Source organism: Bufo bufo, chromosome 4, assembly GCF_905171765.1.
Source record: "Bufo bufo chromosome 4, aBufBuf1.1, whole genome shotgun sequence".
NCBI lineage: Eukaryota > Metazoa > Chordata > Amphibia > Anura > Bufonidae > Bufo > Bufo bufo.
In genome coordinates, this window is record NC_053392.1 from 81317649 (window position 1) to 81378596 (window position 60948).

Genomic DNA, 60948 nt, shown 5'->3' on the forward strand with positions numbered 1-60948 from the left:
ATATAATGTCTGGCCATGCAGTGGAACGCATTAACATATTAACTCCGCCCCTTTTACACAGTGTGGAACGCATGAACAACTCCACAGTTCACTACAGCCGGTCATGTGACCGGAATTACCATAATCCACAGCCCTAGCTGAGACTTCCGCCCTTTGGAACGCATACATGCGTTCCAGATGACACATGACTTCCTGTCAGGTGATCGCTATCGCCGGACAGTGTGCTATTTAAACAGCAGCTCAAAGCCTACACACTCCTGCATCCAGCGCCCAAGCATACCTTTACCCAGCATACAGGTAGATAACCATTTGCAATGCTTTCTCCACAGGTTACCTTTGTGAAATTCGATTCACCGATTTCTTGGGTCCACTATGCTGCCACCATGTGATCTCTGTGATTTTTGTGCATCTATGTCTATGTGATTTATGTGCATCTATATTTGCTCCTACATAGCTTTATATCTGGGTGACGCTTCCCATGAAACCACATACTTATGCTATGCCACAGCCATGTGTCTATTATGTAAATCCATGGATCTGTAAATGCTTTGATGACGCTCCTCATGAAACTTTATAATCTCATTAATACAATGCCACAACTGTGTATGCCATAAGTTTGTGTTTCTGAGAATCCATGCATCTGTGAATATCCATGGGACCACACGACAGATCCCATGGGATATACTACAGGTTGCTTTACCTGACATTTGCGGGATATCAATATGCCCAATATCTCCCATAGGCTTTATTTATTTACTTATGTACTCCCTGGACACCTCCCCCCTCTATCTATTGCCCCCCCTATACTTCCTCCAGCGTAGATAATCATGTTTTACTAACCATTTGATTGTTATAAATATATGAATTTTTCACGATTACGCACACTCAGATGTTTTTACCAACCCCTGGACAGTATTCACTCTGCTGCGACAACACTATGAAATTTTGCTTGTAATTTAATTCATTTATTTTTTGTTCTATGTTACTTTATTTATTTTGTGACTTCATGCTCTGCATTCCATGTATATGTAAAACACTTCAATATGTATATTCCAGATAACATGACCACTGATGAAGGTCCACCGTGACCGAAACGTCTGGTCAGAAATAATCTGTCATTCCTTATTTTTCACGGGCATATGGATGGTGCAGAAAACATGAATAATAATAAAAATAAAAAAATTATTTGAATTGCATAACCTACGGACTGAGTGCCTCAAATTCTTATTAATTGGATACGGCTTAAGTAGCCCTTGATCGGCACCGGTGATACCACCCCTAAAACGGAGTGCGGTTCCCCATTTTTCTATAGATCTGTCTTCGGCGCAGGCGCAGTGAGTGAACGATGCGCTCCTGGTACCGGATTCCACACTGCGCCTGCGCCGACTACATCACAGTGAGGAAGCCGGCATCAGGAGAGCGGCCTCACTGCGCCTGCGCCGAAGACAGAAGTGAACGTCGCAGGAGTGGGATTTCGTCAACGATGCGGTGGACCGTGGCATCAATCAAGAGGAGCTGGGCGGGCAGAACAGAGGACCTGGGCGGGATAAAGGGTGAGTGGACGGAGCCTCTAGGTGCTGATTTTACGCCCACATAGCACCTAGAGGCTCATTAGCATATAATAAAAGTGTTTTTTTAACAAAAAAACTGCTGCAGGGACTAATGTTAGAAACATACTGTTATGTAATGCTGACATTAGCGCATCGCTATATCAGTCAGCTACATAACAGTATTTCTGGTGGTAGAAACCCTTTAAGAAACACATTGCTGAACCAAAAATCATCAATTCAAAAACCTGTCAGGTGCAGCTGCACATTATGTGAACGGCCACCAAGGCAACACACAGACCTTGCAGGTTAAAGCCATTGAAAGGGTTAATCAGCCCAAAAGAAAAGGCAATTGGAGACGATCCCTGCTGAGGCGTGAGGCGTACTGGATCCTCACAATGGGAAGCAGGTCTCCTAATGGAATGATTTGTCATACCTATATTGATGACCTTATTCACACTGCATTTTGCCTTCTTTTTAAATACATATTTTGCAATATGTGTCTGTACTGGGCTTCATATATTATATTACACTTTTATTAAGATGTTTCCATTTCAGCTTCTATTTCATCCATACCAGATTTTCTGTGTTACTGCTTTTTCAGCATGCCTGTTAGTATATAAAATGTCTTGCATGCTATGAGGAAGGGCTTGTGTGCCCGAAACGCGTAAGCGACAGTGGTTTTCATGTCATTTATAAGATATGAACCCCGTAAAAAAAATTGAAACACTGACAGAATTACTATTATGTGGCCAACTCGCCTCTAAAAAAATTCTATAAAAAGTGATCAAGAAGCCATATTTACCCCAAAATGGTATTAATAAATACTATAGTTTGCCCTGCACAAAACAAGCCCTTACGCAGTTCCACCAATGGAAAAATAAATATGTTACGGATCTTAGATTATATATCTTTATGTAAAGTTAGCTAAAAAAAATTAAAAACACTGACAGAATTGCTATTTTTTGCCCAATTTGCCTCTTAAAAATGAAATAAATCAAAAGCATTATATATCCCAAAATCATGTCAATAAAAAATACAGCTTGTCCCACAAAACACTGTTAAGTCCAAAAAATGAAAAAGTTATGGCTCTTTGAAAATCCATGATCCAAAAGCCAAAATCCCCTTGTGAGCCCTTGCCATGTCTGCAAACAGCAGTATACGAGCGCATGGGTTGTTGCGTTACAATTTGGGGTGTGCATTTCCTCCTGGTAAACCTTGTGAAAATGAGAAATGTTGAGCTAAAACTATGCATTATTGGAAATATTTTTTTTTATTTTCATGGTCCAATTCCGATAATTCTGTTAAAAACTTGTAGGGTCAAAATGCTCACTTAACCCCTACATGAATTTCCTGAGGTGGTAGTTTAGAAATGTTGTTCTTTTGAGGGTGTTTATTATGTTTTGACACCTTGAGACATTTTTGCAAACCTGAAAAAGTGTCTGAAAAACATCCTAAAAAATGGAGTCCCCAAAATCCACAAGGCTCGCCTTATTTTCTGAGGTCGGTATTTCTGTCACGTAGCATGCTAGGAGTCGGACCACATATGGGATTAACAAACTTCCTAAATGCCATTTTGAATACTTTTAGGGTGAAATTTTTCAATAGGGTGATTTATAGGTGGGTTTATTTATACACTACTCAAAGCCACTTCAAAAATGAAATTGCCCCCTAAAAATTAGGTTTTGGAAATCTGCTTTTAAACTGACTTCTAACGTCTCTAAAAAAATAAAGGTATATTTGAAAAATGATGGCACCATAAAGTTAGATGGTAAATGTTAATTATTATCTATTTTTTAACGTATGACTGTCTAAAAAAAAAAAGAGAAATTCAAAGTTTTCAAATTTCTAATTCTTTAAATTTTTGATTACCCATTTTGATTTTTTTTTTTATAACTAAAAGCAAAATATATCAGCCAAAATTTACCACTAAAATTAAGTACAATGGCCCAGATTTACTAATCCTATAGATGGTGTAAACATAGTGAGTGAGTGATTTGGAACCGAACCCAAGTTTGGGAAATGTTTTTTTACAAAAGAAATGAATTTATGGAGTTATTATGTGAAGTCTCGCGAGACTTCGCAAAGTAATAACTTCGGCTCATAGGAGCCAATAACATTCTAATACTGTACAGAGCGCTCGCTCCGTACAGTATTCAAACGAAGTATTATGCGAATCGACTTTGGATATTTCATCCAAAGTCGATTTGCTCATCCCTATACCTGAACTCAAATTTGTATCCTGACTCTGCCTCCTGCCTGACCCTTTGGACTTGATGAGATATCCTGGTTTTGACCCCTGGCTACCCCTGGTTTCCCTTATCTGGTTCTGTTTAGATTCGGTTTGGACTCTCCTGGTATTGACCTTGACTTGGAATGTTTCTGTTTTTTATCATACGATTTCTGTTCCATTTTGTCACTACTCATTTGTTAATTGTCTCCCTGGTTTCCCTTCCCTGATTCGGATCCTGCACTTATTTAGGAAGGGACTACTGTCCAGTTGTAGGCCGCCATTTAGGGGGGATCGTGCAAATAGGTAGGGGTAGTACTAGGCAGGAGTTAACGGCTCACTGGTCCCTATCGTGACATAATATGTCACCCGGAGAATCCCGTTAAAGGGAGTCTTTCACCTAATCTGAGTGTTTTAGCCCGCTCAGATCAGGTTATAGACTCTGTGACCCTCATTACAATGGTACCTTTTTTTTCTGTGTCCCTCGTCCAGATCATCAAAAAAAACACTTTTTAAATGTATGCAAATGAGCTTCTGAAGGTGCCCAGGGGCGGCGTTACTGGGAGATGTGCCCAGAAAAACACACCTCTTTCAGCCCTCTGGCCCGCCCTTCTGTCCTATTATTACCTCCTCCTCTGCCTCCAGCCGGCCGACGTCACGAGCGGCAAGAGAAGAAGTCAGGCTGGGAGCTGGCCCGCACCTGCGCACTGCTCTGCCCATTATGGGCAGAGGAACACCTTTTTATATTGCGCATGCGCCGGCCAACTAAAGACAGCCGGCCCGTCGTCCTCTGGTGCCGCTCGTGACTTTGGCCTGCTGGAGGCGGAGGAGATAATAGGACAGAAGGGCGTGCCAGAGGGCTGAAAGAGGTGTGTTTTTCTGGGCACATCGCCCAGTAACGCCGACCCTGGGCACCTTCAGAAGCTCATTTGCATACATTTAAAAAGTGCTTTTTTCATGATCTGGACGAGGGACACAGAAAAGAAAGGTACAATTGTAATGAGGGTCAAAGAGTCTATAACCTGATCTGAGCGGTCTAAAATGCTCAGATTAAATGAAAGACTCCCTTTAAGCAAGCTACAACTAAGGGCTCATGCACGTAAACGTATTTTCTTTCCGCTTATGTTCCTTTTTTTTGCAGACCGTATGCGGAACCATTCACTTCAATGGGTCCGCAAAAACAAAGGAAGGTACTTCATGTGCATCCCGTTTCCGTATTTCCGTTTGCAATAAAGAAGTGTATGTCCTATTATTGTCCGCAAATCACGGTCCGAGTCCCTAATCACGTCAATGGGTCCGCAAAAAATACGGAACGCACACGGAACACATCCGTATGTCATCCGTATTTTGCAGATCCATACTGTAGAAATGCTATGCCCAGCCCATATTGCTCATGTGTTTGGTGATTAATAAGTTACTGTTTCCGTTTCCAATCTGCAAAAAATTTGCATACGGAAACCATACGGATATGTTTGGTGGAATAACGGAACAGAAGAGGACTTAAATCAGAGAGAAATAAACCTGAGATACGGAACAACGAATCCATGAAAAACGGACCGCAAAACAACAACAACGGTCGTGTGCATGAGCCCTAATATATAGGATTTAACATAGGTTAGGAAAATAGGAACCGTCAGACTGTGATTGCATTCCTGGATGTGAATGTCACAGAACAGGACTAATGGTTCCTGTGAAGTCACTATATATGGATGACACATACAGTGATGTCACAGTACAGGGATAATAAACATGGTGATGTCACAGTACAGGGATAATAAATTCAGTGATGTCACAGTACAGGGATAATAAACATGGTGATGTCACAGTACAGGGATAATAAACATGGTGATGTCACAGTACAGGGATAATAAACACAGTGACGTCACAGCACAGGGATAATAAACACAGTGATGTCACAGCACAGGGATAATAAACACAGTGATGTCACAGTACAGGGATAATAAACACAGTGATGTCACAGCACAGGGATAATAAACACAGTGATGTCACAGCACAGGGATAATAAACACAGTGATGTCACAGTACAGAGATAATAAACACAGTGATGTCACAGTATAGGTATAATTAACACAGTGATGTCAAAGTACAGAAAAAATAAACACAGTGATGTCACAGTACAAGGATAATAAACACAATGATGTCACAGTACAGGGATACTACACGCAGTAATGTCACAGTACAGGGATAATAAACACAATAATGTCACAGTACAGGGATAATACATACTGCTATCCCATATTTATGAGGCACAGTGCAGTGTTGCCATTGGGTACCTCCCAGAATCCATGGGGTTTAGCACTATACTCTTCCTTCTCTTCCCCATTTTGCTAGGAGCAGCATCAGGCCTGTAGCAATATGTTATATGCTGTGTATGGCCTCTAGGGGTCTCACTACTTAGATATTGTGTTATTGCAACTGAAATAGCAATAGATCAGGCATGGCCAACCTGCGGCTCTCCAGCTGTTGTAAAACTACAACTCCCACCATGCCCTGCTGTAGGCTGATAGCTGTAGACTGTCCGGGCATGATGGGAGTTGTAGTTTGGCAACAGCTGGAGAGCCTCAGGTTGGCCATCCCTGCAATAGATAATGAGGGGCACTCCAAATATAGGAAAATAGCAGCAAGTACTCTATGAATGTATCAAATATTTAATATGATGAGCCAATTATAAAATAGTAAAAACATACATAGAATAAAACAATGTATACAGTGAGTATGGACCTTAAATGAATGAATAGGATCCTAATGCAACTTAACTAGCATAAAATCGCAAAAGGATCGCAATACAAACAATCGTGAGAAAAATCGCAATGCGACTATACTTGCAAACAATCGCAAAAGATGTCCGCGATCACAGAACAGCAGTTCTTATCCTCAGCCCAATGGGAGGCTTCAACTAAATCGAATGGAAGGACTCCGTGTTCAAGGCAGCACACCACACACTGTCCAGGATCTGTCCCGCTAGCTCAATCGGATAGCCAGATAATAGTAATCGTGAAGGATATCCCTTACCAGATGTCGTCACCTGCTGGATCCTTCGATCGATCCTCCTGCCGATCTTAGGTTTCTTTCACACTTGCGTTGTCCGGATTCGGCGTGTACTCCACTTGCCGGAATTACACTCCGGATCCGGAAAAACGCAAGTGTACTGAAAGCATTTGAAGACGGAACCGTCTTCCAAATGCGTTCAGTGTTACTATGGCACCCAGGACGCTATTAAAGTCCTGGTTGCCATAGTAGTAGTGGGGAGCGGGGGAACAGTATACTTACAATCCGTGCGGCTCCCCGGGCGCTCCAGAATGACGTCAGAGCGCCCCATGCGCATGGATGACGTGATCCATGTGATCACATGATCCATGAGCTTGGGGCGCCCTGACGTCACTCTGAAGCGCCCGGGGAGCCGCACGGACGGTAAGTACACTGCTCCCCGCTCCCCACTACACTTTACCATGGCTGCCAGGACTTTAGCGTCCCGGCAGCCATGGTAACCACTCTGAAAAAGCTAAATGTCGGATGCGGCAATGCGCCGAAACGACGTTTAGCTTAAGGCCGGATCCGGATCAATGCCTTTCAATGGGCATTAATTCCGGATCCGGCCTTGCGGCAAGTGTTCCGGATTTTTGGCCGGAGCAAAAAGCGCAGCATGCTGCGGTATTTTCTCCGGCCAAAAAACGTTCCGTTCCGGAACTGAAGACATCCTGATGCATCCTGAACGGATTTCTCTCCATTCAGAATGCATTAGGATAATCCTGATCAGGATTCTTCCGGCATAGAGCCCCGACGACGGAACTCTATGCCGGAAGACAAGAACGCAAGTGTGAAAGAGCCCTTACCCTACGCGGCGTCCCACGTGGTATGGAGTCTCTAACGTGACGTCTCACGTGACTCCTCGGCTTAGCAGCGGTGTAGTCTCAGATGTTTCCTGCGATCCTGCCTCTACTCAGAGGACCGGACCAAATTCGAAGCAATTTGAAATAGTTCATAAGGGAATAATCCTCACGAATATAGACACCTTCTGTAGGTCAATCCTGGTAAATGGGAAAACGGCTCACTGTCCCAACAGAACCAGACACGTTTCAGGGTATACACCCCTTCCTCAGTGGTGGTGACAGTGAGCACTTCACAACCTTTTATACATCTCCAGAAGCAAGCTGTGGGTGGAACTGGCCTAATTGGAATACTAGAAAATCCAATCTGGAATTCTGCTCCTATTGTAATCTCCATAAGAACCAGATTCACACCCCACATATTGTTGATCATCCTCCAATCCTTGGGTTAAATAGTCTTCTAATGAAGAAGTCCATCACTCCATAGCTCTCCATCACATAGTATATAAAAATATATAAAAAAAAACTTATATGAAATATATGGTTCTACATGGAAAATACATGGCTCTACATAGACACACATAAGAACATATAAAATTCAAAAAATTCAAAAAACACAAAGAAAACGCACATGCGATTGGATGCGTTTTCACTGTGTTTTCAATGCGTTTTTCATAATGATACTCCAGACCACACCTGGGAAGTCCTGCCATCTAGTAGAGAGATTCCGCCCTATCACAATTCTATATAGGACTTTACTCAGAGTGTTAAGGGGAGGAGAGCCGGACAAGGAGGAAGGAACAGAGTGCTGATAAACAGCCAGACTCTGGACCTGCGTCACCACCCGGCTCGCCCCCCATCCCTCAAAGAAATCCGAATAACTCCCATTCAGCGTTGAGGCCCCTAGGAATCAGGGACTCAAACTCAAAGATGCGACGAGACTCCTGTCTGGACATAGAGGCTATTTGATTACCCCCTCTCCAAGGTTTCTTAACCCTCTCCAGTGCAATGAATGTCAGGGAGGAGGGATCACAATTATGTATGTCTTTGAAATGCCTAGAAAGAGAGTGTAGCATATAGCCCTTTCTAATATTCGCCATGTGCTCTGCCACCCTCTTCTTTAACGTCCTCTTAGTCCTCCCTATATATTGTTTTCGACACTCACACTGCAGTAAATAGATAACGTCAGTTGAGTGACAGGTCAGACATTCTTTAATGTCTAACCTGAACGCATTCTGAGTGGAGGTGATACTAGTTGTTTTCCTTGCAAAATTAGTAACTCTGCAATTTCCACACCGTCCAGATCTATGAAAACCTCCAGTCGCTAACCAATTTTGACCTTTAAGTAGGCCCTTCCTATCCACTTTCAAGGTGGGTGCTACTTTCGCTGACAGGTTGACTGCTCTAGTATAGGTAATCTTAGGGTCTTTCGTAAGGGAGGACCATATAGTCTTATCATCCAGAAGGAGATACCAGTATTTCCTGATGATTTTCTCCACCTGTCGATATTGCGAATGGTAGGGTAGAATCATCCTTATCACATCCTCCTGTGGGAATATATGTTTCGGGGTAAAGAAATCCCCCCTACTCATATCTCTAACTTTTTCTAGGGCTTTCTCAATGGTCTGTACTGGATACTCTCTGTCCACAAACTGTTGGCTCAAAGACCTAGCTTCTTCTTCAAATTGTCGTTGGTCGGTGCAGTTACATTTCAGTCGCCTAAATTGGCTGACCGGTATGTTTAATAACCATCTCGGCAAATGGCAACTTGAAAAACGTATAAAGCTATTCTTAGCTACCTCCTTAACAAAAGTGCTACACTTGATCATACATCCCTCTATCTCTATATTGATGTCCAAAAACTCCACTTCCTTATTGCTAATTTTCGGGGTGAATACCAGATTTCTCTGGTTGTTATTAATTTCCACCAGAAAATTATCTAGGGTCTTCCTTGTACCTTTCCATACGACCAGGACGTCGTCGATGTATCTGCGCCACAACACCAGATCCGCCCCCAACCTGGGCCCGATGATCTCAGATTCCCACTGTGCCAGAAAAAGATTGGCATAGCTGGGGGCGAATCTGGTGCCCATGGCTGTCCCGGTCAGTTGAACATAGAAGTCCTGCTCATATGCAAAGTAATTATGTGAAAGGATGTAATCCACTCCCTCCAAAAGAAACATCAGTTGTTCATTTTTTAGTGTATTGCTAATCTGAAACTGTTTCTTTAGGGCATCTATGCCCATTTGATGTTCAATCACCGTGTAGAGGGAGCTCACATCAAGTGTACCCAACAACCAACCCTCATTCCACTCCAGAGATTCCAGCTGTTTGATGATGTCAGTAGTGTCCTTAATATAGGAAGCAGTATTCTTGACAAGGGGCTGAAGCCACCGGTCAATATACTGCGATAGATTTGATGAGATGGAATCAATTCCTGACACTATCGGTCTCCCTGGAGGGGAATTCAGATCTTTGTGGACCTTTGGGAGGCAGTAGAACACAGGGATTCTTCTTTGAGTCTCCGTGATAAATCTAGCCTCATGGTCCAGTAGGAATCCCGCCCTCACCCCCTTATCACATAGCATTCTCAATTTCCTATGATATTCTTCTGTGGGGTCTCCCCTAAGTTTCCGATAGGTAGTCTCATCCTTGAGCTGTCTTAGACATTCTGCCCTGTATGCCTCTGTATCTAAAATCACTACTGCTCCTCCCTTATCTGCTGGCCTAATCGTGATTTCTTTCATCTTCTGCAATTCCCGAATCGCCTCTATCTCCTTTTTCGTTAGATTTGAGGTCCTAGTGTGACCCTTCAGCGATCTCAACTCCTTTTCTACATTCATCTTAAAGGTCACCATTTCACCACTCATTTCCTGTCTGGGATATTTCTTAGATCTTAATTTCAAATCAGTATGAGAATACCTCTCCGAGTTCGAGTTCTCTAAACCTGTAAATGCAACCGGATTTTTAAGGAAATACTTCTTCAAACAGAGTCTCCGCATAAACTTTTCAATACCCACATAGGTAGAGAATTTATCCATGGTTCTGGTTGGAGAGAACTTCAAACCCTTATTGAGTAAAACTATTTGGGCCTCCGTGAGTGTGATCTTACTAATGTTAATTTTATTTGACGCTTCCTTGGTGGATTGTAATACTCTCTTCTTTTTGGCATGTCTGCCTCTCCGTACCTTTCTTTGTGACTGTGTGATTGCTGTCCCCTGAACCGTACATCCTCCTGTTGATTGTGTGACTGTGGATAACGTGTCTGAATGTGATCGTGCCTCACACCTGGTGTCCTCATTTGGTTGTCCAGATGTTCTGAATACCGTTGTCTCAGATTGTAATCGTGTTTGTGATTGTGATCTCTTTGTGTCATACCGTGCCTCCTTGGTGGGGAGGGTGTCCATATGTGTTTCATTTTTGTTTGGTGATGGGGAGGAGTCCCATCTAAAAAAAGAGGCGACGATAAGGCCTCATACCTATTTGTGACTGAAATTAGTGATTCTTGTTGTGATTTGTCTTTCACCCCATTAGTGGATCTGTATGTGTCTTTGTTACTATTCCCTCTTTCCTGGATACATCCATTCTCACTCAAAGAGGCATTACCATACTGATTCCTTAATTTCCTGGTTTTCTTATACAAAATCTCCTTTTCCAGGGTATCTAAATTTTTACAAATCTTCTCATTCCACCCCCTAATTTCCTCTCCAGCGGGGAACTGTTCTAATTCTTTTTTATATTCATAATCTGTTCGCTCGGGTGGTGACGCAGGTCCAGAGTCTGGCTGTTTATCAGCACTCTGTTCCTTCCTCCCTGTCCGGCTCTCCTCCCCTTAACACTCTGAGTAAAGTCCTATATAGAATTGTGATAGCACGGAATCCCTCTACTAGAAGGCAGGACTTCCCAGGTGTGGTCCGGAGTATCATTATGAAAAACGCATTGAAAACGTGGTGAAAACGCATCCTACCGCATGTGCGTTTTCTTTGCGTTTTTTGAATTTTTTGAATTTTATACAGTACAGACCAAAAGTTTGGACACACCTTCTCATTCAAAGAGTTTTCTTTATTTTCATGACTATGTAACCACGCCTCACAAGCACATCACCAAAGGAAGGGATTGGCTGGCAGGACGCATGGGATCCTGTTATAATAAATAAACCCGCCGCATTAACGCCCATAGATACAGACTGTGAAAACAAAGCGGCAGAGCAGAGCCATAATTTAATCACCATTAAATACTTCATGCAATACCAGGAATCAATGAAATTTAAGTGGCCGTGCAACCAAGAGTATAAAAACAGAAACAAAAACATGTACAGTACAGACCAAAAGTTTGGACACACCTTCTCATTCAAAGAGTTTTTTTTATTTTCATGACTATGAAGGCATCAAAACTATGAATTAACACATGTGGAATTATATACATAACAAACAAGTGTGAAACAACTGAAAATATGTCATATTCTAGGTTCTTCAAAGTAGCCACCTTTTGCTTTGATTACTGCTTTGCACACTCTTGGCATTCTCTTGATGAGCTTCAAGAGGTAGTCCCCTGAAATGGTCTTCACTTCACAGGTGTGCCCTGTCAGGTTTAATAAGTGGGATTTCTTGCCTTATAAATGGGGTTGGGACCATCAGTTGCGTTGAGGAGAAGTCAGGTGGATACACAGCTGATAGTCCTACTGAATAGACTGTTAGAATTTGTATTATGGCAAGAAAAAAGCAGCTAAGTAAAGAAAAACGAGTGGCCATCATTACTTTAAGAAATGAAGGTCAGTCAGTCAGCCGAAAAATTGGGAAAACTTTGAAAGTTAGGGCTATTTGACCATGAAGGAGAGTGATGGGGTGCTGCGCCAGATGACCTGGCCTCCACAGTCACCGGACCTGAACCCAATCGAGATGGTTTGGGGTGAGCTGGACCGCAGAGTGAAGGCAAAAGGGCCAACAAGTGATAAGCATCTCTGGGAACTCCTTCAAGACTGTTGGAAGACCATTTCAGGGGACTACCTCTTGAAGCTCATCAAGAGAATGCCAAGAGTGTGCAAAGCAGTAATCAAAGCAAAAGGTGGCTACTTTGAAGAACCTAGAATATGACATATTTTCAGTTGTTTCACACTTGTTTGTTATGTATATAATTCCACATGTGTTAATTCATAGTTTTGATGCCTTCATAGTCATGAAAATAAAGAAAACTCTTTGAATGAGAAGGTGTGTCCAAACTTTTGGTCTGTACTGTATGTTCTTATGTGTGTCTATGTAGAGCCATGTATTTTCCATGTATAACCATATATTTCATATAGATTTTATATAAGTTTTTTATATATATTTTTATATGCTATGGAGTGATGGACTTCTTCATTAGAAGACTATTTAACCCAAGGATTGGAGGATGATCAACAATATGTGGGGTGTGAATCTGGTTCTTATGGGGATTACAATGGGAGCAGAATTCCAGATCGGATTTTCTAGTATTCCAATTAGGCCAGTTCCACCCACAGCTTGCTTCTGGAGATGTATAAAAGGTTGTGAAGTGCTCACTGTCACCACCACGGAGGAAGGGGTGTATACCCTGAAACGCGTCTGTTTCTGTTGGGACAGTGAGACGTTTTCCCATTCACCAGGATTGACCTACATAAGGTGTCTATATTTGTGAGGATTTTTCCATTTCAACTATTTCACATTGCCTCGAATTTGTTTCGATCCTCTGAGTAGAGACTACACCGCTGCTAAGCCGAGGAGTCACGTGAGACGTCACGTTAGACACTCCATACCACCTGGGACGCCGCGTAGGGTAAGATCGGCAGGAGGATCGAGCGAAGGATCCAGCAGGTGACGACATCAGGTAAGGGATATCCTTCACGATTACTATTATCTGGCTATCCGATTGAGCTAGCGGGACAGATCCTGGACAGTGTGTGGTGTTATTACTGCCTTGAACACGGAGTCCTTCCATTCGATTTAGTTGAAGCCTCCCATTGGGCTGAGGATAAGAACTGCTGTTCTGTGATCGCGGACATCTTTTGCAATTGTTTGCAAGTATAGTCGCAATTCGATTTAATAATGGACATTCTCTGCGATTGTTTGCAAGTATTGTCGCATTGCGATTTTTCTCACGATTGCTTGTATTGCGATCCTTTTGCGATTATATGCTAGTTTAGTTGCATTAGGATCCTATTCATTCATTTAAGGTCCATACTCACTGTATACATTGTTTTATTCTATGTATGTTTTTACTATTTTATAATTGGCTCATCATATTAAATATTTGATGCATTCATAGAGTACTTGCTGCTATTTTCCTATATTTGGAGTGCCCCTCATTATCTATTGCTATTTCAGTTGCAATAACACAATATCTAAGTAGTGAGACCCCTAGAGGCCATACACAGCATATAACATATTGCTACAGGCCTGATGCTGCTCCTAGCAAAATGGGGAAGAGAAGGAAGAGTATAGTGCTAAACCCCATGGATTGTCCAGACGGTCTGGGTGGACCGAGAGGTGTGCACCCTGATCCATTCGGTCGAGAGGTGGAGTCGCTGTTTTCCATTTTTGTTATTGCAACAGGTTAGTTGTAGTTCTGGGAGCAGCCTCATGTGTAATGTCTGCTACTAACTACAGTGTGTGAGCATCTGGAGCAGGACCAAGAACAACGCCTACAGTACAGTCAGCAGGACCCACCACCAGGGGGCGTGCATGAAATATCTTGAGTCAGCATGAGGCAGCTACAGGACCCAAAGTTTGGAACAAACCACTGCACTCTAAAAGGGAGGTAACACACGCTCAGCCCTGAGAAGTACATTGTGCATAAACTGAATTTAATGTGACCAAGTAGGAATTTTTGTTGCGTGCACCCTGCTTAATTTGAGTAATAAATGCTTAAATTAAAACTCCCCCTGTACCGCAGAGTGGAACATTCTACATGTTAATGACCCTGGTTGGACTCGTCAAGGGACAGACTGGCAGCATGGAGGGTGAGTGCAGCTACTGACTCGTTACTGAAGGGACTTGCAGGGGGAATATGCTTTTATGCAAAGTGAATGTATTAAGTGACTTTCCTTTTTATGTGACTGAAGCTCAGTCATCGTGTAAGGAAACCTTCTGAAACTTTCTATAAGGGTTTAAGTCATTACTGCCAAGAGTTATGCTTGCTGTCAGTGAATATGAACATTCACTATGAATGGGAACAGGAATAGACCTAATATTTCACAGCAGAGTCTTTGTATCTAGTACAGGCAATCCTCTCTAGACTCTACGTTGATACATTTTTACCTGCACTGATACATTGTAACAAACCGTCAGGTCAGGAGGCAGATTGGTGCTGCGGTCACATTTTGCTCACAGTTGATTGCCTAGACTGGATACAACTGTAGCAAATTCTCAGATATTACACGCTCTGCTTGCAGTCTGTGAATGGGAAGCATCCTTTTCAGGCTCTTACTGGGAACAAGAATCATTTCATTCACTGACAGCAAGCATGTGAGGGATTAAATAAGTATACTAGAAGGTTGCGGAACAGTTCTTACTGCAGGGGTCAGATTTACTATCCTGTGTAATATGTAGACAGTGTAAACAAGCAGTCTAAATGTACGGTCACATTGCGCAATCATATGGCGGTTGCGACAGGGCTGCACAAGCCACAGCAAGCTCTAATTAGGATTGGGCGGTTTAGTTGGTTTGTATTGTGGGTGCTGCCACGCCTTTAACACTATAGACCAGGGATCAGCAACCTTCGGGAATTCAGCTGCTGTAGAACTAAAACTCCCAGCATCCAAACTTACTTGGCTGTTCTTGTAACTCTCACAGAAGTGAAAGGAGGATTCTGGGAGTTGTAGTTTTAGAACAGTTGGCGTGCCAGGATGCTGATCCCTGGTATAGGCCAACTAAACCAGGGATGCCCAACCTGCAGCCTTTCAGCTGTTGCAAAACTACAACTCCCAGCATGCACGGACAGCCTACAGCAGGGCATGGTGGGAGTTGTAGATTTACTATAGCTGGAGGGCTGCAGGTTGGGCATACCTGAACGAAACAGTGTGGTCCTAATTAGTGTAATTAGAGCTTGCTGAGCCACGTGGAGTTTGAACGCTGCGCAGCCGCTACATAACCACGCCGTGTGGTCATACCCTAATGATGCAACTAATTTATCATGGTGGCTCACGTTGTATGATAAACTTGGTATATGGCCAGACTCTTGTCAAAGTTTACACCAACTATTGGTTAACTTGGCACCAGAGTTTTGCACCAATTTCAGTCTCGCATCTTAAAGGGGTTCTCCGTTTTCATTATGACTTTTTTTTATTTGCCCAGAGTACATATTTTTGCCCTATACACCTGTTTTTCATGGCAGCACTTTCCTTCCCCTGTTCTAGGCATCACTGAATCCTGGCAGGATGTGTACACCGAGAGGGAGTGTAGGGGGCATGGCTACTGCAGAGAGAACAGTGTGGCAGGAGGTTTACATGTCTAACTTACACAGAGAGGGAGTGTAGGGGGCGTGGCTACTGCAGAGAGAACAGTGTGGCAGGAGGTTTACATGTCTAACTTACACAGAGAGGGAGTGTAGGGGGCGTGGCTACTGCAGAGAGAACAGTGTGGCAGGAGGTTTACATGTCTAACTTACACAGAGAGTGAGTGTAGGGGGCGTGGCTACTGCAGAGAGAACAGTGTGGCAGGAGGTTTACATGTCTAACTTACACAGAGAGGGAGTGTAGGGGGCGTGGCTACTGCAGAGAGAACAGTGTGGCAGGAGGTTTACATGTCTAACTTACACAGAGAGTGAGTGTAGGGGGCGTGGCTACTGCAGAGAGAACAGTGTGGCAGGAGGTTTACATGTCTAACTTACACAGAGAGGGAGTGTAGGGGGCGTGGCTACTGCAGAGAGAACAGTGTGGCAGGAGGTTTACATGTCTAACTTACACAGAGAGGGAGTGTAGGGGGCGTGGCTACTGCAGAGAGAACAGTGTGGCAGGAGGTTTACATGTCTAACTTACACAGAGAGTGAGTGTAGGGGGCGTGGCTACTGCAGAGAGAACAGTGTGGCAGGAGGTTTACATGTCTAACTTACACAGAGAGGGAGTGTAGGGGGTGTGGCTACTGCAGAGAGAACAGTGTGGCAGGAGGTTTACATGTCTAACTTACACAGAGAGGGAGTGTAGGGGGCGTGGCTACTGCAGAGAGAACAGTGTGGCAGGAGGTTTACATGTCTAACTTACACAGAGAGGGAGTGTAGGGGGTGTGGCTACTGCAGAGAGAACAGTGTGGCAGGAGGTTTACATGTCTAACTTACACAGAGAGGGAGTGTAGGGGGCGTGGCTACTGCAGAGAGAACAGTGTGGCAGGAGGTTTACATGTCTAACTTACACAGAGAGGGAATGTAGGGGGCGTGGCTACTGCAGAGAGAACAGTTTGGCAGGAGGTTTACATGTCTAACTTACACAGAGAGGGAGTGTAGGGGGTGTGGCTACTGCAGAGAGAAGAGTGTGGCAGGAGGTTTACATGTCTAACTTACACAGAGAGGGAGTGTAGGGGGCGTGGCTACTGAAAAGAGAACAGTGTGGCAAGAGGAGCAATCCCTGAGAAACAATACAGAGCAAAGCATGCTGGGATTGGTTGGAAATCCCAACAGGAAGCTGATAAAAACAGGAAGTTCTGTATGTAAACATCCTGCCAGCATGCGGTGATGCTGAGAACAGGGGAAGGAAAGTGCTGACATAAAAAACAGGTGTATATGGTAAATATAATTAATATAATATGCAGTGTTTCAGGTACTGTGGACAGATAAAAAAAATTATTCTGAAAATAGAGAACCTCTTTAAGCAAGTAAAGCTGTAAACCCAAAACAGATTATTTTTTGGAGCGTTTACATTATAAATAGATCTAAAACTAGATGCGATAATGGAGGTAATTTATCATGAGGGCTTAGTCATTTGTGCCACACTTCCTGCTGCCATGTGACCAGTGTTGGTAAATCCAAGAGCAGGGCTGGACAAGAAGGAAGTGTATCGTTACATAGTGTGCATCAGGTAGTCTGAGGAGCAGTGCAGCCATCTTGGATGACAGAAGAGGAGCACCAGGTAAGTTTTCTGGTTGTTCCCCAGTTATTGTGATTTTTTCTTTCTTGAACCGGAGGGTCGTGATAAACATAACGTTTTTTTTTATGCTAAGTGCTACTACTCTAATTTTTGTACACCGCCCTCCTACTGGAGTAAGATTGCACCAGTCTTGCAAAAAGTTGCAATTAATAAATCGTGAGTGCATCTAACACGCCAACTTTACCACCCACTTTTCAAAAGTGTTGACAGAGGGGTAAAAAAAGCAAAAATAAAATAAAAAAACACAATCCCCCCCCCCCCCCCCCCCCACCGAGATTCTGGTGCAAATGGCATGATAAACGACCTTCTTTATAGGCAAAAAAAAAATGGCCAAATTTTGGCACATTTTACAACAAGGTCTAGACGCAGCCACATTAGTACATTTGCCCCAATGACTCTGTATAGAAAAACTGGCAAACCCCTTTAAAGGGGTTTTCCCATCTCAGACAATAGGGGCATATCGCTAGTATATGCCCCCTTGTCTGTTAGGTGCGGGTCTCACCTCTGGGACCCGCACCTACAACGAGAACGCAAAGTAGTGGAGGGCCCAAAGTAGTCCATATTTCCGTCGGGCCCAGGCCCATTCACTACTATGGGGAGAACGCTTGGGGTTTTCCAGCCACCACCTTCCCTGCTCCATTCTCGATGTAAGTGATGTGCCCCCATTGTCTCAGATCGGAATACCCCTTTAAATATGATGATATGCTTCTACATATATGGGGTTGTTGAGCTGTAAAGAAAATGATTGCATGTTCACGTGATATCACTGGACCCTCCAAGTGCAGTGGTTTTGGCAGGAAAGTACCAAATCTCTGTATTTTTCTTGTAACAAGACACAGGGGGGGATTTATCAAAACTGGTATAAAGGAAAACTGGCCTGGTTGTCCATAGCAACCAATCAGATTCCACCTTTCATTTTCGACAGCTCCTTTGGAAAATGAAAGGTGAAATCTGATTGGTTGACATGTACAACTAAGCTAGTTTTCCTTTATACCATATATCTGTAAAGAATAAATCAAGGCAACTGGACTTACTGTAGATTTCTTGAAAAACGAGCTTTGGAAGAACGAGTGAAACGTTTTCAAGAAATCTACAGTAAGTCCAGTTGCCTTGATTTATTCTTTACAGATATACCATGACCTGGATAAATGAGAACCTTCACAGGCATCTTCCTTTATACCAGTTTTGCAAAATTTCCCCCCCAAATTTTTTCATTTTTCTGTTCAGCTCATGCAATGGCAGCCGTAAGATGAGCCATCTGATGTGTATGGGGATGTTTCAACTCTCTCCTGACCGCAGAAGTCAGGGAAAAGGAAGGGTCAGGCATGTTGGATTTCAACATGTCCAATCCTTAGGGAGATAAGAAGCCAGCTGAGATTTCAGACTGTGACTCCCTATTGATAGCACGTGCACATGGGAGGTCTCACCAGAGGGACTGATATATCTGTTTATTCAATGTCTTGCCGTTTATACGGGGTGGGGGGCATATGACTTTTAACAATTTTTTTACCCTGCAGTCCATAAAGTGGATGTAACTAACATGATTACTTACATTTTCACGGCATTCTCAGGGGTTGGGGACTAGCTTGTAAGGATAATGGGACTTGTAGTTCATAGCAGCTCATAATTTTGCTTTGCAGGGAAAATGTTGGCAGCATTCTTTGATACCCCTGGAGGGCCAGAAAATCTATACATTAAAGAAGTCCCCCGACCTGTCCCAAAAGAAGGAGAGGTCCTGGTAGAGGTCCATGCAAGTGCCCTGAACCGAGCAGATTTATTACAGGTACGTTGTACTTTAAAGGGGCTATCGGAGTGTTTAAGACGCAGTTTCGATCCACATCCGATCCGCAATTTTTGCATATCGGATGCGGACCCATTTATTTCAATGGGGCCGCAAAAGATGCAGACAGCACACGGTGTACTGTCTGCAGCCGCACGTCCATTCTGCGGTCCTGCAAAAAAGATAGAACATGTCCTATTCTTGTCTGAATAGGCATTTCAAACCTTCTGCGGGACATGCGGAAGAGAAAGTGCAGGATGCATATGGCCGGAATCCATGTTGTGGTGATCCCCGATTTGTGGAAAACTGGATACGGCCGTGTGCATGAGGCCTAATACTGATGACCTATCCTAACCCAAACTGAGCGGTGGGGAGCAGGACAGTATGTTTTGTATGGACAATTTTTATTGTAATGGTGCCCATTAGTTCTTCTAACCATCCGGCAGGCTGTTCGCACACAGCCGGACCCTATTGATTATAATGGGATCTGGCGGGGATACGGTACATTATGCGTCTAAACCGGATCCAGAGAACCTCGGCAGGCTGTTCTGTGCCGGGTGTACTTTGTTAGGCTACTTTCACACTCGCAGCAATCAGTAAATGTATAACCTGTCAGTAGGACATTAGTTGAATGGTAACACATAAGTAACTGAACAGTTTACGATAGCAGAGTTTGTGCAGTATGCACAGAACCTTCATGGCTTCTGATGGAGGTATGTGCTCACGGCATGCAAGTGGCCTTCTGTATAAGAAAGTACAGACTGTTGCAATTTTCTATACAGTTGAGAAAACAGTATGCTGACATTTACCAGCCTGAGGGAGGCCAAGAAGACACCCTTTTGTTCGCTGTGTAGTGAATGAGGGCCTGTGGATATATTTATCGTATCTACCAGGGGATTTTCTTATATACGTTAGATGCAGTAAACCACTGTGTGCACTTGGAGTTAAAGTGTCTCCCATGTACATGATGGTAAAACTTGGAGCCTCTTTATGTAAATGATGGTAGACCTTGGATCCTCTCCTATGTACATGATGGTAGATCTTGGAAGCCTCTCCCATGTACATGATGGTAGACCTTGGAGCCTTTCCCATATACATGATGGTAGACCTTGGAGCCTTTCCCGTGTACATGATGGTAGACCTTGGAGTCTGTCCATTTACAGGATGCTAGAACTTGGAGCCTGTCCATTTACATGATGGTAGACCTTGGAGCCTCTGCCATGTACAGTACAGACCAAATGTTTGCACACACCTTCTCATTCAAAGAGTTTTCTTTATTTTCATGACTATGAACGCATCAAAACTATGAATTAACACATGTGGAATTCTATACATAACAAACAAGTGTGAAACAACTGAAAATATGTCATATTCTAGGTTCTTCAAAGTAGCCACCTTTTGCTTTGATTACTGCTTTGCACACTCTTGGCATTCTCTTGATGAGCTTCAAGAGGTAGTCCCCTGAAATGGTCTTCCAACAGTCTTGAAGGAGTTCCCAGAGATGCTTAGCACTTGTTGGCCCTTTTGCCTTCACTCTGCGGTCCAGCTCACCCCAAACCATCTCGATTGGGTTCAGGTCCGGTGACTGTGGAGGCCAGGTCATCTGGCGCAGCACCCCATCACTCTCCTTCATGGTCAAATAGCCCTTACTTTCAAAGTTTTCCCAATTTTTCGGCTGACTGACTGACCTTCATTTCTTAAAGTAATGATGGCCACTCGTTTTTCTTTACTTAGCTGCTTTTTTCTTGCCATAATACAAATTCTAACAGTCTATTCAGTAGGACTATCAGCTGTGTATCCACCTGACTTCTCCTCAATGCAACTGATGGTCCCAACCCCATTTATAAGGCAAGAAATCCCACTTATTAAACCTGACAGGGCACACCTGTGAAGTGAAAACCATTTCAGGGGACTACCTCTTGAAGCTCATCAAGAGAACGCCAAGAGTGTGCAAAGCAGTAATCAAAGCAAAAGGTGGCTACTTTGAAGAACCTAGAATATGACATATTTTCAGTTGTTTCACACTTGTTTGTTATGCATATAATTCCACATGTGTTAATTCATAGTTTTGATGCCTTCAGTGTGAATCTACAATTTTCATAGTCATGAAAATAAAGAAAACTCTTTGAATGAGAAGGTGTGTCCAAACTTTTGGTCTGTACTGTACATGATGGTAGACCTTGGAGCCTCTTCGATGTACATGATGGTAGACCTTAAAGCCTCTCCCGTGTACATGATGGTAGACCTTGGAGCCTGTCCATTTACATGATGGTAGAACTAGGAGACTCTCCCATGTACATGATGGTAGACCTTGAAGCCTCTCCCATGTACATGATGGTAGACCTTGGAGCCCATCCCATGTACATGATGGTAGACTTTGGAACCTCTCCCTTACAGATGATTTTGTATATGCCCACCTGTTAAAGAGAATGTCACTTGGCTTTCTGAAAGGCACACTAGCCTAGTTATAAAGGGATGACATAGTAGGGGATGTACTCTTACATCAGGTGCAGTTGCCGTTCAGAAGTCTAGAAGAGCTGTGTCACATATGTCACCAGAGCTGTAGTATCGGCCATGTGGGTTATTGCCTAGCTCTTACCCATACAGGTATATCTATTGTTGCAAGGACCCTCCAGCAGGACTCATACATTGTTTCATTCCTGGTGCATGGTGGAGCATTACAGAGATGATCACTAAAACTAGAAATTACATTGTGCATCCATCTTATCAGTAATGTGCTCTCAACCAGAGTGATTTGTGATATTTTATTGGTTTTGCAGAGAAGAGGAAAGTACCCGCCACCTCCTGGTGCCAGTCAGATTCTGGGTCTGGAAGCTGCAGGGACAGTGGCAGCACTTGGTCCAGGCGTCGATGGACATTGGAAGATTGGAGATCGTGTGATGGCACTTCTCGCTGGAGGGGGTAATGCTCAGTACATAGCAGTGCCCACTTACCAGCTCATACCAATCCCCCAAGGCATGAGTTACACTGATGCCGCTGCCATTCCTGAAGCCTGGCTCACTGCCTTCCAGCTCCTGCACCTTGTAGGTGAGTTTTTCCTACTGAACCCAGTTACTTATTGCTCAGTGTTATCACTGGTTCCAGTACTTTATGTTGTCGGTTCTTCACAGGTAAAGTTCAGAAGGGGGAGACAGTACTGATACACGCCGGAGCTAGTGGTGTTGGCACGGCCGCCATCCAGCTATGCCGCTTGGCTGGAGCAGTGCCCATAGTAACAGCGGGTTCAGCTGACAAAATTGAAATTGCCAAGAAGCTTGGAGCTGCAGCCGGTTTCAACTACAAAGTTGAGGATTTTGGGAAAAAATTTCTTGAGGCCACAAACAGTAAGTGCATTCTACGTGGATTTTTATGGGGTGGCATAACCCAGTACATGTCTCATATACTAGCAGCGTCTTCCGTTACATAATGAAAAATTTTGCAATTTTCTTAAATTTTTTGTATTTCATTTACTTGAAGTGTCTGCTTGCTGTCAGTAAACAGAAGTAATATTGCTTACATTCTGAGGCAGATAGCATGACAGCAAGCAAGGATCTTGAGAATGGTAAGAAATAAAACCCAGAAGTTTCTCGCAAGACAGCGGAACATGATTAATAAGCTTTATTTAATTACATTGAGGAGAATGCGGCTGAGCTGCAACCTGTGGACAGGTGTGGTGCTGTTTTTGTAATAAATCCGCCATATTTTCCTATGCGGTGGACTGCAGAATCAGACTACACTGGGTTGATTAGTAGTCTGTAACCATGGAGACATGTAGATTTTCATAAGAGCTGCAGACACATACGGTAATTATAGATTTTAATCAAGTCTATTGTCAGAGTAGCTTAATTTCTTTTTTTAGATGCTGTGGTTGCCAAAGTATGCATACCCTTAAAAAAATCAAGGTAAATGTACCATGGCAGTACGTGCAGCGCGCTGCGTTCACACATTATTCTTCCGGTAACTGGTGGACATTTGTCATGTTCCTTTTGAGAATGTCTGGTGCCTTCCAAGTTGTCACTTGTGTATTACTATCATTTTTCTGATTTGTTTGTTTTGGATGCCAGTGAGGTGAACAAACCTGGGTAGTCAGGCCGGGGCCGTAGTGTATTGTGATAAGTGCAGGGAGTGGCGGTTTTTCGTACATTAGTAAATATGCACTAAGCCATGTTTGAGCTTGGCTTAGTGATCTGGCACAGGAGGGAGATCTGAGTGGAAACATGGCAGCTTTTACGCAACTGGCCAAGATCATACTCAAGAATTTGTAGAAAAAAACTGTATACCCCACCTGCGGACATTTTTTTTTATTATTATTATTTTTTTTTAAGATTTCTTATTATCAAATATTAACAAAATAAAATAATGTATGATGATTATTATTATTATTATAGTTAAATTTTTTGGAATTATATTTCCTCATCTATTTCTGTAACTCCTTATGGAGCAGGTCCTGTTACATCTACAGATCATCGCTATCAAGTGTTCGTATGAACGCTCGTTAGCGACGATCTGGCAGTGTAATACTACCGCCGATTATCCGATAAACGAGTTTGTTTATCAGGTAATCGGAGTCTTTCAATATGTTTAAAAAAATAATCATTTCCCGGTGCCAGATTGTGCCGTGTAATCAGCTCTCTGCTCCCGGCAAACAATGATTCAGTCGGGGGACAAGTGATGGCATTAGTGACAAGTGATCGTTCATCTCCATACTGAGGAGGAGATTTCTGCATGTAATAGCAGCGGTCTCTGCCGCTGACGATCAGGCGATTGCCGGGAAGGAACGCTTTTCTCTCAACAATCGCCTGCAGAATCTGTAGGTGTAATAGGGCCCTTAGGGGATCTGTCAATCAAGCCTAGTAGGGCATATAGAAGACACACAGTGGACTCGCCTCCCCGTGTCCAGGCTTTTCTGTGCCAGACTTCGCCTTCTCATGCTGTTAATCTCTTCGCATTTCCGGGACCCTCCACCCCTGTTTTCATGACCCTCCTCCCAAGTTCCCAGCCATCACCTTCCCGTGGATCAGGCCGCATGAAACAGATGACAGGTTCCCTTTAAAAGGATTGTCCTGGAAGTGTAAGTACGGCTACTTTCACATCAGCGTTTTTCCCTTCTGGTATTGAGATCCGTCATAGGATCTCAATAGCGGAGGAAAACGCTTCAGTTTTGTCCCCATTCATTGTCAATGGGGACAAAACTGAACGTAGTGCACCAGAATACATTCCGTTCTGTTCGGTTGCGATCTGTCGTGGATATAAAGCAAATGCTTTATATAAACGATAAGATCAAAGGAAAAATTTCAAAGGGAATTGATCCTAGAGGTGGACATATAAAACACCTCAAAAAGAGATCGTCGTTAATTTAATTATATTGTGCAATCAGTCAAATATGGTACAAGCGTCTTTGCAAAAATATAACTGATTATACAATAATTCAGAATACAATCAAAACTTATCCAGTAGAAAAACTCAATAATATGCAATAACACACAGTGATATGCAGTACCCAAAATTTGCCACTAGATGGCACTAACAGAATACCAGCGTTCCATATCACTTCTTAAAACATAAAAATGATATACAAGCTGTCTCGACCACAATTATGAGATATTATCAGATAATATGCAGTAAACTGAACAATGATTCGTACAGATACGAACCCTTGCTCTGCTCAAACTATGACTAATCTCGGATATCGGGTAGTATTGCTACACACGTTATGAATTATCAAGCCTGATATGACTATGGAATGAATATTCCAATCAGAGATTCCCTCTGATATCAATATTAGATCTCTTATTCAGTAATATGCATCTTTACTGAACATTCATAATATTGATGTAGTACATCTAACATTACACATCCGCAATAAAGCAAGGATTTTTCTAAATATCAAGCTAATTAATTCAATCAATACTACACATAATAAAGTGATACGTTATCCATAAGTGCAGTTGATATGCAGGGTCTAAGGGAAGTCAGCTCTAAGTCTGTTCTGATCTTTGGGATTTTTTTTCCTGGGGTCTCTCCTTTCTTTCTTTGTTTCTCTGTGTTTCTGTGTCTTCTGTTGCTCCCTGTTGTTCTCTTACCTGTTGCTGTGTGTGGTTTTTGATCACAAAATTATCAGTTAGATACACCTTCCTAACTTGGAGTTTTCCAATCATGGTTGGTTAGGCATGTACATATGATAATGACTGTATCACCCAGAAGGCATTTCAGCTGTTGGTGCAATGTTACCTATTCATACCTAGGTGGCACTATTGCATAAGCTACTAGCATCATCACTATTAAGGGTTAACTGTCCAGGTCTGATTTCTCTTACATTCTATACACATATTATATGGAATCCTAAGTCAGAGCTAAGAGATTATTTTTGACACATAAACCAATTAAGGCATAGACTTTGTGGGACCATTTAGGCTTTTCCCATACTCTCAAATGTATGTACTGATAAGGATATAATGGACCTTGTATTCTCACAGACAATTGTGTCTCCTTTGTTACACCAACGGTTGGTTGGTTGATTGTTAGTTAAAATAACACTATCTCACTAACAAAATTTTACACTTAAAATATTTGTCACCATGCTTTAGGAGTATATGCGTTCCTAGTAAGGCTACTTTCACACTTGCGGCAGTGTGATCCGGCGGGCAGTTCCGTCGTCGGAACTGCCCGCCGGATCCGCCGATCTGCCGCTGACTGAAAGCATTTGTGAGACGGATCCGGGTGCGGATCCGTCTCACAAATGCATTGCAAGGACGGATCCGTCTCTCCGCTTGTCATGCGGACCGACTTATCCGTCTTGTACATTTTTTCACATTTTTACCGATCTGCGCATGCGCATGCCGGAACGACGGATCCGGCATTCCGGTATTCTGAATGCCTGATCCGGCGCTAATTCATTCTTATGGGAAAAAATGCCGGATCCGGCGTTTAGGCAAGTCTTCAGTTTTTTTCGCCGGAGAGAAAACCGTAGCATGCTGCGGTTTTCTCTTTTGCCTGATCAGTCAAAACGACTGAACTGAAGACATCCTGATGCAAACTGAACGGATTACTCTCCATTCAGAATGCATGGGGATAAAACTGATCAGTTCTTTTCCGGTATAGAGCCCCTGTGACGGAACTCAGTGCCGGAAAAGAACAACGCAAGTGTGAAAGTAGCCTTAGAAATATGTGAGATAACAGATGCATTGACGTCTTTCATAATATCCAATAATATAAAATGATACATATGTCCTTTTGATTATCTTATACTAAAACGTAATATTCATTATACATATACATCACAGATTTTCAGCTTCATCAATAGACATTAAACCATAGGAATAATTAGTACCAGATGTGTCTGTCCTTATCACAGTCATAAATCTGTAAGGAGACAAGAATAACTCTTCTTAGACTGGTACATCTACAAAAAAAAATAATATATGAACTGTGTCCTTTCCATGAACCTCTTTCGGCCTACTCTAAAACACATACACAATGGTGAATATAACACAACTATATATCAAATCCACTATAATTAGGATATTTAGATATAAATGTTATATACCTATGAAAAGGCACAACAGATTCCATGACGGACACAAAGCAGCATTTTTGTGCGCGTCATGGGATACTGATCAAGACGGATCCGGCATGAAACACAATGTAAGTCAATGGTGCCGGAACCTTTTTTTTCGGACATGAAAGAACACTGATCCGGCACCCATTGACTTACAGTGGTTTTAGTGCCGGATCCGTCTTGTTCAAGTGAGATAATACAACCAGATCCATTCAGAACGGATGCAGCCGGTTGTATTATAATAACGGAAGCGGTTTTTCTGATCACCTGCACATACGCACTTCCTCCATTCAGTTTCCAAGCGACTGGCGGAGACAGTGTTGGACTGGGGTACCTAGGGCCCACCGTACGGATACATTCAAATATAATAAATAATCTAACATGTTTTTTTATATGCTAAAAAATGTTTTTTATATGAACATATAAAGCTGGTTGAGGTGCTGTAAATTGAATATATGTATGTAGTGCAGTAAGTCTAATGTGCTATTTGCCACTTGTGCAGGGGGTGGGAGACTAGGGGCCCACTTTGCTCAGGGGCTCACCGGGGGATTACCCTGTATCCCTGTGGGCCAGTCCAAGCCTGGGCGGAGATCAAGTACAGCTCTCTGCTCTTTGATCGCTGTCAGTCCCATAGATTGAATGGACTGGTAGCGCACATGCACATCCACTACTACATTTAACATCAGACCTCTGTTCCTATGATCAGTGGGGTTTCCAGCAATGTGACCCTCCCCAGCCATCAGCCATTTATCACCTGGCCTATGGATAGGTGGCAGGTGATGATTGTGGGACAACCTAGATCTGTATCAATGAAATGTTAGAAATAAAGAATAAAATGTTGACGGACATTCCCTGCCAAGAAATCCCTCAGTTATTCCGCAGTAATGGAATAGTTTACACTGTGTTTATTATATGTGCTTTCCATATCTTGCTTTATCCTCATCAGATGTTGGTGCAGATATAATTTTGGACTGTGTGGGTGCCACGCACTGGGAGAAGAACTTGGAATGTCTTAACACTGATGGCCGCTGGGTGGTCTATGGGCTGATGGGCTCTGGTGAGATTAATGGAGACTTGCTGTCAAAGTTGCTATGGAAGAGAGGAAACCTTATTGGCAGTCTATTGAGATCCCGCTCTGGTAAGGTGAGTGAACAGGGATTTTTTGTGTGTCCTAGGTGCTTTGGAAAGCTTCCACAGGACACCCAACTATATGCCAATTTCAGACATTAGCCCGGCCATACAAAGTGCATGTTGTATACCACTCTAACCATAGGGGATCTAATTGGCGTAGTTCCTCATGGGGTCACTGTGCCTTTCGGGATGGGGGAATGAGCTGTGCGGTCATGCAGAATCCAGGATACTTGTGGATTTGCTTCCTTTAAGGGCACATTCACACATTGCGGTCATATTGCAACGTTTCTTTCTCTGGTACAGTAACAGAAGATTTGATGCATGTGCTAACCATTGTTTGTGTCTTCACAGTATAAAGCAGAGCTGGTGAAGGCGTTTACAGAGCAGGCTCTGCCTTACTTTGCCCCTGGGTGTCCCATCCACCTACGGCCGATAGTGGACAGTGTGTACCCCCTGCAGAAGATCGCTGATGCCCACCAGCGCATGGAAGAAAACAAGAACACAGGCAAAATTGTCCTTCAAATCCCAGTGTAACACTGGAAGAGCAAGAGATGCCTCTGAAGTCATGGGTCAGTTATGTTCCTCTACACTCATATGCATGGTAGATCATGTTATCCTTTTTGGCTATTTGATGACCTGTAAGTGACATGAACATCAGTCAGAGGAGCTCGCTAGTCACCTCCAATGTAGCCCAAATAGGACCTGTCGCCTCTCCTGTATTCTTCTATGAAATAATTATTCTGGAGCATCTTTTCTTAGAACAATGCATTGTGCCACTGTTATTCCTCCTGGAAATGTAAGGATGAATTGACAACTGGGTGCTATTGTTATCCTTGTCAGTGAGGTGTGTCCCTACACCATGACATTGTCATTAATCATTACTGACAGTGTCATGCTGTAGTAACATAGTAACATAGTACATAAGGCCGAAAGAAGACCTTTGTCCATCCAGTTCGGCTGTCATCCTGCAAGTTGATCCAGAGGAAGGCAAAAAAAAAAACTGTGAGGTAGAAGCCAATTTTCCTCACTTTACGGGAATAAAAAATTCCTTCCCGACTCCAATCAGGCAATCAGAATAACTCCCTGGATCAACGACCCCTCTCTAGTAGCTATAGCCTGTAATATTATTACCCTCCAGAAATACGTCCAGGCCCCTCTTGAATTCCTTTATTGTACTCACCATCACCACCTCCTCAGGCAGAGAGTTCCATAGTCTCACCGCTCTTACCGTAAAGAATCCTCTTCTATGTTTGTGTACAAACCTTCTTTCCTCCAGACGCAGAGGATGTCCCCTCGTCACAGTCCTGGGGATAAATATGTACAGGATTCATACATTTTCAGGAGGAAAAATAGAGGAACAGCACAAAGCCAAATTCTAAAAAAAGGTGCTCAAGATTTGTTATTATTTTAGTGTGCAGGTGGTAAAACAGACATGTGGAGTCCCACCTCTCTCTAAAAGGGTTATCCGATTTTGGACAATGCCTTTTCAACCTATGGTTCCTCCATTGACCAGAAGAGCCAAAAGTGCATTAGATGGCTGTCTTTTATTTTAATGGACACCAATGGTTTTCCCAATTGTCTTCATTAACAAAGAGGAGTCCAAAAAGGAGAAACTATGACTACCCCTGTATATATCAGGTTAAACCCGTCTCAGAACTGCCTCCTACACAATCAAGCCTTACATTACATTACTGTCACCATAAAGCATGGGTGTCAAACATGCGGCCCGCAATGAATATCTTTGCGGCCCGGCAAAGATGCAGCATCGCAGACTGCTATGTATGAGCCGGGAGAGAGGAGGGGCTGGAGTCCGTAACTAGGGGCGGGGCCCGGTGCAGTCACTGTACTCTTACACCGGGCCCCGCCGCTCACCAAAGTATTTATAAACGTGAATCCTTATCCTGTTATTAAGTTGAACTAACGCTGCCCTCTCCCATGTTCCCATGTTCCCCTGTATCCCCATAGCACTTACTTAAGCTTCAATAGCAGGCAGAGCGGACGGCAGCAGTAACGTCACTCACTGGCGCCTGCTCCGCCCACTTTATGAATGAAGCAGGCGGAGCAGACGCGCGACGTCAGTGAGTGACGTTACTGGTGCCGTCCGCTCTGCCTGCTATTGAAGCGTGTTCGACTTCGTAAGTGCTGTGGGGATACAGGGGAACATGGGAACATGGGAGAGCGCAGCGTTAGTTCAACTTAATAACAGGATAAGGATTCACGTTTATAAATACTTCGGTGAGAAGAGGGCCGGTGTATTGGGGGACACTGTTATGAGGGGGATCTGTGGATGACATATAGCAGTGTCATCCACAGATCCCCCCCATAACAGTTCCATCCACAGATCCCCCACCTCATAACAATGCCATCCACAGATCCCCCATAACAGCACCATCCACAGATCCCCCACCCCATAACAATGCCATCCACAGATCCCCCCACCCCATAACAGTGCCATCCACAGATATCCCACCCCATAGCAGTACCATCCACAGATCCCCATAACAGTGCCATCCACAGATCCCCCATAACAGTGCCATCCACAGATATCCCACCCCATAACAGTGCCATCCACAGATCCCCATAACAGTGCCATCCACAGATCCCCCATAACAGCACCATCCACAGATCCCCCATAACAGCACCATCCACAGATCCCCCACCCCATAACAATGCCATCCACAGATCCCCCCACCCCATAACAGTGCCATCCACAGATATCCCACCCCATAGCAGTACCATCCACAGATCCCCATAACAGTGCCATCCACAGATCCCCCATAACAGCACCATCCACAGATCCCCCATAACAGCGCCATCCACAGATCCCCCATAACAGTGCCATCCACAGATCCCCCATAACAGTGCCATCCACAGGTCCCCCATAACAGTGCCATCCACAGATCCCCCGTTATTAGGCAACGGGATGTTGGGGGTCAGCAGTCATGAAACAACAATGTTGTTCTATGAAAATGTACGATTTTTTTTTTTTTTTGATGCGGCCCACATAAACTTAAATTTAGTTTTTTTGGCCCATGTTAGCCTTTGAGTTTGATATGCTTGCCATAAAGGGTTGGCCACTTTCGGGTTACTGCTGACCAATGTGTTTGTAAGAGGATTATATTGCAATTACTGATATAGCCCTTGTTGAAATTCTGCATCATTTTCTCTATTTTATAAGCTATGCCCACTTGTTTATAGAGTATTTTGTGCTGTACACATAGAGGTCCTGTCCATAAAATGGCTGCTGATGGAGGGTCATGTGATCAGACAAATCACCTCCATGTGATGTCTCCTCCATTCAGATACACTACACCTGCCATCTGCACTCGTTCTGTTGGGTATTTAATACACCTACAGTGTGTTTGAATGGAGGAGATATCACATGGAGGTGATTTGCCTGATCACATGACCATCCATTAGCAGACATTTTGTGGACAGGACCTCTATGTGTACAGCACAAAAGACTTAGTAAACCCAGGGGCATAGCTTAGGTTCCTGGTGGAAAATCTTTAACAGGGACCACCGACCATGTGCTTTTTATATTACTGGTGTTTTCTTTGGGTACTGGCACTTTGGGTCTCCCACAGGCACCAGCGCCCAGGCTTGACGACTACCTTTGCATCACCTATAACTATCTTCCTATACTATACATCCCAGCCTGGTCCATCCAACCTGAGACAATGTTTGATTCATGACATTGATTATTTGTGAATTCCACCAAGTTCCAATTACAAAATGGATACTTCCTTCCCTCCCCTTTCCTTTCCTTACATAGTTTGTAAGGCTGAAAAAAAGCCCTCTGTCCATCCAGTTCAGCCTGATATCCTGCAAGTTGATCCAGAGGAAGGCAAAAAACCCTCATGAGATAGACGGGAAAAAAATTCCTTCCCGACTCCATTCAGGCAATCAGACTAACTCCCTGGATCAACGACCCCTCTCTAGTAGCTATAGCCTATAATATTATTACACTCCAGAAATACATCCAGGCCCCTCTTGAATTCCTTTATTGTACTCACCATCACCACCTCCTCAGGCAGAGAGTTCCATAGTCTCACTGCTCTTACCGCAAAGAATCCTCTTCTATGTTTGTGTACAAACCTTCTTTCCTCCAGACGCAGAGGATGTTCCCTCGTCACAGTCACAGTCCTGGGGATAAATAGATGATGGGAGAGATCTCTGCATTGTCCTTTCCTTCTTTCATTTTCCTTTTTTCCTTTCACTTTCTTTTCATTTCCCTCCCTTTCTTTCCCTTTCCTTTCCTTGCCTTCCTGCTTACAATCCAACCTGACACGGTGTTTTAGTCTTGACCGCCCAACTACTATTACAGTATATTCCACCAAGTCCCAAATACTAAATGGATTCCTTCCATTTCCTTTCCGTCATGTACTTCCCTTCCCATTCTTAACCCTTCCTTAACCACTTCCCGACCGCCCATTGACTATAAACGTCCCCTGGTGTTCGTGTTTATGTCTGATCGGAAACGTCTTTATAGAGATGGCAGCGCTGTGCTGGGGGCCCGCTGTCAGTGATAGCAGGGCACCCCAGAGAGAAGGCAGGGACAGTTCCCAGGTGTCCCTGCCTTCTAGATCGCTGTATACACAGCGCTGAACGAGCACTGTGTATACAGATCAGGAAGCGATCTGCTGCTTCCTATCCCTGCCCGGCGGTCATGTGATCGCCAGTGCCAGGGGCGTGCAGGAGCTGTCGGGTCTTCTACAGACCTCCATCAGCCCTGCACTAAGGCTGTACAGCGCTGTTTAGGGCTGTACAGCCTCTCTGGGTGGTGTATTTCCCCTGTAACTGGGGCTACTATGTCAGCCCCAGTTACAGGAGATATCAATAGTGAAAAAAAAAAAAAGTGAAGTTAAATGTCCCCCAGAGGTCTTGTATGACCTTAGACACAAAGTATAAAATTAAAAATTAAAAATAATAAAGTGTTTTATAAAAAAATATGTAAAAAAAATATGTAAAAAAAATTCCCCAATTAAGTCATTTAAAAAAACGTTAAAAATGGAAGAAAAAAAATAAAATAGACATATTTGGTATTGCCGTGTCTGTGACGGCTGGCTCTATAAAATTATCACATGATCTGCCCCATAATGTGAACGCAGTAAAAAAATAAATACACATTAGCCAAAACAAATTTTTTAGTTACCTCACCAACCAAAAAACATAATGTTAATCGATCAAAAAGTCATATGTACCCCAAAATGGTAGCAATAAAAACCTCATCTCATCCCGCAAAAAATGACTCCCCACACAAAACCAAAGCCAGAAAAAAAAATATGGCTCTTAGAAAATTGCAACACAAAATTTTTTTGTTTTTCTAAAAATGCTCTTATTGTGTAAAATGTAAAAAAATTAAAAAAATAGACATATTTGATATTGCCGCATCCGTGAAAACTGGCTCTACAAAAATATTGCATGATCTAGCCCATCAAGTGAGCGGTGTAAAAAAACTAATAAACTTTCACCAAAACAGCTTTTTTTAGTCGCCTCACCTCCCAAAAAACATAATATCAGTTAAACAAAAAGTCGTATGTAGCCCAAAAGTCATCAAGTGAATGGTAAAAAATATAGAAAAATGACACCATACACCTTTTTTTTGTGAGTTCACCTCCCAAAAAATTTGATAAAAAGCTACCAGAAAGCCATATGTACCCCAAAATGGTGCCAAAAACATCTACAGCTTGTCCCACAAAAAATAAGCCCTCACGCAGCTCAGTCAACAAAAAAATAAAAAAGTTAGCGCTCTTAAAATCCATGACAGAAAATTCCATGTTAAAAAATCCAGATGCCGCTCCTTCCCTTTTGAGCCCTGGAGTATCCCCAAATAACAGTTTACGACCACAATTGGGGTGTTACTATATTCAGAAGAAAATGGGTAGCAAATTGTGGGGGGATATTCTCCTGTTATCTTTTGTGAAAAAGATAGTTTGGGCCTAAAGCACCATTTTCTTGTAAAAAAAAGCCAAGGGTTATAAATTCTAAGAAACGCCTGTTGGGTCAAAGTGCTCGCTACACCCCTTAAAAATTCCTTGGGTCATGTAGTTTACAAAATGTGGTCACTTTTTTGGGGTTTTCACTGTAGGGGTACCTCAGGGCCTCTTCAAATGCAACATAGCGCCCTAGGACCATTCCAGCAAAATCTGCCCTCCAAAAACCATATGGCGCTCCTTGCCTTCTGAGCCCTGCCGTGTACCCATACAGCAATATACGACTACATATGGGGTGTTTCTCTAAACCTCAGAATCAGGGTAATAAATATTGAGGTTTGTTTTGTTGTTAACCTTTGATGTGTTACAGGGAAAAAATTATTAACATGGAAAATCTGCAACAAAAAATGAAATTTTGAAATTTCACCTCTATTTTGCTTTCATGCCTATGGAATACTTAAAGAGTTAACAACATTTCTAAAACCAGTTTTGAATAGTTTTAGGGGTGTAGTTTCTAAAATGGGATATTTACGGGTGGTTTCTATTATGTGAGCTCCTCAAAATGACTTCAGAACTACTGAACTGTTTCTTAAAAAAATTGATTTTGTAAATTTTCTTAAAAATTTCTAAAATTGCTTCTAAAATTCTAAACCTTCTAACGTCCTAAAGAAAATCAAATTACATTACTAAAATGATAACCATGTTATAAGGGAAAATAATACAATCTACAGAACACTGATCCCAAGCCCGAACTTCTGTGAAGAAGTTCGGGTTTGGGTACCAAACATGCCGATTATTCTCACGCGCGTGCAAAACGCATTACAATGTTTTGCACTCGCGCGGAAAAATCGCGCATGTTCCCGCAACGCACCCGCACCTTTTCCTGCAACGCCCGTGTGAAAGAGGCCTAAGGACGATTTCACATGAGTGATACGGAATTTCTCAAGGTCTGGTCAGTGGTTTTGGTTCAGTTTTTTTCATTTTTTATTTTTTTTTGTCAGGATTGCATCCATTTTACATCCGTTTTTCACATGTGTGAAAAAAAACCTGAATAATAACACACTGCATCTCCTAGCAACCATCAGTGAAAAATGTATTACATCCAGATGCCACGCGTGTGATGTCAGTTTTTTTTTTTTTCACTGACCCATTGACTCAAATGTACCAGCCTGCATGAAAAACGGATGAAGAAAACATGCTGTGATTTTTCCTGAGCAGACAGATGGACCATAAAAAACAATGCTCATTTTTATACAGCCATTGAAATGAATGGGTCCGGGTTCAGTCCGGTTGCTGTCTGTTGCAAAAACGGATCCGGACAGAAATCTCACTCGTGTGAAATAAGCCTAAGAAAGTAATCTTAATGAACAATCCAATATCTATGTAATGAGAAGAAGTGACCGTCAATAGAGAAGATTTTATTACAATATTTTGTGCAAATCAACTTTGCTTTAGAAAATCCTCTAACTTGCTTGTATTTCATTTTGCAGGGATTAGGGGAATAATGCTGCCATTTTTATTATTTTTTATACTGTACGTTATACTATTGCTATAATAATAAAGTATCAGTATAATAATATTAAAAGTATCAAACAAAAGTGACTTTGTGACTTTTTCGACTTTTCTATGCAAAAATTTGAAGGGAATTTATCATGATGTGAATTTTTTTAAAGTCCATTTTCCAGGATTTTTCATTGCCGTTATTTCTGCCATCTTTATCCAACGCTGCACGTTGAGACGTTTAGCGCATACGTACAGAGACGTTGCTCCTGTTTTTATGCCACCTTCTCTGCTGGGGTGGACTTGCCACATTTGTGCTACTTTTTAATTGCTTTAGGGTACTTTCACACTAGCGTTTTTCTTTTCCGATATTGAGTTCCGTCCTAGGGGCTCAATACCGGAAACAAACTGATCAGTTTTATCCTAATGCATTCTGAATGGAGAGCAATCCGTTCAGGATGCATCAGTTCAGTCCCTCTTACGTTTTTGGCCGGACAAAAAAACCGCAGCATGCTGCATTTTTCTCTCCGGCCAAAAATCTTGAACACACGCCGGATCCAGCTTTAATTTCCATTAAAATGTATTATTGCCAGATCCGGCATTAAAATTGCCGCATTCCCGGATCCGTTCTTCCAGTCCGCGCATGCGGAGACCTTTAAATCTGTGAACAAAGTAAATACCGGATCCGTTTTTCCGGATGACACCGGAGAGACGGATCCGGTATTTCAATGCATTTATCAGACGGATCCGCATCCAGATCCGTCTGACAAATGCATCCGTTTGCGTCCGGATTGCCAGCGACGGAACTGCCTGCCGGAGTAATCTGACGCAAGTGTGAAAGTAGCCTAAATCTGGCATTCCCCTCATTAACCACAGCCATTATTCAAAAGTAGCCAGAGCGGCTTCAGATCACTAGAAGTTGTACATTTTTGCACAAATAAGCCCCAAAAGACATAAAGTCCTACTTTGTGACTTTTTGACGCCAGAATGCTGGAATGCAGAGTGCGATGAAATTTCCTCGTTGCATTTTTCCCCTACTCGCTCCAGTTTTGAAAGGTGGCTGTGGTTAGCCTGTAGAGCTGATATAAGTGTGTCTTCACAGGCGGCAGAAGGTTCCACGACTGAAAATCAGTTCCATTCATTTGAATGAGGCAGCAAGCGCATGGATTTCTGTAAGCTCCATTGAGGTGAATGGAACTGGTTTTCAGTCGCAGAATTTTCTGCCACAAAATCTGCTGCCTGTGAAGGTACCTTAACACTGGGTTCAGACCTGAGCGTATTTGATATGCGCGTTTTTGTCCATAGTCAACGCGCGTATTACGCGCGTTTGTGTGATTGACAGCAGTGTCCTATGGCCGCAAACGCGCGACAAAACGCCCCAAAGAAGCTCAAGAACTTGTTTATGTGTCGGGCGTTTTTCAGCGCGTTCGAACGCGCTGTAAAACGCGAAAATGTGAACCAGTCCCATAGGGAAGCATTGGTTTGCATCGGTTATGCGTTTTACAGCGCGTTCGAACGCGCTGTAAAACGCGCAAGTATGAACTTAGGGTAAAGGGGTTATCCAACACCCATAATGACCCCCCTAATGCCCGGGCACCTCATATAGATTATACTTACCCTGCATGGCGGCCACTGCATCTCCCCATCGCGCGGATCAAAACATTTGGCGATGGGGGGAGCAGCCAATAGTAGGCCGCGACAGGGACGAGCCTCCTCAGCATCACCCGTCGCACGACGGGGAGATGCAGTGGTGGCCGTGCTGGGATCAGGAGCGATGTGGGTGCCGGGGAGCGGGATAAGTATAATCTATATGAGGTGCCCGGGCATTGGGGGGTCATTATAGGGAGATGGGGAGATCTCGGGACCTATGTGAGGTACAGGGCTGGTTCTAGCTTTGTTAGAAAGAGATTGTCATGTTCTATATGATGTATGATTTTCATTTTTTACATTAGTCATGGGATAACCCCTTTAACAAGAAACAAGCCTTCCACAGTTCTGTGCTCCCATGGACTGAGGAGGGGTCGCACCCAATGGTAATATTCCCCCTGGGACACACTCCGGTCAGGGTCTCCTGCCTGATGAAAGGTGGCTGTAAGGTGACACGCAGAAAAGGTCTAAACAGTGGAAATCAGGGATTTATCAAATAAGAAAAACTCATAGCAACCAATCAGATTTCACCTTTCATTTTCCTAAGGAGCTGTCCAAAATGAAAGGTGGAATTTGATTGGTTGCTATTAGGGTTGCCACCTTTCCCAACAAAAAATACTGGCCAAGTTAAGCCACACCCAAAAGGTTTTTGTGACTGTGGCTTAACACAGGCGGTTAAGTTGCTATCATATAGTTGATGATACGGTTCAAAAAAGGCCGCACCAACGCTTTGTAAAGTGGCAATATTACATCCCTGCCCCACGAGTCCATGCCTCGTTTAATGCATGACAATATCCTGGTGGCCTTAGAAGCAGCTGATTGACATTGTATGCTGTTATTTAATCTACGATCTACAAGGACACCCAAATCCTTCTCCATAAGTGAATCTCCCCGTGTTACATCACCTAGGACATATTAAGTGACCCTCCCAGTGCTACATCACCTCGGACATATGAAGCACAGAGATTATTACTACCAAGATGCAGAACTTTACATTTATCCACATTGAACCTCATTTGCCAAGTTGATGCCCAATCACTCAGAGTGTTCAAGTCAGCTTGTAGTTTATGGACATCTTCCATAGACTGCACAGTACCACACAGCTTAGTGTCATCTGCAAATATAGAAATGGTGCTATTAATTCCCTCCTCAATATCATTAATAAATAAATAAAATAATAAAGGACCCAGCACTGAACTTGGGGTACACCACTTATAACCCCGGACCATTCTGAATAGGAATCATTAACCACAACTCTCTGGACACGGTCCTTCAGCCAGTTTTTTTAGTCCAATACAAATATACTTTCCAAGCCTATAGGTCTATAATTACCTGTGGAGGACCTAGGTCCTTTTTTGAATATGGGCACCACGTTTGCCTTGCGCGAATCACTTGGCACTGTACCAGTACGTAGAGAATCTTAAAAAATTATAAGCAGGGGCTCCCAATAATATGAATGCCCCCATTAGTGCCGCCCAGAATTAATAATGCCTCCATTAGTGCCCCCAGTAATAGTAATGCCCCATTAGTGCCCCCAGTAATAGTAAAGCCCCCATTGGCGCCCCCTAGAATTAATACTGTTCACATTAGTGCCTCCCAGTAATATTAATGCCCCCATTAGTGCCCTCCTGTAATAGTTATGCCCTCATCAGCGCACCCCAGAATGAATGCCCCCATTAGAGCCCCCCAGTAAGAGTAATGGGCCCATTAGTGCCTCCCAGTAAATATAATGCCCCCATTAGTGCCCCCCAGTAAGAATAATGCCCCCATTAATGCCCCACAGGAAGAATAATGCCCCTATTTGTGCCCCCCAGGAAGAATAATACCCCCATTAGTGCCCCCCAGGAAGAATAATGCCCCAATTAGTGCCCCCAGGAAGAATATGACCCCATTAGTGCCGACCCAGGAAGAATAATCACCCCCCATTAGTGCCCCCCAGGAAGAATAATGCCCCACATTAGTGCCCCCAGTTAGAATAATTCCCCCATTAGTGCCCCCAGTTAGAATAATGCTCCCATTTGTGCCCCCAGTTAGAATAATGCCCTCCATTAGTGCCCCCAGTTAGAATAATGCTCTCATTAGTGCCCACAGTTTGAATAATGCCCCCCATTAGTGACCCCCCAGTTGGAATAATGCCCCCATTAGTGCCCCCTTCTCTGTTTCTGCAACAAAACAAAAAAAATCACTCACCTCCTCCATTCGCCGCTGTGATCGCCCCCTGCTGACTGGACGCTCAGGACAGGACCTGCGCTCCAGCGTGATGACGTCTCACAGATCCTGTCCTCAAGTCAGCGGCGCGAGCAAATCGAGGAGGTGAGTGATTTTTAATTTTTTTAACATGGGGGGGAAGAGGGGGAGGTAAAGGCTGCACTAATGAGCGCTCCGCAATCGTAGCGCTCATTAGTAGCAGTCCTGTTAGGAAATTACCAGTAATTAACATTGCTGGTAGAAAAAAATTACAGGCATTGACAGGGCCACTAAAATACTGGCCTTTCTGGTGAGATACCGGCAGGTTGGCAACCCTAGTTGCTATAGGCAATGTAGCCAGTTCTACTTTACACCAGTTTTGAAAAATCTTCCCCACAGTTTTTACTGAGCTATTCAGTGCAAATATCATCCACGGGTAAATAGAGTACTTATATTGTGAGTCCCATTGGGGACAGAGTGATGATAATGTCTGTAAAGTGCAGCGGAATATGTCAGCGCTATATAAGAGAGTATAATAAATGGAGGCTCAGTTCTTGAACAGTTACAACAGTTCCTGAGGCTGAATTACTAGGTTGGCACCAGGAGCTCCCTGCAGAGATGCATTTTCAGATATAGAAATACTCAACGTCCCAGTTCAGCTGAGAGATGCATCACAGAAATCCAATAACCAGTCTGCGTTTCCATCAGTGGTGCAGCAGGTATATGAGCGGGGGCCTCAGTGCATCAGTATTTGTAAGCCAAACCAGGAGCGGCCCCAAAACACAGAAGAGGCGCCAATATTTCTATTACCTTTTCTTTGTAGGTTCCACTCCTGCTTTTGGCTTACAAATACTGATGCAAAATACTGACTGCCTGAAAGCAGCCTAAGGGCTCATGCACACTACCATTGTTGTTTTGCAGTGCGCAATTTGCGGATCCGCAAAACATGGATACCGGCAGTGTGCTTTCCGCATATTGCAGAACAGAACAGCAGGCCACTAATAGAACAGTCTATCCTTGTCCGTAATATGGACAATAACAGGACATGTTCTATTTTTATGTGGAACGGACGTGTGGACATACGGAAATGGAATACACAGAGTCATTTTGTTTTTTTTGGGACCCCCATTGAAGTGAATAGTTCCACATACAGACCACACAAAAAATGGAACGGACAAAAAATACGTTTATAGGCATGGGCCCAGGCATTGTTCACATCACGTTTTTTTCTGACGTTTAAAATATACATGTGGAAAAACAGGATGAAAAAGTATAGTGTAACGCCCCAGAGTGGAATCACCACCTTTTACACCTCCCCACTATCTGCTATGGTTAATATATTGTCATCATGTGTATTTATTGCCAGGTCCTGCATAATTTTAATCTGCATTTCTGATTTTGTAACTGTTTAAGTGTAATGTACCTGGTTCACCAGCAGATGGCGGCACCTATGGCAGAGCTGTGTTAGCTAGAATAGAACCCTTCGTGCATTCTAGCCCCCTCTCTATAAAGGGGGGAGTTCAGCTAGTTAGAGCTAGTCTAGAGTACCCCCTGTAAGGGGAAGGTTGTGTTCAAGCCAGGAGAGTACACCTTCAGCTCTACTGGGCATAGAGGCCCAAGCTGCAAGCTTCAGAAGCCAGGAGGAAAAGTTCCCTGGATAAAGATAAAGATACAGATCTAGATAAAGACAGAGTCAGACTACCAAGCTAAGTACAGCAGAAAGGAAAAGTTTATATTTAATCTGACAGCACAGCAGAGCTAAAGAGGTTCAGATGTATCAGAGCCGAATGCGTTTGCCTGCCAAAACTTATGCCAACGCTAAAGTTGGAAGATTGTTCTTTGATGCAAGTTTATTCAAGTAAAGCTGTTTTCAACTTTAATACAAAGTTTCTACAAATCCCTCAACTATTCTCCCTGTTTGCACTGCTACGGACAACAACGCCTGGGGTTCCAGGATATCCAGGTAGGAGCACCGTGACACGTGCACAGCCACAACACCTAAAGGAACATTATAGGCTACCCTTGCCCCACTCTGGCATTCCTACACCTGGCTACCACCAACACCATCTACTTAAGGGGACTCCGTTCCCTGTTGTTGAAATGCAACTGGCGTTACGACAAAACTCTTTGACTTTAAGGGACCCCTGGTAGTACCCCATCCGTTGCAATAGCATTCTACACTTTCCCCATTCTAGTAACATAGTTTGTTAGGGCGCCTAGACATGCTCTATCATTTTTGCGGGGCAGCGGAATGGAACTATGGATGCGGACAGCACCCGGTGTGTGAATGGACCCTTAAAGGGAGCTGTCACCGGGATTTTGTGTATAGAGCTGAGGACATGGGTTGCTAGATGGCCGCTAGCACATCCGCAATATCCAGTCCCCATAGCTCTGTGTGCTTTTATTGTGTAAAAAAACCGATTTGATATATATGAGTCCCTGACTCATCTCACATACAGGACTCATCTCAGGTTAATTTGCATATGGATCAAATAGTTTTTTTGACACAATAAAAGCACACAGAGCTATGGGGACTGGGTATTGCGGATGTGCTAGCGCCAATCTAGCAACCCATGTCCTCAGCTCTATACACAAAATCCCGGTGACAGGTTCCCTTTAAGACTCATGCACACGACCGTTGTTTTGCGGTCCGTTTTTCACGGATCCGTTGTTCCGCATATGATTTTTTTTTCTCTCTGATTTAAGTCCTCTTCCGTTCCGTTATTGCACAAAACATATCCGTATGGTTTCCGTATTTGATCCGTTTTTTGCGGATCGGAAACGGAAACAGTAACTTATTAATCACCAAACACATGAGCAATATGGGCTGGGCATAGCATTTCTACAGTATGGATCCGCAAAATACTGATGACATACGGATGTGTTCCGTGTGCGTTCCTTATTTTTTGCGGAACCATTGACTTGCATGGAGCCTCGGACCGTGATTTGCAGACAATAATAGGACATGCACTACTTTTTTGCGGAACAGAAATACGAAAACAGAATGCACACGGAGTACCTTCCGTTGTTTTTGCGGACCCATTGAAGTGAATGGTTCCGCATACGGTCCGCCAAAAAAACGGTCAATCCAGTTCAGCCTGTTATCCTGCAAGTTGATCCAGAGGAAGGCAAAAAAAAAAAACTGTGAGGTAGAAGCAGATTTTCCTCACTTTAGGGGAAAAAAATTCCTTCCCGACTCCAATCAGGCAATCAGAATAACTCCCTGGATCAACGACCCCTCTCTAGTAGCTATAACCTGTAATATTATGGAATTATAAATCATAACATGGAAAACTGAGCTATAACAAAAAAAAACAGAGACCGCCCTTGAGTGGAAATATTTGGCCATGGCCTTTATTAATTTAACTTAAAGGCTATGTACACCTTTGGGGGCAATTATTTTTTTTTTATTGCATTATACTTATTTTGAGCTAAAAATCATTTTTTCAATTGGTCTTTATTAACAATATGGAATCCTTTTTTGTGTACAGAGCTGACATGCTCTACTAGCTGCCTGTGGATTTTTTGTCCTTTCCGTCATCTGAGGAGCAGAGGGACTCCTTATGTCTGTTCTCTCACATCATAAACACTCATTCAAGTTTACTGATAACAATGTGGCTTAAATAAGTGTTTATGACCTCTCAGTAGTTTAGAAATAAGGGTAATTAGATGACTCGGAAAGTACCAGTCACACAGTCCTCTTGCACACGAACGTTGTACATCCGTTCCATGCATTAGGGACCGCAATTTGAATGGGTCCGTGATCCATCCGCACTACAAGAAAATAGAACAAGTTACTGCAAGAAAATAGAACAAGTCAAGTGAATGGGTCCACATCTGTGATGCGGAGTACACACGGGCCGGTGCCCGTGTATTACGGACCCGCCGTATGCGGGCCGCAATACGGCCACGGGCACACAACGTTCGTGTGCAAGATGCCTTAGAGAAACAGTTAGCCCTTTGTGACTGAACAGCTCAATATTTTTAATAAAGGCCAATTGAAAATATTTTTTTTTTGCCAAAAATAAGATAAATGCAATCATTAATGACTCCAAAGGTGTACATAGCCTTTAAATATCAACCAATTTTTCTTAAAAACTCACCAAAACTTTAATAATAGTATCAACATAATTAAATAAATAACCATAATAAAGAAGAACCATAAAGGATCATAAATGATCTCTTATATATATAAAAATGAGTTTGTCTGTCTGTCTGTTCTTTATGCGAGACCAAACGACTGGACCGATCTTCACCAAATTTGGCACACTGGTGCATCAGGTGTCCGGGAAGGTTTTAGACCTCAGCTCTCTAGGACGTACCGTTCCTGAGATATTCCCAAAAAATGACCCACATTAGCCAATACAAGTCTTTCTCTTCAAATCCCAACTGCCATAAACACAGTTTTACTCCAGGTTTCCATAACAACCCAGCCATTTTTCTTTACTGCTTAAAGGGGCGGGCACTGTGGAGGTCACTGTTATTAAATGGGCGGGCACTGTGGAGGTCACTGGTATTAAAGGGGTGGGCACTATAAAGGTCCCTGTTAAAAGGGCAGTCACTGTGAAAGTCACTGTTAAAGGGGCGGTCACTGGGAAAGTCACTGTTAAAGGGGCGGCCACTGTGAAAGTCACTGTTAAAGGGGCGGTCACTGTTAAAGGGGCGCTCACTGTGAAAGTCACTGTTAAAGGGGTGGTCACTGTGAAAGTCACTGTTAAAGGGGTGGTCACTGTAAAAGTCACTGTTAAAGGGGCGGTCACTGTGAAAGTCACTGTTAAAGGGGCGGTCACTGTGAAAGTCACTGTTAAAGGGGCGGTCACTGTGAAAGTCACTGTTAAAAGGTCGGTCACTGTTAAACAGGCGGTCACTGTTAAAGGGGTGGTCACTGTGAAAGTCACTGTTAAAGGGGTGGTCACTGTGAAAGTCCCTGTTAAAGGGGCGGTCACTGTGAAAGTCACTGTTAAAGGGGCGGTCACTGTGAAAGTCACTGTTAAAGGGGCGGCCACTGTGAAAGTCACTGTACCAGAGAAATGTTCCCAGTGATGATACCCTCATAACCTCTCCACAAAATGTATATAATCTTGTGAAAGGCACTGTGAAAGTCACTGTTAAAGGGGCGGTCACTGTGAAAGTCACTGTTATTGGGGCGGTCACTGGGAAAGTCACTGTTAAAGGGGCGGCCACTGTGAAAGTCACTGTTAAAAGGTCGGTCACTGTTAAAAGGTCGGTCACTGTTAAAGAGGCGGTCACTGTGAAAGTCACTGTTAAAGGGGCGGTCACTGTTAAAGGGGCGGTCACTGTTGTGAAAGTCACTGTTAAAGGGGCGGTCACTGTTAAAGGGGCGGTCACTGAAAGTCACTGTTAAAGGGGTGGTCACTGTGAAAGTCACTGTTAAAGGGGCGGCCACTGTGAAAGTCACTATACCAGAGAAATGTTCCCAGTGATGATACCCTCATAACCTCTCCACAAAATGTATATAATCTTATGGGAACCCTTCCTTAAAGTCCGGGCTCCTGTCATTACACTCCAGAAATACCTCTAGGCCCCTCTTGAACTCACCATCACCACCTCCTCAGGCAGAGAGCTCCTCACATACCTCCCAACTTTGTAAACGAACAAAGAGGGACACATTGCAAAGTGCGCTGCAGCAAATTTTTTCCGCACTAGGCCACGCCTCTAACTCCACCCAAAACATAATAACTATACACCTAATCCCACCCAGTTCCCTTAATGCCCCCACATAGTAATTATTCCCCCTTCATGCCACCGCACAGTATTTATGCCCACATGCGTGCGCGAACCAGATTGCCTTGTGAAGCAGACAGGGTGGCCCGTAAATCGAAGGTACCCTCCCTCCCCTGTCTGCTTCACAAGGCAATCTGGTTCGCGCATGCACGGTGGCCCGTACATCAAAGGTACCCTTCCTCCCTCCCTGTGCGCGTTCACAGGCGCAGCATGTAAAATGACGGTACCCAGGTTGGTTGTGCGCCGGCGCAACACCCCTTCATTTCAGCCAATCAGGTGCCGGGCTCTAAGATCACACCTCCTTTTGAAGCTTCCGGTGGGCCTACGTCACTACCGGAAGTGACGAGGGTACCACATTTTAACAGGTACCATAATTTCACGGAACACCGGCTCTCTGCTTCATCATAGTACAGGCAACTGTCTCTGCTTCCTATGGACGCAGGGACAGCTGCCAGAAAGCGGGACATAGCTGCCCCGTACCGGGACAACCACTGTAAGGGTCCATTCACACATCCGTATGTGTTTTGCGGATCCGTGGATCCGCAAAACACAGACACCGGCAATGTGCGTTCCGCATTTTGCCGACCGCACATCGCCGGGACTATAATAGAAAATGCCTAATCTTGTCCGCAATTGCGGACAAGAATAGGACATGTTCTATTTTTTTCGGGAACGGAATTGCGGACGCGGAAATGTGGATCCGGACAGCACATAGTGTGGCCCCATAGAAATTAATGGGTCTGCAATTCCATTCTGCAAAATGCGGAACAGAATTGCGGACATGTGAATGGACCCTAATCCGGGACTGTCCCGCCAGATCGGGTACGGTTGCGAGGTATGGTCTCACTGCTCTTACCGTAAAGAATCCTTTTCTGTGTTTGTGTACAAACCTTCTTTCCTCCAGACGCAGAGGATGTCCCCTCGTCACAGTCACAGTCCTGGGGATAAATAGATGATGGGAGAGATCTCTGTACTGACCCCTGATATATTTATACATAGTTATTAGATCTCCCCTCAGTCACTGAATAACATTTCTCCCAACTTTTTGGACGGTCAAAGAGGGGCACTTATTGTTCATGTGAAAGATCCATTTTTCCTGCATATTCATACACTTCAATAGTTTTCTTTTACACAATAGGGCAAAAAGTATCTGAATATTGAATCTTCTAAAAATCCAATTTGCATCAGAAAACGAAATAATATACATTACAAGATGAGTTCGAATCTGCAGAGAGGAACCAGACAAACACTTTCTGGATCAATACTGTAAATGTAATAATGCAGATATATACCCTAGATAAGAAAGAGGGACATTTAAAGGGGTTCTCCGGGCTTTTAATATTGATGACTTATCCTCAGGATAGATCATCTATATCAGATCTGAAACCCCCGCCGATCAGCTGTATGAAGGGAGGGCGCGTGCAGTGTGAACGTGCCGTCTCCTGTCTTCCTGCTCTGCTGCTGCTTTGCCACAGACAGCACACTGCACGCCCGCCCGTCTCCTCATACAGCTAATCAGCCGCGGTGCCAGGTGTCGGACCCCCGCCGATCTGATATTGATGACCTATCCTGAGGATAGGTCATCAATATAAAAGCCTGGAGAACCCCTTTAAGAAGCAAAGAGGGACTTGGGTTAAAAGTAGGGACTGTCCCTCCAAAAGAGGGGCACTTGGGAGGTCTGGAATAACCCTAGTTTTGATAATCTTTCTGGGACCTGTAGTCCACCCATTCCAGTTATTACGTTGTCCTCCTCTGAACCCTCTCCAGCTCTGCTATGTCTGTCTAGTTCACAGGAGGGCATTCTGAGGTGTCCAGATTATCAGTATTATTATTTTTTTTTACCATGGGGACAGATGCCACTGCATAGCATAAGGGCTCATTCAGACGGACATGTGTACGGGTACACAATTTTGCAGAATGGGTGCGGACCCATTCATTTCAACAGGGCCGCAAAAGCTGCGGACAGCACACCGTGAGCTGTCTGTATCCGTGGCCGCGCAAATAATATAAAGCATGTCCTATTTCTTGTCCGGAATTGCGGACAAGAATAGGCATTTCCATCATAGAGTTAGCAGTGTGCATTCTTAATTTTGCGGAACGAACACGCCTGGAATCCATGTTTTGCAGAACTGCAAAACACATACGGTTATCTGAATGAGCCCTAAATCTGAGACATCCATACGTCCTGGGTATACATTAAACATAGGACAAAATCGAGATGTGGACGTGGCCTTATAGTGGTTATGTTGCTACTTCATGTGAGTGCATGGTCATAACATCATCCACCAGATGGTTGGTCGGTGCAAGCTGTGTTGTGATTTAAAGCATGTTATTAACACAAGAATTAACTTTGCAAAAAATAAAATTACATTTCAAATAACTTTTATTACGTTACAGTCCAATGGAAATGAAAACATAAAAATCGCTTGCCCAAATTAAAAATGGCCGCCGCTCATCGAGATCACGTGACAGTCATCGAGCACGACTTCCTGCTTCGTGCGCGCGTGGTGATGACGTCACGGGCAGCAGTTTCCTCTTCCGGTCTTGTAGGCTGCTGGCCGGGAATCGTTTTTTTCTCGTTGTCTCCGGGACTTTCCTTCTAGCAGCGGTCACCATGGCGATGCAAGCGGCGAAACGTGCTAACGTGAGTCCTACCGGGGCTGAGGGGCTCCGTTTAGTACAGGGGGTGTTATAATGGAGCACTGTGTCTGTGTATAATGTGTGTTTGGGGGATGAGGCTGGTTTTCTCCATCAGCAGTCAGCTGGTGAGGTACCACAACTCCCAGCATGCCCTGACGTTCAGGGAATGCTTGGAGCTGTAGTCCCACTCTGCTGTATTGGAGTCATAGTTCTACCCTTCATGGCAAGTGCTGCATTACTGACCTTAAAGGGGTATTCCGGCCATAGACCCCCAAATAAAAAAAAAATTGACCTCGTAATGCAAAGATGAAAACAGAAAAAAGAAAGGTGTTTTCTGTTGAGGAGTAGGGTTTCCTTGCACCAGTGCGGTGCTCTTCCGCTCTAATGCTGGCGTGCTTGTTGTGGCACATAATTTAAAGGGGTTGTCCGCTTTTAACTAGTGATGACCTATCTTCAGGATAGGTCATCTGTATCAGATCTGCGGCACCCCCACCATTCAGCTGTTTGAAGAGAAAGCAGCGCTTGTACGAGCGCCGCCTTCTCTGCGCTGTTTACCCACTCGCCTCAGCAGTTGCATTGGTGAGCGGTGTAATCGCCACTATGGCGTCCCCATTCTCTTCTATGGGACGGCTCTAGGCAGAGAAGTCAGTGCTTGTATGAGCGCTGCCTTCTCTTCAAACAGCTGATCGGCGGGGGTGCCGGGAGTCAGACTTCACTACTGATCTGATATTAATGACCTATCTTGAGGGCAGGTCATCAATAGTAAAAAGCAGACAACCCCTTTAATGTACTCAGAATGGCAGTGATACATTGAATGTTGAGTGTGCAGACACCCAGGTGGCGCCTCCCATTGGCCACAGTCTGCATTGCTGAATGTAATAATCCATGGTCTAAGTCAGGGATGCCCAACCTCCAGCTTTTATAAAACTACAACTCCCAGTATGCTTGGACAGCCAGGCATGGTGGGAATTGTAGTTTTGCAACAGCTGGAGGACGGCAGGTTGAGCATCCCTGGTCTAAGTGATCCCAGAAGAATAATTAGCACTGGGAACACCGTGGCTTTTGATGTGCACAGCAGTAATGTCGGTACCATGTCATACCTATGTTGACAGCCTGTTGTCCTCTTACTTTCAGATTCGCTTACCCCCGGAGGTGAACCGCATCTTGTATATCAGGAACTTGCCTTATAAAATCACTGGGGAGGAAATGTACGACATCTTTGGGAAATACGGCCCCATCCGGCAGATCAGGGTGTAAGTTTTAGCAGGTCTCAGCGCTGCGGCTCTATCAGAGGCTTCCGCTGCCTTCACAGTTCTCAGCTTGTTTCGTGGTGGGGTGAATACAAGTACTCCTGACTGAGCTTCAAGGAAGGGGGCAGCATTGACAACTTCATACTTAAAGGGGTTGTCTAGATGATTACTTACCTAACCAGTCCTGTACTGCCGCTCCGGTTCTTTCAGCAGGGATCTGTTTTCCTTATTGCGGCGGTGATGTTACTTCGACAACACGTGACCACTGCAGCCAACCACTGGCCTCAGCGGTGCACAGAAGAGGTCAGTGATTTACTGCAGTGGTCACGTGTTGTCGGCATAACCTCATCGCTGCAGGCAGTTAAACAGATCCCTGCCAGAAGAACCAGAGTAATGGTGCAGGATCAGTCTGATAAGTAATTGCCTCTTCTTTATTGCAGGTCAGTTCCCTGAGTTGTCAGGGAAAAAAAACTTTCGTTCTGCAACTTTGTGTAACATCCTTTGTATTTTAATCCCTGATTGGTTTTTTTTAAAAGCTCTGCTCATACATCGCAGAGCTGGGGCATTGCTATAGTTTCCAGTCTGGTTAGTCCCGAGGGACGCATTGTATATGGAGAGGGTGCGCTCTTTCTCTCTCACCTCTTGGAGGCGCCATACACGGGTGCAGTAAGATGTCGACGCCCGGGTACAGCTCGTAGTAGAGATGGAGCAGGCGGTGGTCGTGATGATGCAGTGACGCACAGCCTGTGACATGTGGCCCCGCAGTGGAGTGTTCATTGTGTCGTCCGAATGCCAGGCTGCTGCGGTGCTTCACATCACTATACCAGCCTGCGCTGATACAGCGATCTGGAAGAAAAAAAAATCTGTATGACTTTTATTTTATTTTATTTTTTCAAAAGGGCTAATTAATTTGATCACCCAGGCCTAGTAGAAAATTGCAGAACTTTTCACACTATAGTGATTAACGGAGTATTCCCAGAATGGCATCTTGCAATCTCGCCGCGGGATAGGGGGGGGGGGATATGTTTCTGACCACTGGAACCTCCACCGCTCACGAGAACGGGGCTCTCATTCCCCGTCTCCGTCAGTCCCATAGACTTTGAGTGGAGCTGCAGTGCGCCTGCTCGTTGGACACTTGGGATCCCCGTTCTCATCATCAAGCACTTGCCTTATGTCCCATGGATAAGCGACAGGTTTTCATTCTGGGATAACCTCTTAAAGCGTCATCATGAAACTCCATTTCCTATAGGATGGAAGGAAGATTCACACTGCGGGTACACTGTGCAATGCCCAAAAATCATCCCTAATATTGAATGCATTTTATTGCCCCCTGTTATTGGCCAGTTCAGGCTTGGAAGAGGTAGTCGGGACAGGAAGGGGCATGAGGTTCAGAGGCAGCTGTGCCTCCGGTTCGCTGCTTTTTAGATGTGACTGACATTAGCAGCTTGTCATTCTGAGATTTACTTTTAGTTTAGATCATTTTGGGAGGAGGTAGAAAATAACAGCATTTCTGCCATTTTTTTTATCGTCTTTTTATGATTACGACTCTACCAAATATGTAAAGGGTTACGATTTCTTTTACTCCAGTTCTTGTCTCTCTGCTGGTACACTGTGTAGAGCAGCGATCAGCAACCTCCGGCACTCCAGCTGTTCTGAAACTACAACTCCCAGAATCCTCCTTTTAATTTTTTGGGGAGTTACAAAAACAGGTGAGCAAATGTGCATGCTGGGAGTTGTAGTTTCACAGCATCTGGAGTGCCGAACGTTGCTGAACCCTGGTGTAGAGCACACTTTGCTGTGGTGCATTGTGCGAGGTATAGAGTTCTTGCCATGCTGTCGGCTATAGGAATGGAAAAGAAAACAATCTGAAAGTATGGCTTCAACGTGCAGAGTGTCGGCTGCGGTGTTAAAAAAACATGGCTGCTTTATTCCAGAAACAGCCCCACACCTGTCCATGGGTTGTCTGGTATTGCAGCTCTGCTCCGTAGCCACCTTCATCCAGATCTAGGAGCCAGTGACAACAGGCTGGGCCCCAATGGCAAACAGGGATGTGCCAACCTGACCTTGTGTGTCACTGGATGTTTTGCCCACCCCCAGTAATACCAGTTGCATCCTGTGGGAATTGATTTCCAGTTACTGGAAGTGACATAATGGCTGCTCCTGAGGGGACGTTACAGGAATCTGCGCAGAATTATCCATTACATTAAGCCGCTGCTTCGCCAGCTCGGACAGATGCCATGAGCGATGGGGTTTTAGCTGTCGCCGCCTGTAATGTTTCCAAGAAACTGCATTAAAGAAAGCAAGTCAACTTAAAAATTAGTTTTCCTCGTGTGCAAATTGTATATGGACGCTCGGAAAATCCAATAGTCAGAGCTAGACTTGAAATGTGGAGGATTTTAGAACGAAGCAAGGACTTTACTGCGTGCAGTTGTCATTTTCTGGTCCTTTGCATCGTTAACATGGAACGTTGTATATGAACTGTAGGTTGGTATTTGGGGGCGAAGGGTTAACGTGTTCTATGCTTCGTTACAATGCTGCCAGACCAGTAGCAATTAGGATGGGTGCATCTTACCAATATACACCAGCCAGAGCTTGTTCTTGTACATCTTCTCCATAGCCCCCGTCCCCCACAGGTGGTGCAGGATGGCAGGGATAGTACTGGGGGTGTATTAGAAAGCTGCTGTTGTATAGCGGATCAGGTAAGCTGTTTTATGTACACTTCATAGACGGTGTGGGGACTCGCTCTGGTAATTAGGATTAGCGAGTGCAGCACAGAGGCAAATTACAAGTTCTTGGTTCAAAACATCAGTGTTTATTCACACGTGAAAGCAAAACAAAACCGCAAGTTGCTTGGTGATCGTTCACACACATGAAAAGGTAATATACAAAACAGTCACCTTTTCTCCTGGGGGTTACTTCACACCCTGTTGGAAGTTCTGCTTTCTCAAGTCCACAGGCAGGCATTAGGTGGCCTGTTCGCCCTCACAGGGGTCTCAGCCCTATAGCCCGCCTCAAGCTGCGGATCCCAACACAGCCCTCAGATCACAGCACACAGACCTCCTGAGCTCCACTGTCAGACGGAGGTAATCCTCCTCACCTGGCAGTGCTGGCTGGTTTTTATGCCTCACAAAACCCGACCTGGAACATGGTGTGTAGTCACCCACCCAGCACTTTGACTACTCCCAGTAAGAGCCGCCCCGGATCAGCTATTACAGCCATACTAAGTATTAAGGTGTCAAACAGCAACTGCTGCTGACACATAAAAAACGGCTCTTACTCCACCGAGGCCAGGAACCTCGGTGACCCCTACCTATCATCCAAGATGATTCCTTGTACCTTTCTTACAATGCTATAAAGCTCGATCCCTTAGATCTCTACATAAGACCACTCTTATACTGGGAGGCCATTACAATGTAGACAGAGATATTCCACCAGCACTCTCTCTATTATAATGGAGCAGCTCTATTCTCGAGAATCCCTCTATCATTTATTTTTAGGGGATCTTACTTTTTGGTAATGCTGCAAACAACCTAATTCTCTTAATCTATTTTCTGAATCTTGCAGTGGGAACACCCCGGAGACCAGGGGTACAGCATACGTCGTATATGAAGACATCTTTGATGCCAAGAACGCCTGCGATCATCTCTCCGGCTTCAACGTGTGTAACCGATACCTGGTGGTTCTGTACTACAATGCAAACAGGGTACGTTCTGTCCATCAAGCCTGCCATAATCCAGCACCTGATAATTTGCTTGTCTATTTGTTGGTGGCTCAGAGGCACTTGTACATCCAGATTCTCACTAAACAAAAGAGACGTCTTTGACTTTGCCTTCTATGAGGAGGAGTAGATTCTGCGCCTTTATTTGTGACGATTTCTGGTAAATCTGTCGAGCATTGGACTCTGCACCTCCTCCTGCTCAACAGGGCCCACTTTCCTAGTAACTCTTAGGCTATATTCACACGTCCGTGGTGTATTGCGGATCCGTAATACACTGGGCCGCACATGGACGGCACTAAATAGAAAAGTCCTATTCTTGTCTGGAAGATCGGGGCAGCGCTCTGGAAATGCGGATGCGGAGAGCACATAGTGTGCTCTCCGCATCCATTCCGTCCCCATAGAGAATGAATGGGTCCGCACAATTGCGCAACAATTGCTGACATGTGAATGGAGCCTAAGGCTTCTTTCACACCCACGTCTGGCTGTTCCAGGAGGCGGCTCCCACAGAGAATGCCGTCCCAAAAAAATGCTGCGTGCAGCGGGTTTTCCCTGGCTGGTTTCCGGCATATTTGCCAGGTAGCAGTTGGACCTCTGCTGGAACCTATTCTAGTCAATGGGGTCCAATGGGCAGGCGGCAGTAAATGGCAATGCTGGATCCGGGGAGCTCCGGTAGGCAGCCGCAGGTATGAAACTAGTGATGAGAAAAGTACAGAATAGCAAAAAAGTCAAAAATTTTAGCACAGAATGTGGCCTGCACAAACAATTGCAAATTCCATATGCAAAACAACTGGCGTAATTGGGATAAGTATTTCTCGCCTAATATATATTATAAAGTTGTAAAATCTTTTATTGATACAGTAATTATAAGGTTTTGCTGCTTTGTGCCATCCCCGCTTGTAAGAAGGGTCCATTTGGGGTCTGTTTAAAATAAGCTGAACTGGTGTCAAGTAGAACTGGCTTAGTTGCCCATAGCAACCAATCAGATTCCACCTTTCATTTTCCAAAGGAGCTGTCAAAAATGAAAGGTGGAATCTGATTGGTTGCTATGGGCAACTAAGCCAGTTCTACTTTACACCAGTTTGAGAAATGACCCCAAAAGTGTCGTCCTGCTTGGACCCTCAGCTATCGGCTATAATCTGAGCGGGATCCTGGCAGTAAGGATAGGTTGACACTGATTTTTTTTTTGGGGACGATGTTTTGAGGCAGATTTTCCTGTAGGTTTTTAAGCCAAAGCCAGAAGTGGATTCGAAAGGAGCCATACTTCTCCTTACTGCTGGATCCACTTCTGACCTTGGCTGAGAAACTCGCAGGAGAATCTGCCTCGAATCCTCCTAAGAAAAAAACCGTGTGTGAACCTACCCTTACAGTCCATTCACACGTCTGCAAAATGGGTCCGCATCCGTTCCGCCAAAAAAAAAAAAAAAACAGAACATGTCCTATTCTTGTCCGCAATTGCAGACAAGAAAAGGAATTTTCTATGAGAGTGCCGGTGATGTGCGGTCCGCTCAATGTGGAACGCACATTGCTGGTGTCCGTGTTTTGCACATACAGACGTGTGAATGGACCCATAGTGTCCAATTTCCCTGCAGCTCCACCACAGGTGAGATTTCACAGCATTACACAGTGTCAGTGTCATACAGGACAGGCCCGGTCCTCCAGACTGTTCTTTACTCTTCGGGATTATAATCTTTGCCAAAGGACCCTTCATTTATTCAGAATTACCTCACAGAGTGCATGAAAATGGGTTTTCATAGAGACACCTTGGAGCACTACTGATTGCTTTAATTTGCGATTGTAATAATCCCTTTTACCTGTGTTCAGGTAAATGTATCTGAGCTGTAATACCAGGCCCAGCCCATGGTCTACAGGGGCACTGTTTCTTGACACCTCCTTTTTTTCTGATCTCAGACCCCTGGGAGTCTTGTAAGCTCTGGCTACAGATGATTCTCCTCTCTGTACTGTGGTCAGGTCACCCGTGTCCTATAGCGATACAACATCCGTACGGGCTTAGTATTAATGGTCATCTTTTCGTCTCTTTTTCTCATTGTTCAGGCATTCCAGAAGATGGACACCAAGAAGAAAGAGGAACAGCTCAAGCTTCTAAAAGAGAAATATGGAATCAACACCGATCCCCCAAAATGAAACCGGACGGATATTTTTATTCTTTTTGCTTTTTTTTTTTTATATTTAGAATTTTGTATGGTTCCTGAGTTTTGATGCGAGGGACGGACACACGGACTTGTATTGTAAGGACTGAATATCTGTTATGTTTTGTCACAAAGCTAGAGGACATGAGGAGCCTGCCATTCATGGAAACCTTTCTTTTGGGGTAGAGCCACCCCATTCTGGATTCGAGAATGATTGCACCAGTCCTGTATGTGTTTCATGCTGATCAAACGTGGATGGAGAAACCAATAAACACAAATCTACACCCAAATTCTTTTCTCTTTCTCCAGTGGAAAATGTTTTTTCATGTTTATACACAGCAGCCAATCAGAGGAGGCGTAGCATGCAGGCGGGAGTACGGACAGGAGCAGCCGTAACCAATGATGAGGCAGGGGATGTGTCTCAGACTACCTCAGGTCCCCCGCAGGTATTGTTGGGCGCTGCAGTGGTCATATGGTTGTTGATATTCTAAGGGACAAAAACAATGGGCAGTGGCACTCTTCTGGGCACAGTGCTCCTTGGATTCTGTTGGGCACCACATCAACTTAAGGGGTTCAGCACTTGAAAGAATGGTTGCCCTAGCCGCCTTCCTTATTGAAATTAAGTTACATCATCGTGCCAAGTGAAGGGTATAACTTCGATAGATTTCAATGGAGGAAGCATGGCCACCTTTCTGTTGACTTTAATGGTAAAAGCTCACGCTCTAGAGTGGGACCTGCATCTATCAGGACTTAACAGGGAATTCCGTGTGTTACAAGTTATCCCCTATCCACAGGATGGGGGATAACTATTAGATCAGTGGAGTCCTACCACTGGGACCCCTACTGATTGTGAGAATGGGGTCCCCATACCCCCTGCAGCCCCCTGAAAAGAGCGGAGCAGCCGGGTTGTACATGCATGCGATTTCTCCTTTCATTTCTAGGGGGTAGCAACCGAAATACCCCTCTAAGGGTACTTTCACACTAGCATTTTTGTTTTCCGGTATTGAGTTCCGTCACAGGAGCTTAATACTGGAAAATAACTGATCAGTTTTATCCTAATGCATTCTGAATGGAGAGCAATCCGTTCAGGATGCATCAGTTCAGTCCCTATTAGGTTTTTTGGATGGAGAAAATACCGCAGCATGCTGCAGTTTTCTCTCCGGCCAAAGATACTGAACACTTGCCGGAATGCCGGCATTAATTTACATTGAAGTGTATTAGTGCCGGATTCGGCATTAAGTGTTCCGGCCAAACGGATCCGGCTTTCCAGTCTGCCCATGCGCAGACCTTTAAAAATGCAAAAAAAAAAATTATACTGGATCCGTTTTTCTGGATGACACCGGAGAGACAGATCCGGTATTGCAATGCATTTGTCAGACAAATCCGCATCCATCCACATGCCATCAGTTTGCGTCCGGATCTGGCAGGCAGTTCCGGCGACAGAACTGCCTGCCGGAATCCTCTGCCGCGATTGTGAAAGTACCCTAAGGCATTTATGTGGATATACCATAAATATGTAAGATGGGAATACTCTTCTAATGTTAGGCCTGGCTGTGTAAGGCACAGCTGGAAGGAGCGGACACATGAGGCACGAATCTCTGAGACCCCCACAATCAGAATATTTGGGCAGGGGGTGGGCTGGCCTTTTAGTAGGTTCAGATGTTCCCCACTGTTATTGCATATTGTAGATGTCCTAATAGTTACAGGGTTTGATTTTTTTCTTCGGTACTCAGACTGAGAGTGCCTCGATGGGAATGGCTGCATGGACCCCGGCTGATGTCACAATAATCCTGGGACATAATCTAGCTAGAAAATACATCCCATCCATTTCCTATTGGAAATTGTTTTTGAAAATATCACATAGAGCAGGCATGCTCAACCTGCGGCCCTTCAGCTGTTGTAAAACTACAACTCCCACAATGTCCTGCTGTAGGCTGATAGCTGTAGGCTGTTCGGGCATGCTGGGAGTTGTAGTTTTGCAACAGCTGGAGGGCCGCAGGTTGAGCATGCCTGACATAGAGGATGCATATCTCCTCCGAGAAATTTTCTAATGGGCAGAGTTCCAGAGACAACCTGGTCTGGTGAATGGGTCACCTGAGTCACATCCACTAATATTCATACCCACATCTGCCTCACTAGATATCTCTCACCTCCAGTTGGGCCCCCTTCTACCAAACCAAAAGATAATGAAGGGATCCCTCTTTCAGAAGGGACATAAACCATATTGCAGACCCGGGGCATCCTCCCTACACAGATGGATTGGATCCACTCATCACTGCAAATGCGTCAATGCCATAACTTTTTTTTTTTCTGTTATGTACAGTAAATAATTTTCATTGGGGGACACAGGACCATGGGTATAGCTGCTTGCTGCCACTAGGAGGTGACACTAGGCTGAATAAAGACTTAGCTACTCCCCTGCAGGCTATACCCCCTCCAGCCTGGTAGTTTTTAGCTTAGTGTCTGTAGGAGGCCGACCTCCCTGCCTTATGCAGGGCGGCTTCCTTAGTTGATTCTTTTACTTTTTATTTTTCCCTTTTAGGTTTGGGAAACAGTCGCCCAGCCTCTCCTGTCCCGGGGAGCAAGACCGGGGTTGGATTCCCTCACCATCCGACCTCCCCACAGAAGCAAAAGGAGGATCCAGAGCAGCCCAGCTCCCCTGCTTCCCGCCAGCCAAGGGGTCACCTAGTTCCGCCAAAGAAAAAGACCCTCCCGCCATATCAGACTCCTGCCACTCCGGTGCCAGCTGCTGAGAAGGTGACCCTGCTGGAAAAGGTGACCTTGCGGGTCCACTTAGGGAGGGTGAAGAGAAGAGGAGGAAGATTGGATTAGTACACGGGACTAGGTAAGTATGTTTAACCCTCTTCCCCCTCCCTCTTTGGCGGCAATCGTTTTTAAGGGTTCTATAGGGTTAACAGGCACCGGCCTCCATTTATCGTAGCCCAGGACTTCTGAAGGCATTTCCTCTCACTCCCCCTCTATGCCGACTGTTACACGGGCACATAGGGGGTTAATGGACCATGTCCTCTGGCAGGCGCTGTTCTAACACAGCGGGCGGCCGAGCGCGCTGCTGTGGACCGGGCTTATGCACCTGTCGGACAGACAGGGAGGGGAGCGGAGGAGGCTTCCCGCTCCCAGATATCCAGTGCCATGATCCGCCTTTTTTCGGGAGCAGGCGCCAAGCGCGCCGCTCCGGAAGGGTTAAAGCCCGCACGGTCGGCCGGGTGCTGCAAAATTTAGGTTCCGGCTTCACTTTGGGCCTACCTGTGTTTCACTACGGCCCACGCTGTTTTCTTCCCAGCCCGCGGGGTGGACACCCCTGGCCGGTGTGCGCAAGCGGTGCATTTCGTGCACCGCTCCAGGTCCCTCTGTGCTCCGGCCGACCGGCTGTGCATCCCGGTCGGCCATGCGCCAAAACTTCAGGCCCCAGCTTTGCGGCCTACTAGGCCGCAGCTTTCATCCCCTGGAATTCTTCCCACCTAGCTTCCCCCTCCCCCAGAAGCCCGTTGAGCCCCGCCCCCGGTCCTCAAGGCAGCATTAACTCTTCCTGGCCAGCCACCGCTTTGAAGCCGGCACTGGATTATCTGGGGTTTCTATCTGCAGTGCAATGTGCCTTAATGTTGAAGAATTTAACCCCTTCCTGCCTCTTGTCCACTTGAGGCTGGGCATCCCAGTTTCATTAAAAATAAAAAAATGTGCGTCCATACGGGTCCTACCCCCCTCAGCCCTCATTACCGCAGGACCACCCTGTCTGTGTGGTACCAGACTAGGCCCGTGTCCTATCCCGGACAGAGGAGGACCTCTCATAGTTTCCCAATCCACCCTCCTGGGTCGTTTGGTTGATAAATTCTCCACTTGCGCAATCCAGTAAAGGACCTCTGAAGGACTCCGCCTTGCCACCGCTAATAGCGTTTCGTTCCTGGAACGGAACACCCTTTCTATTTCTTGTTCCTCCTCGAGCTGAATGGTTGCCTGCCTCCCCCTTCTGTCTACCTGGCCTTAGCCATGCGTGGTACTGCTCTGGAATCCCATCACTATTTTTCCCTATGTGACCAGTGTTTCTGGTTGGGGCGTTGGACATCGTCATCGCACTCCATTCGGCAGGAGTATTTCTCTCATCTTGGTCTGGTTCAATTTTCCCCGTCTGGCAGCATTGCCACACTGTCAATATATGATCTATGATCGGAAGCATGATTCGCTGAAGCCTAGTTAACGGTTTGTCTAGCTGTGTGAATTGTACTTTTACTTTGTGCTGGTCATCTAATAAATGTTATTTACGAGATACTAAGGTCATAAACACTTATTTAAGCTACATTCTTATCAGGAAGATAAGAACTGAGCTATAATGAGTGTTTATAAGGTCAGAGATACGGTAAGAAGTCATCAGCTGAGCTGCTTGACAGGAAACAGTAAAAATAGAGCCTGGTACTAGAGAATCTCAAAGCCGTACAGAGAAACGGGCTCAAACCTTTTAATAAAAACCAATTGAAATTAATAAAAAAATATATTTTTAGCTCAAATGAGTACAATGCAAAAATAAGAAAAAATTGCCTGCAGATGTGTACTTTAAACGTCTTCACTGCCAGATCCTGAGGAGCGGGGGCACCTCTCGGAGACAAGTGTGTCCTCACTTCTTCAATCCTCCCCTTCCCTCTACAACTCCTACAGCTGGCCTCCGCCAACACAAGGAGGCCTGACCTTTCTCAGACATTTGTTGTCCTACGCTTAAATTTTTTTATCAAGAGGTTCCTGATACGGGATTGCCCCTATCGGGGCGGCTATTGCATTCTAGGCAGGGCAGAACATAGATAGGGACAGTCCCCCAAGTATCATTCATCATACGAATCCCTGCCATTATTCCGCCCACCATTGTGAGGATTGTCTCTTTCGCAAGAGTAATTTTCTTTAGTTTTGTGCTTTGTATTTATTGGTCTATTAGGGGTATCCTATGTGGGTTTTTTTTTTTAAATATTAATAAAGTCTAAGTTTTAAAGGTTGGTCATCTGTGATTAGACAAATGAATCCAACCAGCAAAGAAAGCAATATGGACAATCACAATACATTAGTAAGTGCCTGGTATTATCTTCCTCTACATGATAAATGAAGTGAGACAATCCCTTTAAAGAAGTGAAATAATAATAATACGCCCTCTTGCACACGAACGTATTTTAATTCTGTATCCGTTCCGTTTTTGTGGTTTCTGTTTGCGGTCCGCATTCATTTCAATGGTTCCGCAAAAAAAAACAAAAAACGGAATGTACTCCGTGTGCATTCCATTTCCGTATTTCCGTATGTCCATTCCGCTAAAAGATAGAATTTGTCCTATTATTGTCCGCATTACGGACAAGGGTAGTACTGTTCTATCAGGGGCCAGCTGTTCCGTTCCGTAAAATACGGAATGCACACGGACGTCATTCGTATTTTTTGTGGATCTGTTTTTGCGGACCACAAAATATATACGGTCGTGTGCAAGAGGCCTAATAATGCTTAATGTGCTGTCACCTGTCATTGTAAAGTTGGCCATGCAGTGGCGCTATTTAGTATTTATTTTTTGGGGGCACAAAAAACTTCTAAATGAAGCAACATATCATATCATATATCAACTAAGGGCTCGTTCACACAAAGCAAATTGCAGTCCTCAATGCACAGGCACCGTCCGTGGGGCAGGCGCATGGGGATCGCAGACCTATTCACTTGAATGGGTCCGCAATCCTTCCGTTCTGCAAAAAGATAGAGCAAGTTCTATCTTTTTGCGGTGCAGAAGCATCGAACTGAACCCAAGAAAGGACTCCGTAGTGCTTCTGTAGTGTTCCGTTCCGTTCTTCCGCTCCGCACTGTTCCACATCTGCGGAATGACCACGGAACGGTGCCCGTGTATTGCGGATCTGCAAATGTGGTCCACAATACAGCAACGGGCATCACAAATTCGTGTGTGAAGGCCTCTTGCACACGAACATATTTTTTTTCCATGTCAGTTCTGTTTTTTTTGCGGAC

The 60948-nt window shown here is 44.4% G+C and overlaps 2 protein-coding genes across 3 annotated transcripts; both read left to right on the forward strand.

The window, feature by feature from the left end:
• Window positions 1-14515: 14515 nt before the first annotated feature.
• TP53I3 (tumor protein p53 inducible protein 3) lies at window positions 14516-35413 on the forward strand. Of its 2 annotated transcripts, XM_040427439.1 has the most exons (7): window positions 14516-14598; window positions 19356-19498; window positions 22276-22543; window positions 22627-22839; window positions 28000-28196; window positions 28536-28753; window positions 35122-35413. In XM_040427439.1, the coding sequence occupies exons 1-6, from the start codon at window positions 14547-14549 to the stop codon at window positions 28716-28718; spliced, it is 1056 nt and encodes a 351-aa protein (XP_040283373.1). In that variant the 5' UTR covers window positions 14516-14546; the 3' UTR covers window positions 28719-28753; window positions 35122-35413. The 2 variants fall into 2 exon arrangements, with proteins under 2 accessions (XP_040283373.1, XP_040283372.1); XM_040427438.1 differs by lacking the exon at window positions 35122-35413 and having other exon boundaries at window positions 28536-29111.
• A 12291-nt stretch (window positions 35414-47704) lies between these two features.
• SF3B6 (splicing factor 3b subunit 6) lies at window positions 47705-55246 on the forward strand. The gene is made up of 4 exons (XM_040427440.1): window positions 47705-47843; window positions 48974-49092; window positions 52654-52792; window positions 54860-55246. Exons 1-4 carry the CDS (start codon window positions 47814-47816, stop codon window positions 54947-54949), a joined length of 378 nt encoding a protein of 125 aa, XP_040283374.1. The 5' UTR covers window positions 47705-47813; the 3' UTR covers window positions 54950-55246.
• The last annotated feature ends 5702 nt before the right edge of the window (window positions 55247-60948 follow it).

Excerpts from the sequence above, each read along its gene's own strand:
- TP53I3 (XM_040427439.1), top strand. The coding sequence starts at position 14,547 with ATGTTAATGACCCTGGTTGGACTCGTCAAGGGACAGACTGGCAGCATG. Across the intron at positions 19,499-22,275 it reads ACCGAGCAGATTTATTACAG|AGAAGAGGAAAGTACCCGCC; the intron begins GTACGTTGTACT and ends TTGGTTTTGCAG. Across the intron at positions 22,544-22,626 it reads CCAGCTCCTGCACCTTGTAG|GTAAAGTTCAGAAGGGGGAG; the intron begins GTGAGTTTTTCC and ends GGTTCTTCACAG.
- SF3B6 (XM_040427440.1), top strand. The coding sequence starts at position 47,814 with ATGGCGATGCAAGCGGCGAAACGTGCTAAC. Across the intron at positions 49,093-52,653 it reads CCCATCCGGCAGATCAGGGT|TGGGAACACCCCGGAGACCA; the intron begins GTAAGTTTTAGC and ends TGAATCTTGCAG. Across the intron at positions 52,793-54,859 it reads TGTACTACAATGCAAACAGG|GCATTCCAGAAGATGGACAC; the intron begins GTACGTTCTGTC and ends CTCATTGTTCAG.